This window comes from Rhododendron vialii, chromosome 13a (assembly GCF_030253575.1).
Source record: "Rhododendron vialii isolate Sample 1 chromosome 13a, ASM3025357v1".
Classification (NCBI taxonomy): domain Eukaryota; kingdom Viridiplantae; phylum Streptophyta; class Magnoliopsida; order Ericales; family Ericaceae; genus Rhododendron; species Rhododendron vialii.
In genome coordinates this window covers 15,637,618-15,699,789 of record NC_080569.1, presented here as the reverse complement: position 1 = coordinate 15,699,789, position 62,172 = coordinate 15,637,618, and the positions used below count along the sequence as shown (strand labels likewise).

Genomic DNA, 62,172 nt, shown 5'->3' with positions numbered 1-62,172 from the left:
TGGCTGTGGGTGATTGCCGAGCCTTGACCAAAGTATAGTAGACTGGAGTGGACTGTTTTGCCGATCGTGTTGTATTTGTTTGTAGTCCCCATTTTGTTCTTGGTTCGGCTGAATAGCAGGTATGCTATCCATTGAAGAAGTGGCTAGATGTAGCTTATTGCCGTGCTTGGACCACAGTAGAGATGTACAATAGAGAGGAGATTTTGCCGAGCGTGGTGCTGGGTTAGTGTATGATACTTAGGTTTAGTACCTTTACCTGTGGTTTAGGGCTCGGTCTATGTGCCAGCCCCGAGCCAAGGTTATGATGTGTTGTAATGTTTGTGGGTGGTTTGCTCACCAAAATGTGAGTGTAACTGAGCTGTGGCCGACCTTATTGTCTTGCCATGCCTAACCGGAGCCCAAATTCCAGCCGAATTGTGTGTCTTTGGGCTCGGTGGACCTGATGTCCGTTTTGCTTCTTTTGAGCAGTAAGAGTGGCCGAAGCAGAGGCATAGGAGCCGTTTGTGGGTGTGACCGAGGTCAACGTTTGTGGTTGGCTAAGTTAGCCGAGGTAGCATGTAAAGTAAAAAAGGAATTTTGAATTGCAAATGACAATTGTCAGATAAAATTTCTTTGATTCTTCAAACATGGAAGTACAGGTTGAAATGTAAAGATATGGGCCAAAGCCAATAAAGAAAAATAGGATAGGCAGTGGCCGAACATGAGGCACACTGTTGGGATTTCGGCTACATGTATGCCTTTTTGAGGTTCTGTGCATTCCACGGGTTGGTTAGAACTTTCCCATTCATGTCCTCCAGTACGTAGGCGCCTTCACCAGCAATCTTGATGACACGAAAGGGACCCTCCCAGTTAGGTTTGAATTTCTGCTTCTTGCTAGCTTGCACCATCTTTCGCCAAACCAAGTCGTCAAGTTTGAAGGTCTTGGTTCGAACACTTCGGTTGTAGCCTCTTGCGACTTGTTGTTGGTATTCGGCGAGCTTTAGCTGAGCGTCGTCACGTTTTTCTTCTACCATGATCAGTTCTTGTTCTACGGCCTCTTCATTAGTCTTTGGATCGAAATTCTCTGTCCTCAGAGTGGGGAACTTTGATTCTAGTGGGATAACCGCCTCCACGCCAAATGCCATTAAAAAGGGAGTTTGGCCGGTTGAGCGCCGGGGTGTAGAACGGTAAGCCCAGAGGACACGTGGTAATTCCTCAGCCCATTTTCCTCTCTTGGAGTTTAGTCGTCGCTTGATCCCGGCGCAGACGGTCTTGCCTGTAGCCTCGGCTTGTCCGTTCCCTTGGGGGTATGCTGGTGTAGAGTTGAAGAAGCGTATCCCAAATTCCTTACAGAGGCTGGTCAGCTCTTTACCGACGAATTGGCTTCCATTGTCTGAAATGATGGCATATGGAACGCCAAATCTAGTAATAATGTTTCGCCAGACAAATCTGCGAACGTCAGCTTCTGTGATTGTTATGAGAGGCTCGGCCTCTACCCATTTGGAGAAGTAGTTTGTGGCGGTGATCAAGAACTTGTATCCTCCTGGAGCTGTTGGTAATTTTCCGACAATGTCAAGCCCCCATTGTGCAAAGGGCCAAGGGCTGGTAATAGGGGAGAGGTTCTAGGCGGGTTGCTTTGGTATGGGAGAAAACAGCTGGCACGGTCGGCATTTACGGATAACTTCTTCGCAGTCTTTCTTCATGTTTTTCCAAAAGTAGCCTTGGCTTATGGCACGTTGACACAAGAAGCGGCCGCCAGAGTGGCAACCGCAGCTACCTGAATGAAGTTCAGCGAGGATCTCATGAACTTGGGTTGGGTGGACCACGAGGAGATATGGGCCGGAGATAGATTTCCTGTAGAGTTGGCCGCTTTCAGAGAGCCAGTAGTAAGCGGCTTTGTTCCTGATGCGATAGGTTTCCTTCTTGTCTGCCGGCAGAGTATCATGTTTGAGAAACGCAATGATCTCGTCCATCCAGCTTGGGCCGAGTTCAACGTTGAGAACCTCTGGAGTAGCATCAAAGCTTGGGTAGTTGATGTTGCCGAAGCTTATTGTCCGAAATTCGGAGGCTTTAGAAGCTGAAGCAAGGCCAGCGAGTGCGTCGGCATGCGCGTTGTGTTCGCGGTTGATCTGTTCGATTTTGAAATTTGGGAAGTTGGTGATTAGTTCTGCTACGGTTGCCTGGTATTTTGACATCCGCGGATCCCGAGCTTCATAGTCACCCAGTACTTGGTTAACTATGAGTTGAGAGTCACAGTAAACGACAAGGTTGGAAATTCCCATGGCAACTGCAGAGCGTAAGCCGGCTAGGAGCGCTTCATATTCAGCTTCGTTGTTGGTGGCGGGGAAGTCGATGCTGATAGCACTTTCGTGTAGTGTTCCACAGGGGGAGACTAGGACGACCCCGGCCCCTGCTCCGTTGCTGATTGATGCTCCGTCAACATGTAGACGCCATATGTCGCCTTGGAAAAGGAGCCAAGGTTTTGGAGACAATTGATGCTCGGCAACGGTTTGTGTTGGGATGGGTGTGTTGAGGAGTTCAGTGTCTTGTGGAGTGAGCTCAGCAATGAAGTCCGCAAGGACTTGTCCTTTGATCGCCGTTCGTGGTTCGAAACGGATATCAAAGTTTGCTAGCTCAACTGCCCACTTGGAGACCCTGTTAGACAGATCTGCCTTTCGAAAGAGAGCCTTGAGGGGGTGTTCTGTTAAGACGACGATAGAGTGTGATTGGAAGTAGGGCAGGAGTTTCCTAGCCGTTGAGACGAGCGCAAGGGCTAACTTTTCAAGTGGGAGGTAACGAGTTTGAGCTGGAAGGAGTGTTTTGCTTGTGAAGTAGATGGGCTTGTCATCGGCTCCTTCACGCCGTACAAGTGCAGAACTGGTTGCGTGGGCCGAAACGACGAGATAGAGATATAGAGTTTCGAATTCTTTAGGTTTTACCAGCAGCGGGGCCGAATTTAAGTAGTCCTTTAGTTCGGCCAAAGAGGAGTCACAATCCGGTGTCCATTCAAAGCTTCGTCGACTTTTTCCCTTCAAGGCATGGAAGAATGCATGGCACTTGTCTAAGGATTTGCTGATGAATCAGTTAAGAGCCGTTGCCATCCCGGTGAGCCTTTGTACTTCCTTGATTGTCCTTGGTGGGCGCAAATCTTTAACTGTAGAGACCCGTATTTTTTAGACTATATTTTTTCTTTTGCAATCGTACGGCTCATCGAGATTGACGGTGCGGATATTCGGTGTGATGTCTTCGTGGGAGGATATAAGGGTAATTGTGCGAGAGGTGCACATGTGTGTGTGTGGGGTGGGAGCATGGGATTACTCCCCATGCCAATAATTTCCCCACGAGAATCATTTCTCCCATTTTTTTTTCTCTCTTTTTCTCTCTCGGCTATCTCTCTCTCCTCCGAAAAACTCCCTCTTCTCTTCTCTCTTCGATTTCATCTACTTAGTGTGTGATTCCGGACAAGGCCGGAGAATTAAAGTTGTTATACGGAGCACGGGCTTTCCGAATATCCAAGAAAATTCATGATCGGACCTCGTTAGAGCTTGGTTGACTCGGTCAAAGGCTTGGATTTTGCTCAAAACCCATGAGGTAGGGATTTCTCACTTCTATTATGTGTGTATGCGTTGATTTGGTGTTTGAATCATGCCCTAGATCGTTGTTTTCGTTGTTAGAAATGTTCTGGTGGAGTCTGAAAATCGTGCAGTGAAAACCTAGGTCCTACCGGTAGGAGTTTTGGTCCTACCGGTAGAAAAGCTGTCCAGTAATGTCATTTTCGTGAAATCGTGGTCTCCTACCGGTAGGAAACTGTGTCCTACCGGTAGGAAATGAAAAATTCAGCATTTTGGCAAAACTTCGAACGGGCATAACTTTTTCATCCGAACTCTGTTTTGGGCAAATTTTATATCGAAATTCATGTACCGAAAATGTACTTTCCAATGGTGGTGGTCTCATCTCCCAATTCTTAACCGATAAGATTTGGCAGCCAAAATAAGATAGATATGTTCGTATACGTTGGGAAATCCTTTTTCCGTAGAATCGTTTGGGTGAAACATGGGTGTTCTTAGGTTCCCCTGAGTACTAGTTGAATGGTTTGACGAGGCTAGTGGTATACTTAACGCTTGGTAGTGGTTGTTGGGTTCCGTATGAGTTGTTTGACACCGAAACGAGGGTTTAGAGAATATAAGGAGTATAGGTGGCCGAAGGTTGCATGTGTTGACATGCGAAGTGAAAAACGAACACATAGAACACTTCTTTGAGTTAAACAATGCTAGGCATGGATACATGAGACATTTCCTTGTGTTTGATATGTGGTACACCTCTTGCGTAACTTATACGATTTTGCGAGTTGCAAGGTGGAAATCTATGAACTCGTTGTGAGAGTTTATCTTTTGATGTGTGAGTGCTTGTATGGTTATGAGAAACTACTAACGTAATGATTGCGAGTTGATTGAGATGAAATTATCTGTACTACTTCTATGTGAATAAGTTTTCGTTGTGAATTCATTATATGTGACTGAGATGAATGGCTAAATTGTAAAGTGTATCGAAGGAATTGTGGTATGGTGACCTTTGATGTGTGACTTGAATTAGCTCCATCAGTGAGGACGGAACTAGTGGGGAGTATCGGGATTTCTTAATTGGCCCGGCAGGAGCTTTTGCTCATGATACAGAATGATGAGGAAATTGTGACACGATGTGAATGGAAATGGGCTATCATTGTGAAAGTGTAAGTGATACGAAAGACATTGGTGTTGCGATTCTTTGATTACGATAGTTTCATAAGTCAAGATATCGGATTGGTGATTCGAAGTAATATGAGGGACAGTGGCAGTCATGAGAAAATCATATAGATAGTAAGTCCTCGTGGTTGAATTAGAGTTTTGGTGTGTAGTCACGGTACTTCATTTATGTCTTCGACCTTGGAAAAATTACTAGTTGTGTTTCGTTTTATCATTTGAGATACCGTACCTTGCTTCTGTTATTCACTTCACCTGTCATCCCATTCGTATATAATAGTTGTGTAGATATCTCTACTGGGCACATGTTTGCTCAACCTACCATTTCAGGTTCATTGCAGGTCATGGTCATGGAATACTTGGAGTGCATGCTGACATTATCGATTAAAGCTATTTTGGAGAGTACTTTATTATTCTTGTATAACAAACAACTTTGTTATGAAATTCCTACTTTGAAAGATTGTATTTGTAGACCAATTTATGGAATCGGAAACTGTATTGTATTTTGGGGTATTGTACGTACGATTGTGAGGACTTTGTATTTCAAATGGTATTGTTAATTTATGTTGAAAATCGAGGGCGTGACATTAACAGCCTTGATTTGGTTGGGGTCGGCCTCGATACCTCTTCGAGTGACAAGGTGTCCAAGAAATTTCCCAGCGCTTACCCCGAACGCGCATTTTTCAGGATTCAGCCGTAGCTTGTGTAGCTTGAGGATTTCAAAAACTTCGGCCAAGTCTCGCAGGTGGTTAGATTCCTTCTTGCTTTTGATGACCAGGTCATCAATGTAAGCCTCCACAGTGTGGCCGATTTGTTCTTCCAACATCTTGAATATTGCTCTGTTAAACGTTGCCCCTGAATTCTTGAGTCCAAAGGGCATGACGCGGTAGCAAAAAATGCCATATGGCGTGATGAAAGCAGTTTTCTCCATGTCATCGGGGTCCATGGCGATTTGGTGGTAGCCACGGTAGGCGTCCAGAAAGCTGAGCCGAGCATGTCCTGCTGTTGGGTCAACGAGTTGGTCAATCTTTGGGAGTGGAAACCAATCCTTTGGACAAGCGTCATTGAGGTTGGTATAATCCACGTAGACTCGCCATTTGCCGTTTTTCTTTTTAACGACGACAGTGTTGGATAGCCACGTTGGGTATTGTACTTCTTGGATTGCATTGGCCTCCAGCAAACGCTTGACCTCTTCGATGACGGCGTCGGCGTGATCGGCTGCGGAACGCCGTGCCTTCTGGATGACAGGTTTAGCGTCCTTCTTGATGTTGAGGGAGTGACTGATGAATTTGGGATCGACCCCCGGCATGTCGTTGGGGGTCCAAGCAAAGACTTCGATATTTTTCTTGAGATATTGAAATATTTCTTCGCGGTCAGCCTCGCTGATGGAAGAGCTGATGAGGAAGAATCGGGAGCCATCCTCGTTGATTGGCATTTGGACGAGGTCTTCTTCTGCTTTGTCTTCAGCCTTTTGGCCGATGTCGTCCATTACGGCCATGTCGGGGACTTCAACCCATTGTACTTGTTTGGCTTTGGCAGAGTTGTGGACGGCTGAGACGTAGCATTTTTTTGAGGCCACTTGGTCGCCTCGCAAATCTTCCTGTCTTCCTGTGGCGCCGATGAAGCGGACAACCTGGTGATAGGTAGAAGCAATGGCTTGCATTTCGTGAAGCCAGGTTCGGCCAAGGATGGCGTTGTATGGGCTCGGTACGTTGACGACGATGAATTCGACGGTTAGAGTTTTTGAGCCGACGACGACTGGGAGAAAGATTCGGCCGAGCAGCCAGACAGGTGCACCATTGAAGCCGATGAGGGGTACGTCGGTAGGTTGTAGGGCTGACTCTGGTATATCCAATTTCTTGAAAAGGTCGTAATACATGACCTCTGCTGAACTTCCTTGATCGATAAGAATGCGTTTGACATCATGTACTCCAATTTGGACAGTTACGACGAGGGCGTCGGAGTGTGGTGTTTGCACATGTTCAAGATCGCGCTCGGTAAAAGTAATCATCCATTTGGGTAACTCTTCTGTTCGTGGACGTTTGGATCCAGGTCCTACCGCAAGTACCTGCCTGGAAGTTGACGCGCGATTAAGGTCAGCCTGAAGAGTTGATTCAAAGTCCTTTGACACGAGGCTGTGGATAACGTGTATCAGTGGGCGCTGTTCGTTGGGGTTGGGATTTGTCTGCCGGGCGGGCGTTTTTGATCGGTCAATGTATTCATCGAGATGGCCTTGAGCCACCAAACGTTCCAACAACGCCTTGTAGGGAGCACATGCCGTTGTGTAGTGGCTGAGCTCATTGTGATATGAGCACTTCTTTCTTGGGTTCTGATCCGCTTGGCCGTTGTCCGTGCCGAGCTTGCCTTGCGGCCACTCGAACCATGGTTGCCTCATGATTTCTTTTAGGAAGGACCAAATGGGTTCTTTGAAATGGGTGGTTTCGGCCACGTAGTCGTGCTCTTTTGGCTGGCGTTTCTTCCCTTCTTTGATGTTGTGTACCTGCTTCTTGGGTTGCAGGTGCTGGGTGATTGCTGATGCCGGCAGTTGGGTTGCGGCCGAGGTGAAGGATGCTATCAAGCTCGGGATTCCCTGGGCTGCACGGTCCGCGTAAAACTCTTAAAGAGCACAGAATCTCTCCACGACGCGCATCAATTCTCCCATGCCATGTGGTGGGCGAATGGCGAGATCGTCTAGGATCTTGCTGCCGGTTTCCAGACCGTTTTTGAAAGTTTGCGCAGCCCAATATTCGTCTATTCTTGGAATTTCGTTCAACAGCTGCCAATAACGCTCGGCGTATTGTCTGAGTGTTTCGTTTGGGAGCTTCCTCTTCTGGGACAAGGACTCAGGCTCCTTGGCTGTCCTGTTACTGGTGATGAAGCGAGTGTTGAAGGCGCGTTCAAGGTCGGCGAGATTCCGTATGGATCCAGCGGGCAGTTTGTTGAACCACTGGAGTTCAAGGGAGCCGAGGCTGGATGGGAACGCTTTGCATTTGATTTCGTCTCTCGTAGTGCACTGTAGGGAGGTATTCCCGAGCAGATACATTTAGTTACCGAACACGTGATGTTTGGGAAACACGTGGTAAATACGACTGGACTTATCGCCGGGCAGTATAAAGAACAGCGATATGGAACAATGACATGTGAAGTCCTTGGTCCATGTAATCTGTTCGGCTGAATAAAGGCCAATGACATGACAAGTCAATGGTGTAAACTATCTGTTCGGCAGATAGGAGGCATTTTGATTACGTTTGGACAAAGTTACATGTGAAGTCCCTGGTCCAGGTAGTCTGTTCGGCTATGAGACAGTCGAACAAAGAAGGAGCTCCAATCAAGAGCAGGAGCAAAGGGAATACTCTAGAAGATTCCAGAGTAGTCATGTCCCATAAAGGGATAAAGATCTCAAGAATATAGGATCTGAGAAAGATACCCAACGAGTATGGGATGTTCGGCTCTTAAAGGAAAAGAATCCTAAAAAGACTCTTTTCCATAAACTGATAAAGGAAACGAGACTCCTTGATATCCTGGGTTTCCTATACGAGTTAGGAATCCTATGGCAACAAGGATGCTTGGACAGCAAGCATCCATAAATCTATAAATATGAGGAAAACCTAGAGGTGAAAGGTACGCAATACTTTGCATTCATGCTTTCCTACTAATAATTAGGGTTTAATTGCTAGTACGTGATACTAACAAAGGCATCGGAGGGCCTTTGCCACGAGAGGCAAAGGTGCACTCACCCCCTGTCTATTTTGCAGATTAGGGTTCAGACGTCGAGCTAGGGTTCCGGTGAAGAGGCACGAATAAGCCGTTGCAATCCAATTGATCCGAGGCATCAATTGTTTTCATCCCCCTACAATTGGCGCCGTCTGTGGGAAACGAAAGAATTCCCTTTTGAAATACGACCATGGTGGAAGTAACTCCAGCAACACCGCATAAACCAAAAGATGTGTTAGATGAGGGGTGGGCACAGGAGGAACACGAGTAAGGACCGCCCCCTTACCGTACATCATAACTCCAAAAATAGAGGAGATGGAGAGACGGCTTCAAGATCCACGAGAAGGAGTAAATCCCATCAAAGGGATGAATCGATTGCGCACTCCAGGAGTGTGCACCATAGCGACGACGTTCTTGATAGGAAGAGGCAAGAAGTCGAGGAGTATGCTCGTCTGATTAAAAAACAAGAGCATGAGATCAAAGAATTGGAAAGAATTAGGGAGCATCCGAAGGATTTTGGACTGTCTCGAAGAAATTCTAGAGGCAGTAGGTATGCTGTGGTACAATATAGAAAAGCTCCTTCACGAAGAAGAAGGAGCAGAAGCAGGAGCAGAAGTCCTGTTATAGGGCATCATGAGGCTTCTCCACGAAAAAGGGGAAGAAAAAGTAGAAGCCGAACACCAGAGAGAAGGACTTCTTCACGAAAAAGGAGGAGCAGAGACCGAAGTTCTACCCCCGAGGAAGAGGATACGAGAAAGCATCATCGAGACAGGTACGAGAGGCCTGATGCTGATTGGGTCAAGGCTTCGGCCCACAACTCAAAGGAGCAAGAGGATGGGACAGTGACTGCACGAGAAGCAGCACGCAAGGCCCTGAGTAATATTGCAGCCTCCCCCTTTACAAAGAGGCTACAAGAAGCAAGGTTGCCGAGCAGAGTGAAGCACGGAGCATTCGTACTTTACGAGACAAATACGGATCCCGTAGCTCACATACAACATTATCAACAGGCCATGTTTATGCATGAGGGGGATGATTCCATCTTGTGCAAGATGTTTCCCTCCAGTCTTGGCAAAGTAGCTTTTTCCTGGTTTCATAAGTTGGCCCCACGATCCATACGAGGATGGAGGCAGCTAGCAGAGGAATTTACTGCTCGGTTCTTAACGAGCAGAAAGGCCCCAAAGACTTTTGAGAGTCTTTCCACCATGAAGCAGGAGGAGAATGAGCAAATTAGAGATTATGCAAAGAAGTACTGGGAAACTTTCAACGAGATTGAAAGTTGCAGTGAGGAGTACGCAATTGCTACGTTCAAAACTGGTTTGCCTGTTCGGGGAGAGCTGCGCCGTTCGTTGAATAAACATCCAGTAGCCACCTTGGCTAAATTGATGGAACGGATAGAGCAACACGCCAGAATGGAGGATGACATACTCCGTGAGGATGGCAGGGCGGTTGCCGAACAGCCGAAGGCACCTGCCAAGAAAATGGATAAGCCAGAGCCCAAGACATATAAAGACAGAAGGGAGTACGGGCAGGCTAAGAAAGAGCCATACAAGGACAAGCAAGCTCCTGACCCCAAGTCCTTCTTTTCTATCACTACGGGTTGGAAGGAGCCAATTTACAGGATTCTTTATCGAATAAAGAATCAGCCATATTTTAAATGGCCCCCAAGTCTAGGCGGAGACAAAGATGCAAAACGTGCTACGAATCAGCACTGCAGTTATCACAAAGATTGGGGCCATATGACCGAGGATTGTGAGATATTCAAGAGGCACCTTGATGATTTGGTCTCTCGGGGCTATCTCAAGGAATTTATCCAAGAGGACCCTAAAGAGAGAGGGAAGGCTATGGAGGTGGGTTACGAACAAAACCCCAAAGGTGTCATCCATATGATACATGGATTGGCCACACCTTACACGAGAAGTGAGGTTAGGCTATTTCAAAGGCAAGTTAAGCATGATCAGCATGTGATGCGGTTGGGAAACAAGAGGGGGAGAGAAACTGATGTATGCAAAGAGAGCATGGCATTCAGTGATGATGATTTGGGGGAGGTCCAAATACCCCACAATGATGCATTGGTCGTAACCCTACGAGTTGGGGAATACGACATCGAAAGAATTCTAGTGGACTCGGGCAGTTGTACAGAGGTATTGTACTATGATGCATTCAAAAAGATGGGGCTAGCCCAATCAGACTTAGAACAGTCCACAACGCCTCTTATTGGATTCGGTGCAGGAGCAGTCTGGCCCCTTGGAAAGGTGACGTTACCTGTTCGGGCCGGATCAGTAGTGTTGAGAACGGACTTTTTGGTGGTCGATGTCCCATCTTCCTACAACGCGATTATAGGGAGGACGTGGTTGCACAAAATGAGAGCAGTCTCCTCGACTTATCACCAGATGGTAAAATTCCCAGGTTCAAATGGGATTGAAATCCTTAAAGGAAACCAGAAGGTGGCACAGCAATGCTTGATTTTCATCATTAAAACAGCCCCGAAGGTCCACCATGTTCACACATTAGAAGTACCAGACCAACCAACCATCGAGGATGTTGGAAGAAGCCCGGCTGAAAAAGTGGTTGAGGGCCTGGAGAAGATTCAGATCAACGAAATTGATCCTGAAAGGTATTTTTTGATTGGGGAATCATTACCAGCAAACGAAAAGGCTGAGTCGATAAGATTTCTGAAAGAATATATTGATGTCTTTGCATGGGTACCTGAGGAAATGCCTGGGGTGGATGCAGATGTGATCTGTCACCATTTAAACATTGATCCTCTGCATAAGCCGATCATTCAGAAGAAACGAAGGGCAGCCGTACAGCATGTAGATGCTGTGATCGAAGAGGTCGATCGTTTATTGGAGGCCAAGGCAATACGTGAGGTCTATTACCCAGAGTGGTTATCCAACACTGTTGTGGTAAAGAAGAAGAATGGGAAGTGGCGTGTCTGTGTGGACTCCACAGACCTGAACAAAGCATGTCCTAAGGACAGTTTTCCTTTGCCAAGGATCGACCAATTGGTTGATGCAACCTCTGGTTACGAGCGAATGAGTTTTCTCGATGCATATCGAGGATATCATCAGATTGCTATGTTTGAACCTGATCAAGAGAAGACTTCATTCATCACACCACGAGGGTTATACTGTTACAGTGTTATGCCCTTTGGACTGAGGAATGCTGGGGCTACATACCAAAGACTTGCAACCATTATGTTCAAGAAGCTCATCGGGAAGACTTTGGAAGTTTACATAGATGATATGGTTGTAAAGAGTCGAGAAAAGGGAGGGCATATCTCTGATCTGAAGGAAGTGTTTGAAATCCTGAAGAAATATAAATTAAAACTCAACGCCTCGAAGTGTGCGTTTGGAGTTGGTTCAGGAAAATTCCTGGGCCATTTGGTAACTTTGAGAGGGATAGAGGCAAATCCCGATCAGATTGATGCTTTGCAGAGATTACAGAGTCCCAAAACTACCAAGGAAGTCCAAAGGCTGACTGGGATGGCAGCAGCACTAAACAGATTCATCAGCAAGTCAAGTGATAAATGCAAACCCTTTTTTTAGCTACTGAAAGAGAGGGAGGGATTTGAATGGGGAGCAGAATGTGAGCAAGCTTTCCAGGACCTGAAGAAGTACCTGGCTGAGCCCCCACTGTTGTCAACTCCACGGCCAGGTGAGTCTTTAATTCTGTACTTAGCTGTTTCCGAGCACGCAGTGAGTGCAGTCATGTTGAGGGATTTGGGGATCGAGCAAATCCCCATTTATTATGTTAGCAAGACATTGTTGGATGCAGAGACGAGATATCTGCCTTTAGAAAAACTTGTCCTGGCACTTAGGACAGCAACCAGGAAATTGCCACACTACTTCCAAAGCCATAAGGTTGTGGTTTATACTGAGTATCCATTAAAATCACTGCTTCGAAAGGCAGATTTCTCGGGAAGGATCTCGACGTGGTCCGTAGAATTAAGTCAGTATGATCTCGAGTATCAGCCACGCACAGCAATTAAAGGCCAGGTGTGGGCTGATTTTGTGGCAGAGTTTTCCCCCACTGTTGCTCCCTTGCCTCCTACGAGAAAGGAACAGGCAGCTAAGACATCATCCTTGAAGGATCAATCCGTAGCCGAACAGGATCCCAAAGAATGGAAGTTATTCGTTGATGGATCAGCGTGTAATACTGGTTCTGGAATTGGAATTGTCCTCTTTCCTCCTCAAGGAGTTCTGATTGAACTCTCTGTTCGGCTTGGATTCAGTGCGTCGAATAATGTGGCTGAATATGAAGCACTCTTGGCTGGATTAAGAAGTGCAAAGACCCTTAGAGCTGAACGGGTCAGGGTGTATTGTGATTCCCAGCTTGTTGTGAATCAACTGTCCGGCGAGTACGAGACTCGGAATGAAAAGATGGTAGCCTACGTGCAAGCAGCAAAAGACTTGCTTGATACCTTCGAGAGGGTATATATTGAGCAAATAAGTTCCGGACAGAATGCTCATGCAGATTCTTTAGCATGGTTGGCTGCAGCAGTACCAACAGAGTTCAAAAGAAGGGTGGCAGTAGAATACCTAAATGAGCCGAGCATTGGGAGGAGTGTAGACCTGGTCTTGGACGTGAACCAAGGACCAAGTTGGATGGACCCAATTATGGAGTTCTTACGAGACGAGATACTCCCTTCTGATAAAAAGGAGGCCCACAAAATAAGAATCAAATCTGCTAGGTTTTGGCTCTCCCCAGGGGGTAAGTTGTATAGGAAATCCTTTACAGGTCCCTATTTGCTATGCGTACATCCTGAGATGGTACACAAGTTCCTTCATGAGATCCACGAGGGAACATGTGGGAGCCATGCTGGAGGGAGATCCATTGCCCACCGAGCAATTACTCAAGGCTACTGGTGGCCACATATGCAAGAAGATGCAAAAGTGTATGTAAAGATTTGTGAGAAGTGTCAAAAATTCTCACCAATGATTCGAACACCGGCCGAAGATCTGGTGCCTTTGACAAGTCCCTGGCCTTTTGCTCAATGGGGGATGGATATCGTGGGTCCATTGCACAAAGCAACTGGGAATCGAAAATTCCTGCTTGTTGCAACTGACTATTTTACAAAGTGGATTGAGGCAGAACCATTGGCCAAAATCACTGAGCCTATGATATAAAGGTTCGTATGGAAAAGCATCATCACTCGTTTTGGGGTCCCTTATTCATTGATCACAGACAATGGATCCCAATTCCAAAAGAAATTCAAGGCTTTTTGTGCCCAATATGGAATAAGAAATTTTTATTCCACCCCAGCCTACCCACAGAGTAATGGGCAAGCAGAGGCATCCAATAAAACTATCCTAGATGGGATAAAGAAGAGGTTGGACAAAGCAAAGGGAAAATGGCCTGATGAGTTACCGTTAGTTTTGTGGGCTCACCGAACAACGCCCAGGAGGTCTACGGGAGAAACCCCCTATTCGTTGGCATTTGGAACAGAGGCTGTCAGACCTCTGGAAGTGGGTCTGCCGACCAACAGGACAGCTTTGGTTGAAAGTGGAGGCAATGATAGGGCCCTTGAAATCGAGCTTGATCTTGCCGAGGAGAAGAGAGAAAAGGCCTTGGTACATCTTGCTTCTTACCAAGAACAGCTGATGAAAAGCTACAACAAGCATGTTCATCCTCGAGAATTTGGTGTTGGGGACCTCGTGCTACGAAAAGTGCTCGGCAACACCAAGGTGGCCAACGAAGGCAAGCTGGGGGCCAATTGGGAGGGCCCATATAGAGTAACTGAGATTGTAGGCATAGGAGCCTATCGATTGGCAGATTTGGATGGTGATCCAATTCCAAGGCCTTGGAATGTTCATAATCTACGCAAGTTCTTTGTTTAGAAGTATTAAAATCTGTTTTAGATTTGCATTACGTGATTGTGTGGGAATTACGAATATAATTCCCTTGTTCTAGTTTTGACTATTTTAGTAGCAAGGGGTACGAATAATACCCTCTTGAGTTTTGCAGATTATGAATACAATCGCTTCTTAGTATAACTGTTGTGGTATTTGTTTTTAATACGAACTGCGAGTTTAGTTTCCCTCATTCGTATTGGGGAGCAGGGTATACAGTTATACAGTTCAGTACGTGAAACTGAAGTACAAGTATGAAACACTTGTAAACTTGTAAGATTTTACAAGTATGAAACACTTGTAAGATTTTTAAACCTTTAAGTACGTGAAACTTAAACACAAACACTTGTGTGATGTTCTAAGTACGTGATACTTAGGCGTTTTTGTGTGAGTACGTGATACTTAACAAGTATGAAACACTTGTATGGATTTTTAAAGAACGAGGAAACTTAAACGAGTAGTTCTAAGTACGTGATACTTAGAGGGTTTTGTGTGAGTACGTGAAGCATAACGAATACAAGTATGAATACACTTGTATGTACTAAAAAACAGTAGTACGAGATACTGGGAAACAAATGTTTTTAAAGTACGTGAAACTTAAACTTCAGAACAGGACATCATGTGTAAGTACGAAATACTTATGCAAACAAATGATGGTTAACAGTACGAAATACTTAGACTACATTGCATCCGAACAGATGTAGAAAACAGGGAAGCCGAGCAAAACATTAAAGTTATGCCACGAAGGGCCGAATACCTGTGTTAACAAAGTATTTAACTGTACTGGTGCCTCACAGGGCCAAAATATGCTTATGGTCACGCAGGACCAGCAATCAAAACAGTTCATGTACTTACCAAATCAATCCACGTTCTGGACCTCTGAAGTATCAGTGTTGATCTCAGTGTCAGCACCACCCTCGACTACATTCTCTTCCAAGTTGATGGGCTCAAAAGGTACATCCCGAGCAGGAGCTTCAGTGGGGTCCACATCTGTGGGGATATCTTCCTCAGCATTGGCAAATTCTTCAATTTGCCGTTCAAAGTCTTCCTCTGGGTGTCCTTCTGGCTCTGGAATGTCTTCGATGTTCTGAATACGGGTGCTAGGCAGCTCGTTGTCAACCCAGAAGGGTGAATCCTCAGCAACTCCTAGTTTTGTCAGACAGGTTTCCCAGCAGGCAATCCAAACCTGGTCCTGTATAGCTGGCATCTGTTCCACGTAACTAGCAGTTGTGGCGTCATAGCCCTTCTGGTAGCCCTCTTCATATGATGCCTTCTTGGTGCTGTCAATCTCAGATAAAGCCTGGTTTAGGCTCTCTTCGGCAATTTGCAGCTTGCCCTTAGCACCATTAAAATCCGCCTTGGCTTTGTCTCTTTCTCTTTCAAGACGAGCAACTGTCCGAAGAAGTCGAGTGTTGTCATTTAGCAATCTGATTTGCTCGGCCTCAGCTTCTTGGTACTTTTGCCCCAGGGTTACCATTTTTTGGATGAACTAGCAATAACACCGAGTGGTAAGGGACAAGTGTAGCAGTATTTAATATGAGGTATACGAAATATACATTAAGACTTATATGAAAAGATTGAGTCACATTACCTTAATTCCACTGACGAGACCAGTGGATACTAGCCGGTCAGGTGTAGATCCAGATTCCTTCTGCATATCCACAGGGAGCAACAACCCTTGAGCTAGGGCAAGTGCTGTTTCTGATGAACCAGCACTGTCCCCAATGTGAACAGGACGGTCACCCCTTGGGAATGAAGGAGTCCATGTTTGGGGCAGCATTTGAGCAGTTGGTGACGCAGGGAGTTGAGTTTCGGTATCTGTTTGTGTGGCAGAACCATCTTGATTATCCCCTCTTGGGCGTTTGTCCCGATGAAGGTCAGTGGCCTCTGTAGCGGTATCAATGTCCCGAGGAGAAGATGATGACCGTGCAGATCCCCCCCTATTACGACGAGATCGTGGAGAAGGGGCGCCAGTTGATGCTACCCTATTGGTAGCACCACGTCCCCGAGAGGAGACAGTGAGTAACGAACTGAGGTTAATAGGTTGGTGCGTCATCGTACCTGAGGTTGGGGGTGATCGAGAGTAACCGGATGAGGACGACTGACTGGTAATTTGGTGAGGAACGGGTTGTTGTTCGGCAATGAGCTGCCTGCGACTTGTTCTCCTAAGTACCACACGCGTTTGAGGAATACCGTCAGGGATAACAATATCGTCGGACTGCCCGGCAAGAGTTACACCAGCTTGAAGCCTCGAACTGTGTGGTTGGGGAGCAGTGGATGTAGACGAGGCACTAGTGCTGGGGTGGGCAAGTCTTCTGTCGATGACCCTTCTGTATGAAGGGTCGTATCCAAGCAGTATATCAGCGTCTCGACCCCGACCAGCTGTTCGGGTACCAGGTTCGCCTTTATATTTAAGGATTTTGTTGATGTCCTCTGATCGGACGTAACTAGGCTCTCGTCTTGGACGTTTGTTGACGTTTTCAGCTGCACAATCAGAGTTATTAAATCAAACATTAGACACAATGGAAAGCTACGAGAAAGCAGCAAACAAACAAATAGCAAAGATGAAAAATAAGGAGCATACGTGGGTATCCCCATATATGAGGGCAGTGGAGACCCACCACCTGACCATCCTCTCCTAGTGGCTCAAAGGCTCCAGTGACGTAAAGGAAATCGATTTCATGATCCCGAGCAGAGTCTGGCAGGTTTAGCACGAGACGCTTGTCGGCCCTTCTAACTTTGAAGTAATAGGTGTTGTATTCAGGGTTTAGTACAATGCTGTACCACCACTGAATATCCCAAATTCCTAACTGGGTCCCCAGAATCCTATTCAAAGCTATTACACCCATTATCAACCTAAAGACGTTTGTTGATACTTGCATAGGGGTAAGACGATACCAGTTTAGGATTTGGCGAAGTAATGGGTGAAGGGGAAATCGAACTCCACCTTCGATGATAGCAACAATGGGGATACACATTCGATCCCAGGAACCTCCGTCTCTATCTGCGCCCAGGGGGGCGAGTTCGAGACCAACGTTCTCTGGAACGTTATATTCCCTCCTAAATGCCGCCATGGCAGTAGGGGATTCACATAATTTCCTAAATTTGCTGGGTCTCAAGGGATTCTTAGCATCGTCAGCCATGGGTATACTCAGGAAAGAAGAAAGACCGAAAAAAGGTGCAACTGAAACCCTAGAAAAACGACCCACGAATCTGAGAGTGAGATCTCAGAGGGAAGCCTAAGTAGACGAAATGGAGTGAGAACGAGAATCTTACAAGAATAATGTGACGATTCCCTGGAGTGCAATTGGATTTGCAGGTGGCGGTGATGGCGGATAGCGGGATGCTTTCGCCTGGTTTCTAGAGAGAGAAGGAGCGCGTTTAAGTTTTTGGTAAAAATCCAAAAAGAGCCCTTTTAGGGATTTAAGGTTAAGAGACGGAGACGAAACGTCTCGTCTCACGCCGTTATAGGTAAAAATAACGGAAAGAAGAAACCGTTCTGACGCCGTTTCTTAGAACGTCAGTTCGAAAATTAATGCTAGGCATACGAAACGTGCCACGTAGAGTCATTACCTCGAGATGGTATAATGACAAAGGCGCCAAAAGGCATCAAAGAGATATTGAAATTATGACTGCACGGGATCAAAAGGGTTTGGTCTAGATAAAATTCTGTTTCTAAGCATCATATATTGCCCCCGAACAGTGGTAAATACATGAAGCTGGGGAGCAATTGTAGGGAGGTATTCCCGAGCAGATACATTTAGTTATCGAACACGTGATGTTTGGGAAACACGTGGTAAATACGACTGGACTTATCGCCGGGCAGTATAAAGAACAGCGATATGGAACAATGACATGTGAAGTCCTTGGTCCATGTAATCTGTTCGGCTGAATAAAGGCCAATGACATGACAAGTCAATGGTGTAAACTATCTGTTCGGCAGATAGGAGGCATTTTGATTACGTTTGGACAAAGTTACATGTGAAGTCCCTGGTCCAGGTAGTCTATTCGGCTATGAGACAGTCGAACAAAGAAGGAGCTCCAATCAAGAGCAGGAGCAAAGGGAATACTCTAGAAGATTCCAGAGTAGTCATGTCCCATAAAGGGATAAAGATCCCAAGAATATAGGATCTGAGAAAGATACCCAACGAGTATGGGATGTTCGGCTCTTAAAGGAAAAGAATCCTAAAAAGACTCTTTTCCATAAACTGATAAAGGAAACGAGACTCCTTGATATCCTGGGTTTCCTATACGAGTTAGGAATCCTATGGCAACAAGGATGCTTGGACAGCAAGCATCCATAAATCTATAAATATGAGGAAAACCTAGAGGTGAAAGGTACGCAATACTTTGCATTCATGCTTTCCTACTGATAATTAGGGTTTAATTGCTAGTACGTGATACTAACAAAGGCATCGGAGGGCCTTTGCCACGAGAGGCAAAGGTGCACTCACCCCCTATCTATTTTGCAGATTAGGGTTCAGACGTCGAGCTAGGGTTCCGGTGAAGAGGCACGAATAAGCCGTTGCAATCCAATTGATCCGAGGCATCAATTGTTTTCATCCCCCTACATGCACAGCTCAATGGTTTGACGGAAGTGGATAAGGTGGGTGTAGGCTTCGCATGTGGTAGGATCAAACTTCGTAAACTTCGGCAAGTTGAAGTTGGGTTTGGCCGTCGTGTTGATTATGTGGGGTGTGAAGGGAGAAACGCCAAGATCCTTCAGCTGCCGCTCAAAACCAGGGCGTGGCGGCCTGCCATGCTCATCCGTCTTTGTTCTCTTGGACTCTCTATCTGGAGACTTTTCGCGGTTTCGATGCCTGAGTTTGTCTCGTAGATCTGCTGTCACCCGGCGATGTTCGTCAACCGTTTCTCCTCTGTCCTTGCGGGATTTGGTCTCGTTTGGCTCGTCAATCCGCACGCCCTTTCCGTTCCGTCGGCCCTGGTTGTTGTTGTCGAACTTTTCTGCAGGGATTTCCCCAAGTCGTTCAGATACATGGCGTCTGGTCTGCACGGAATCTCGGCTACGGTGGGAAACCGTTGTGCGAGAGAATTCTGCGCGGCCAGTGGAGTATGTGCTTGTAAACGACTCGGTATCCCTGGTTTTGGTTCGATCGTGTTGTTCTTTTGAGCAGTTCGTTCTAGATGCGGTGGGTTGCTTGTAAAGGATTATTTCTCTTGCGTCGCCTGGTGCCGGGGTGAAGCCTAGGCGGTCTTTCACGGATCCGCGTTGGCCTCCCTCGTCCTGACGTCTTTGAGGTGGGGGTGGAAGTGGTGTTCGCCTTCTCCTACCCCTTCCACCAGATCTTGATGCAGCGGGGGTGGTGTCTTGCTGCATATGCTGTTTCATTTAAGCCACCTCCGCCCTTAGCGCGGCCAACTCGTTGTCGCGTTCATCGTCGCGACACTGCAGCAAACGGATGTAGGCCGTCGTTACATCGTCAGCGACTGGTGAGAGACCGGATCGTGGTGCTAGGGACATGGATATGTGCCTCTCATGGGGTGTTGTGGGGATGACATTTCCGCTAGCGTCTTTGGTCCCTGAAATGGCCACATCCGTCTGATCTCCGCCCATTGTGAGCAGTTTGGTCGTCGTTTCACGGAAGAGTGAGGGGATTTGGAGGACGTGAGAGCCATTTGAATCAGAAGCGATTCACGTCGGGTTCACCAATTGTGTGGCCCGTGATCCTCAATCTTCTCCTTCGAAGGCTGCTTGATGGTTGAGTCTTCTCCTAGCCTGCATAGGGAGCGCACGACTAGGACCAGGCCGGGGGTTGTCCCGGCAAGGCCCTCCGGCGAGAGGATAAGTAATGTGCAGAGAGAGTAGGCAGAAGATTATAAGAGTGAGTATGTGGTCGCATATATCTCTTTAGGGTTACCATTGCTAGGTATTTATAGAGCTCCCTCACTTGCTCTCGAAGCACAAGCACGTGCCTTGCGCGGGCCAGGCAGTGTCATCGTGACGTCACCAAATAGATCTGGTAACCGTTTTCAGGGCTGATCTGGCACACCCATGTGCACCCATGATCATCTTCTGTTATAACCGCTTTTACACGTGGAAAGATATGCAAATCAGCGGCTAGCCATGGTCGGCAGCGGTTGTGCTCTGCGGGTGGCCGAACACGCCTTTGCTGACCTGGCACGTGACCGACGGGAGAGGACACGTCACAGGGGACCCGCCAAGGAAGGTGGCCGAGAACGAGCTGACCTGCTGATGAGCCCGTGGCAAATGAAATGGCCGACGAAGAACAGGGACGGGAGCCGTGCTCAAGGTTCGAGCTCGGCATGGAGCGGGCTCGGTCGTTCCACAGCGAACTTCTATGTTCGGCCTGCTATATATATATATATATATATATATAATGCATGGTATATACCGGTATTATCACCAAATGTTTGTGGATTAATACTTAATTTAGTGACCAAGAAGAAAAGATAAACAAAAAGTGCTAAAAAATATCAAATTAAGTTTCAGACTTGTATAAGTTAAAAAGAACGCAGCCTTAATTAATTAGTACCTAATACGTTAATTCAAAAAAAATTAAAGTTCACGCTTATAATTTATCATAAAATACATAGGGGGAAAAAAGAAAAAGAAAAAATGATCTATTTGACAAATGACGCTTTAAAGCTTTTTGCATGCCCTGGTTTATTTCAACAAGCTAGTGCATACATGTCAATGTCTAGCAACAACCCAACTACAGTCTCCCGGAGAAATTTCATAGGACTTACTTGTACGTACATCAATTGTCATAATATTAGTTCTCTGATTTAGTATCTTTCAATAACATTGTTGGCCGGATCCCATCTTGCAATCACGTCATGATTTGGCATGATATAGGATTTGGGTTAAAATTTGATCGCGTGATTATTTTACTGCTACTTTCCAGAAGCTTGAATATTACTCCTACTATGAAAAGGAAATCAATAATCTATCTTGGCTTTACGAAATTAATATTTTGAGTGGGAAAATCCATATATTCCATCAGATGTTCAATTTTCGTTCCGCATGCGCATATATATATATATATATATATATACACACACAAATTATCAAGTGAGGGATCCCTCACTTTTTTAAAATGCGGGACTTTCATTTCCCGATCAAATTTTGAAAATCCGAACCGTTCAATGTGTGCAGAACGTGATTTTAAGGGTCCCTGCGAGAAATCAGCAAAAAAAATGACCGGGAAGGGCTTCATCCGAGCAGTTTTTTTTAACCGTTCAATGAAAACTGCTCGGATGAAGCCCTTCCCGGTCATTTTTTTGGCTGATTTCTCACGGGGACCCTTAAAATCACGTTCTGATCACTTTGAGCGGCTCGGATCATCGAAATTCAATCGGGAAGGAAAGTCCCGCATTTTAAAAAAATAAGGGATCCCTCACCGGAGATCCCGCATATAGTCATTTTCAATTAAGGAGATCCTTATTTTAGTTAAAATAAGGACCTCTCCATTCCTTCCATTTCCCGTTCGAATTTCGATAATCTGAGCCGCTCAATGTGTTCAAAACGTGATTTTAAGAGTACCGGCGAGTAATCAGCAAAAAAAATGACCGGGAAGGGCTTCATTCGAGCAGTTTTTATTTGAACTATTTGATAAAAAACAAACAAAAACTGCTCGGATGATGCTTTTCTGGTCATTTTTTTTTGCTGATTTCTATAAGGTACCCTTAAAATCATGTTCTGAACACATTGAGCGGCTTGGATCATCGAAATTCTATCGGGAAAGGGAGGTCCTTATTTTATTAAGTTAAGATGGTCCTTAGGAGAAGTGAACTCTATATATATATATATATATATATATATATATAACCCCAATTATCCTTCAGCGAAGCCAATCAAAGAAAACAAAAATCTGCAATAAGCATCGATCACATCGAATGAGGCGCCTTTCAAGACGTTTCAAGACCTTCTTCATATTAGTCCTTTAATTTCTACTAGTCATGATAGGACCTTGGTATCTAAGATGATTCTTGTGTACCATAATTTATACGACAAGATGACTTTATTATGTTCCGTATCTACAATTACAACATAACTTGATAAAACACAATCAAGTAATGTTGTAATATGAAAATTTTGTAACCATAGGTTATGTTGGTAATGTTCATATACCACAATATTTGGTGAATAGTAGCAACATCCTAGAGATAACACGAACACGTGAAAAATCCAGAAAGAATGAAAGGAAGTGCACCTATATATATTATCTCTCACCGGACCATTTCAAGCACTCCTTCTTGGGCAAATCAAACCTTTTGTTCCTATTTAAGCAACACGACTTGAAAAAGTCTCACGTTCCATTAATTTTCCAGTTCCACATGCATTTGCTTTCTTCAAAGAACCAACAAACCTACAACAAGACTAAAAAACGCACATACATTTACACAATTACTCACATGAGTGTCTGTGAGTGTCTCATATGCACACTCGTGTGTGTATATACGTAATTCCATGCATTCTGAGTGTGGTTCTAGGCTTTTTGTTGGAGAAAAGCAGCAAAGCTCATGGTTTGAGAAAAGTCACGTTCATGTATAGATAATTAGATACCATGCACATGTTTTCCTGATCTGTATATTTCAAATTATTAGTGGTCAAAGCTTGAATAAGATGGGGAACATAATGAAGCATGCTTTTGTTGAATGATGAGAAATTTTCTGCTTTATGATCATGACCTTTGACTTCGTATTCATATGAATATTATAGTAATGCACATTCAAAAAAGCGATAGTGTACTCTTCTTTTATTTCTACAACTCCTCATTTTTTCCCTTCATCAAACGCGCAAATGGGAAAATAAATAAACTAATGTAATGATCAAGTCTAGAAAGAAGACAAATGTACTTGCATGTACAGATCACAACTTCTTTTTTTTTTGGTTCGCCGGTCAGAGGTTTTCTGGCTAGCTGAAAACGCATCTCGAGACTCTCGCCTATTCTCTTCTCTGATTTGGTGAAATGCAAGTCATTCACGACGAAATTAGAGAATTAACAATAGATTTCTCTCTTGCGACTTGGCATGCACCAAGAGGTTGTCAAATTTTGAATTTTGAATGTTCAAGATTACGACTCATTATTTTTTTTTGTTGCCACTTGAACTACCTTGGGGTTGTGCAGATCACATCTCGAGTTATATGTTACAGCATTATTACAATAGACGTACAATAGTTGAATGGTTCTTCCTTTCCGCGCGCCTATGAAGATTTATTCCTTTATACTCTGCTTTTGCAGAGGACTCCCTTCAATATTGAACGTAGAAAAGTCACAGTTTTTGTTACGCAAGCAACCTCAAGCAAACACTATAAATTAACACATTGCCCTTTATCCCATTTCCTACGTACCACGAGTACTACGTACAACAAAAATGAAGACTCCAATTTCTCTTTTCTTTTCACTAGTGTCTCTTCTCCCCTTCATTACATTCCCAGCTTCATCTCAAAATCTTGAGAATTTCCTTCAATGCCTTTCCCTCCAATTCCCAAACTCTAGCTCAATCACAAATGTAACCTACACTCAACAAAACTCTTCATATGAATCTGTTTTAGAAGCCGCAATCCGAAACCGACGATTCAACACACCTTCCACTCCCAAACCTATTGTCATTGTCACACCATTGCTAGAATCCCACATTCAAGCCACCATTCATTGCTCCAAGGAGCATGGCATGAACTTCAGGATCCGTAGCGGGGGCCATGACTACGAGGGTCTTTCCTATGTTTCCTCTGAAACCCCATTTGTCATACTCGATTTAGTAAATTTCCGTTCTGTCGAAATCGATGTTGGAAATGGTACTGCTTGGGTTCAATCAGGGGCAACTATCGGCGAACTTTATAATACGATATCCAAGGCAAGTAGCACTCTCGGCTTTACGGCCGGGGTTTGGTCAACCGTGGGCGTTGGTGGGCACTTTAGTGGGGGAGGCTACGGCTGGGTCACACGTAAATATGGCCTTGCTTCTGACAACGTCATTGATGCTCGATTAATCGACGTTAACGGGAGAATCCTCGATCGGAAATCGATGGGGGAAGACCTGTTTTGGGCCATTAGAGGCGGCGGAGGCGCTAGTTTCGGAGTCATCCTAGCATGGAAAATAAACCTAGTCTCTGTTCCAGAAACCGTGACTGTTTTTCGCATACCGAGAACCTTGGAACAAAACGCGACAAGTCTCGTCCATCGGTGGCAATACGTTGCCGATAAGATGGACAAGAATCTAACGGTCAGGATCTTCCTCAGACGAGTGAATTCTAGCCAAGGTGGAAATGGTACAACGGTGGAAGCAGCTTTCACTTCATTGTACCTTGGGGGAATCGATACACTTCTTCCCTTAATGCAACAAAGCTTCCCCGAATTGGGTTTGGTGAGGGAAAATTGTACCGAAATGAGTTGGATCCAATCAGTACTCAACTTCGGAGGTTTTAGTATCAATCAATCAGTCGATGTTTTATTGAACAGATCCTCTGTAGTGGATAACTTGTACTTTAAAGGGAAATCAGATTTCGTGACCGAACCCATTTCGCTAAGCGGTATTGAAATGATATTGACAAGATTCAACGAACAACCGCAGCTGGAATCGTCCGAGGTTAGTTTCAATCCTTATGGGGGAAGAATGAGTGAGATTTTAGTATCCGAAACGCCTTTCCCTTACCGGAAGGGGACTACATACAACCTCCATTATTCGGTGTCGTGGCAGGAAGAAGGCACATCGGCCCTCGATAGGCATATGAATTGGATCCGTGATTTTTACGGGTTTATGGCTCCCTATGTTACCCAGAACCCGAGATCAGCATATCTCAATTATAGAGATCTTGATATTGGAGTCAATAATGGAGGAGGGAACAGTACTAGCTATGAACAAGCAAGTGTTTGGGGTTTGAAGTACTTTGGAGTTAACTTAGAGAGATTGGCACGAGTGAAAACCGCGGTGGATCCGGGTAATTTCTTTAGGGATGAGCAGAGCATTCCGGTTCTGTGATTCTGGTGGGAGAACTGCGGTGGTTAGGAAATAATATTTTTTTTGGCCATATATAAAATAAATCAAGGATATGGGGATGTTACAAAGAAAAAAAAAAAAAACCTTCGAGTATTGATTTGGTAGAAGAAAAATAAAGAGGTAGTTACTTTTTTTGTTTCATCAATTTGCCTGTAGCTTTATTATGGGTTTTTGGACCCCTTGTTTTGCGTTTTGTATTACTAAAGTGTTCACACTAGTGATTAATTTATGCAACACAGTTTTTGATTTTGTCTTTATTCGATTTTTTTATTTTTTTTGCATTTATTAGTTTTACGCCAAATTTTTAGAAAATATGGGTGAATAAGGTCGAGAGGAATCGGAAAAGTAAAAAATTATGACTTTTACACAAGTATTTTGGGAAATATCCAAGAAAAAGTCCAAAAACTGATTTAGTATTTTATTATTCGAATCGTGGTTGTATGACATAAGGATTTATTTGCGATATTAATTTTTTCAATCACATGTTGTGTATAAATTCCTGGGTTTTATGCACGTTCATACTGACTTATTGGGTCATTTAAGTTAACCCAATTAAGAGCACCCAATAAATGGGTTAAATGGGTTGGACCTATTCTAACACAACTAATAAATGGGCTGAGCTTGATCTATTTTCTAGTATGTGTGTTTGAGTTCAATTTGTCACCCCTAATGCCTAGCATCCCCTTATAAATACCCAAACCAATCTATCAATTGACACATTACAAATTGGCTCACATCAGTTTCAGAAAAAGAGGCTGAAGATGAGAACTTCACGTTTTGCAATAGCTTCATTTCTTGCAATCTTTTTCATACCTTTCTCATGGGCAACTTCTTATGAAGACTTCGTAAATTGCCTTGAAGACAATTCTCACCCCTCCTACCCAACATCTTCAATTATCTACACCCGCGACAACCCTTCCTACTCTTCTGTTTTGCAAACCTACATACGAAACCTTCGATTCAACGAAACAAGTACGCCAAAACCAATGTTTATTATAACCGCATTGCATGCATCCCACATTCAAGCATCCATTGTATGTGCCAAACAACACAGTCTTCAGATGAAAATCCGAAGTGGGGGCCACGATTTCGAGGGCATCTCTTATTGGTCCGAAAATCCATTTTTTGTCCTTGACTTGTTCAACCTTGGGGCAATCAATGTAAGTATCGAAACTGAGAGTGCTTGGGTTCAAACTGGGGCAACCCTGGGAGAGGTTTACTATAGGATTGCTGAAAAAAGCAAGACTCATGGCTTTCCCGCCGGAGTTTGCCCGACAGTTGGAGTTGGTGGTCATTTTAGTGGAGGTGGGTATGGAAATATGATGAGAAAATACGGTCTTTCGGTTGACAATATTGTTGATGCAGAGGTTATCGATGTTAATGGACGGATTCTAGATCGAGAAGCTATGGGGGAGGATTTGTTTTGGGCCATTAACGGAGCTGGAGCGTCTAGCTTTGTGGTGCTTCTTTCCTACAAAATCAAGTTGGTGCAAGTACCAGCCAAGGTAATTTTTGAGATCTAAAATCCAAGCCATGACATGAATATTACATACTTTCTCGGGGAAAAAAAAAAAAAAGAAGAAGAAGAAGAAGACAACTTTTGAATATTAAGTTCTTTAGAGCTATTTAAGATAAATAAATGACTTACAACTCTCTCTCTCTCATTTTATACAAAAAGATTATTCACAAAGTCGTGACGTAAGTGATTTTAATTATGAGTCATAGTGGCGGATTCCTTTGCATAAAACGAAATAGTTACAGAAGTCCACATGCATCTTTTTCTCTATTGGAACCCCATGCCAAAAATTAATAATATACTTGCACAGCGATACCCGGCCAATAAACAGTGTGTTGGGAATCAAGAGAGAATTCACATACTAACAACTCTACTTTTATTCATATCATTTCTCAAACAAAACATACAAATACATTTCACTCACTCACAGCTCACACAAACTCACTCTCACTCTCACAGCTCACACACAAACACTTAATCTGGTGGGGGAGACCCCCTCTGGGGCTCCCTACGTCTCTCTCTCACTTCTCTGTTCTCTCTCTCTTTTTCCCACACTTTTACACAAGGTAAAAGTACGTAAACATTCCTTCAACTATCACTTTTTCTCATAAATACCCTATCACATTTAAAAGCGCCCATGGAGACCCCCTCAACTACTAGAAATTGAATTAATCGCTAACTCCGTTAACAGAATGGATGAAATGACAAATATACCCTTTTTACGTCTCATACTGACGTCTCTCTCCCTCTCCAGACCGAACACACCCCTTTCTCCGACACAGCCAAATCCAGACCCCATAAAAAATGCCCAAATCTTTTCAGAAACTATCCAATTTTCTCTAAATTCAATGTCAACGCCATCAACAACAGCAAAGAAAATTGCTTTCCACCACCGCCTCAACCCTCCCTCTGATGTACGACACCAATGCTATGAACAACAACACAGGTGAAGAGGGGGGAGTCGGAGGGGGGGAAGAAGGTGACAGGGCCGCACCAGACGGTGGAGTTAGAGAGGGAGGGAGCGGCGGCGGTGAAGTTTCTGAAGTAGAGGGAGGAAAGGACGAGGCCGAAGAGGAGGCGGTGGTTGAGAGGAGGAGGAGGAAGGCGAGAGTGGGGAGTTGCGGGGGGGAGGAGGAGGAGGAAGGCGAGAGTGGGGAGTTGCGGGGGGGGGGGGGGCGGGGTTTGGTATATATAGTTGTAAAAGGGCATTTTTGTACACAAAAAAATAGACAATGTGACCTTCCAACAAATGGTTTTGAGACGGAATGGTGTAACTTGGATAACGGGAGAAGTTGAGAGAGTCTTCATAGACGTTTTTAAATATGAGAGGGTGTTTATAAAAAAAAAAATTAAGAAGGTATTTATGTACTTTCACCTTTACACAATACATAGACACGTACATGTAGAGACCAAAGTACACTCTCATCCGCTCATTCTCTCGACTGGCATCTCAACTCACCAAAATATATTGATGGGCTAGGCCCCCCTCTCAACTTCTTCTCTGTCATCCCACTCTCTCTGTCTCCTCAACCAAACACAACAAGGCCCCACACACATGCACACATATAGTGACCAATTAAGTTTAACTTTCAACACACTGGACCACCCTAAATTTTTAATGATGGATCGGATTTTGGATTCTACTGTCACGACTTATTGTGCATCTTAATATTGTTCTTATTATAATTCAATGTTTTGAATATCTTAACGAAACGAATAGAAGGCTCTTGGTATGTACCATTTGTTGAGAAACGAGTAATAAGAGTATCCTTATCGGACTCACTGATTTTGGACCGAATTAATTCTCAAAAATAACTTTTCTACTTTAGCTAGACATTTTTTCACAATTACACATAATCAGGTTCTCCATTCTAATTGTACTGCATTAAACTATTCATTTTTTCTAAGGGATTGTTTGGTACCGGGCAAGAAATTGATGATTTCTATGATTTTTGCGGGGGCCTATTACGGGTCCTACAAAGATGATTCAAATCGCAAGTCATTCTTAAAATCTCTTTTATGGGTTTTTGAAAAAATTAGCTCAATCCGATATCAGTAAGGATTGTTCCAGAATTCGTAGGGCGCCTACGAATTCTGAAACCACCCTTACCGATATCGGATTAAGCTAATTTTTTCAACAACCCATAAAAAACATTTTAAGAATGAATTCGTAAGGACCATGTAAAAAATCAGCTTCAACGGATATGGATAGGTATGTTTATAGAATTCGTAAGGGCGGAACTGCTCAACTGCTTAGTTTCACTCCTACAAATTCAGAAACCATATTAACCGATATTCGTTGGAGCTGATTTTTTACAGGGACCCATAAAAATTATCTTAAAATTTATGAATATTTTTTCGTATTTTGTGAGGCCCAAACTGGGCCCACTAGGCGTGCAGTGGACTAATGCGGTGGAAGTGTGCAGTGACTACTGTTGTACATGATGCTCTCTAGTGTATCACTGAATGGAAATGAGTACCATTTTTTATCATTTTTATCATTTTTTAATAATATGAAAACCTTTTCTTTGCTAATAGAAAAAAGGTTTGCGGTGACTATAGCACAGTTGGATGGAAATGAGTAATAGAAAAAATAAGACACGTGATTGCAGAAAGTTACAAATCGGACAAGTACTCCTTCTGTTCCTAAATAAATGTCCGGTGCACAAATTTATGCTTTTAAAAATATGTATTTTTTTCATTAAATGGAAAAAAAATTCATTAACTTGAAAAAAACTTATTGATATCTATTGATTGTGAAAAAAAATTTTGATTCTTTTTATAAAAAAAAAATGCATCTTTTTAAAGGCCTAGATTTGCAAACTGGACAATTATTTAGGGACGGATGAGGGAGTACGATCTTCAACTACAGATGTGTTATGTGCACAGATCACGCAACCATTTTTGCGGGACCTGTCTATTGGGAAAGATAGGTTCAATACCAACCATGAATCGACAAATACGTAGGGCCAACTCTGGACTGCACGGATGATCCGAGTTGTTCAATAATTGTTGTGAAAGAATTCAGTGAGCCCACAAAAAATTAGCTCAATCCAATATATGTAGGTGTTCGATCCGATCTTTCATTTTTTATTCAGATTTCAGGATCCTGAATGATCCTGAAATCTGTATGCATGTAGTTTTCTGATATCACTAAAAGGACGCACAAAAAATAACAAAGCTGCTGCTATTTTTGTCTCGAATGTCATATTATATTAATGTTTTTAACTTCGGTCCAATTTTTTCTTACTTTTCTGATATCACTCGTCAAGACGAATGATTAATTTTAAGAAGTACGGATAAAATTGTAAACAAAACAAAAGTAAGAAAAAGTAAAAAATGCCAAAAACATACCAGACCGACAATTTACGGAGAATGGGGCCTAAAAAGCTTTATGTACTATTTTTTTTTAAATTAAATTTTACGATACTTTCCCACCTGATGATAAAAGAAGAAGTTGTTTTCTCCCCTTGTCATGACAAAAGACAACTATATTCACATACTTAATGCAAAAAATTATTCATTTTATAGGCATAAAAACTTGTATATAATTCAAAAAGATATCAGAATCACGCAGGTACGTACCAATACTTACCGTAGTAATAGATAACATGGAGCTATAATCATAACGTTGTTATATAGCCTATATTTTCTCTTTATTCTGTATAATTACTGATTATTTTAGTTCGCAATATTTTGTTGGATACATGAATTGATTTTATGATATAACTTTCATTTTTTGTTATTCAATTTACAATTAATGTTCATTTATGCAATCCCAATAGGTAACTGTTTTCAATGTTACGAGGACGTTGGCGCAAAACGCAACCAATTTAGTATACCGCTGGCAAAATGTTGCGGATAAGTTACACGACGACATCTTCATTAGACTCATCCTAGAAGTGATTAACGACAGCTCAAGCAGACAAAAGACCATTCAAGCAACATTTTTCACCTTGTTCCTCGGAGACTCGAATCAACTCCTCTCTCTAATGGACCATAGTTTCCCCGAATTAGGTTTGACAAAGTCAAACTGTATCGAGATGAGTTGGCTTGAATCAGTTGTCTATTACACTAGCTTCCCGATCGGAACACCTGTCAACGCTCTCCTAAGCCGGATTCCTCAGGTCCTCACCCATCTTAAAAGAAAATCCGACTACCTAAAGAAACCAATCCCGAAAAAAGGGCTGGAATCTATATTCAAGAAAATGCTCGAATTGGAAGCTCCAATGTTGACTTTCAATCCTTACGGTGGAAAGATGGCGAGGATTTCTCCTTTAGCGAAACCTTTCCCCCATCGTAAGGGGAATATATGTAAGATTCAGTATGCAGCAAATTGGAATGAAGATGGGGTTGAGGTGGCAAAACATTATGTGGAATTGACAAGAAAGTTGTATGATTATATGACTCCATATGTATCTAAATCGCCAAGGGAGTCATTTTGGAACTATAGGGATCTTGACTTGGGTATCAACAACCATAATATTGGGGAGGATCATAGTTATACCCAAGGAGCTGCTCATGGGATTAAGTACTTCAAGGCAGCAAATTTCAATAGGCTGGTGATGATAAAGACCCAGGTTGATCCTGCTAATTTCTTTAGGAATGAGCAAAGCATTCCACTTCTTCCATCCTTTAATTATGAATTGTAGCTAGTGATCAAGAAAATTCCCACCGTTTCACTACCGATAAATTAATGCTCAAGTTTTTTTCCTTTTTAAGTTTCTAATATTGTGTTTACTTTATATTGAGGAAAATAAGTTGTTATATATGTTTTTCTTATATAAGCTGCACAATAGATCGATGGAGAATTAGTGTGCAATCCAATCGGGTGTAATTTATCGCTATAAATAAAAAAAAATTTTTTTTTTTTGTGGCTGTATCTCCTTTCTTTTCTTTTCTTTTCTTTTTTATATTTCAACTAACCCCAAGCTCAAATGAAACAGATTAATAGGTGCAAACCCTGGAGAAAAGAATGAGTTAATCATAAATATATAAGCACTAAATTACAAAACAAGTCTTTTAATTTTTTTTTATTTGTTTTGAATTTTTGTTAGATCCACGCCATCTCATCACACCCTCTTGTCTTTCTCACGGCCCCTTGTTTTACTTTGTATGAAAGGGATGTTTTCTTCAAAATTGCCCCTTTGTATGACTCGGGGTGCTCACCTTCTATTTGATTTTCTTGATTGATTTTGTCTTTCACCCTCTTCTTGCACTTTTATCTGAATTTCGTAGCCAAATGGTACCTTTTGGTGAGAAATTAGATTTCTTTGTCAAATGGGACAGTTTTTCGACGCCAAATTAAATGGTATTTTTTGGCGAGGAAATAAATATTTCATCGCCAAAAGGTATTATTTGGCAACGAATTTATTTTTCCTCGCCAAAAAATAACAATTGCCAAGGAAGTACATATTTCGTCACCAATGCATACTGTTTTGGTGGCGAATTTTTTTGAAATTTCATTGTCAAATGGTACTCATTGACGACGAAATCACTATTTCGCTGCCAATTCTAAAATTAATTAATTTTTCAATCCAAAAAATTAATGTTATGTAAATAATTTATTCGATTTTGTGTGTATAATAATATGTGTGTGTATATATATATATATATATATATATATATATATATATATATATATATATATAATACAATAATTTAAAATTTTTGAACAAGTCAGTATATTTTTTATTTTGCAATATTTTCAACATTTTTGCTATAGTTGGGGGATGGCTGCCTGGCAGACTTCTTTTAGAGAAATTATTTAGAGGTTCAACGTGGCTAGCAATGGATAAGTGTTTACATAGAGAAATGATTGTCTTTCTTCATTTTGATTCACACAACGTAGGGGCACAAATCCTAACCAAGAGATTAGAGATTTGAGGCGTCTTGCGACACAGTGGGTGCATGGTGCATGGTATGGCTGATTTATTCATGCTCTAATTTTTACTTAGACCGCCCTTACGGGTTTTCAATCTAACAAGTTCATTTTTCCCTTTATCAATCTTCTCTTTCTTTTCTACTTCTCATCTTCAACAGCATGTTCTTCTTTGAAGTGATCCCATGAGGGTACAAAAATGTTTCCACTCTTTCTCGACTCAATAGAAATGACGTGGGTCATAGTTTGTTTGAAAACTTATTATGTGTTTTTGACAAATCAAAAGATATCATAAGATTACTTTGAAACCTTTAAGGATTGTTTTCAACACTTGATGTTATCATGAATAGTCTATGGTAGTAATTTAGCACAAGAGAAAATATTTCAAAATTGTAGTCGATCATAAGGTGTCTACGTATCTCAAAAGAGAATCAGGCCATTGTAACCTGAAATAAGCATTTCAATGGTTTGGTTAACATGCTGCATGTGTACATTTAATCAATGGAAATTCTCACTTTCCCTGTTGCAACAATTTCGTGAGTAGACTTACTGGTTGTTTAAAGGTTCACTTGTGCAAATGCATCCTTGCTTGCTTTTCTATTATCTCTTTTGTTATGAATGATAAATGTCATAAAATAGTGGTGTATCAAAAGCGATGCGGTCATTAATTTTTTGAAACAACCAATTAAGTAAATAAAAAAAAATTAGTGGACATATTAGTGGATAAGGAAAATGAAGAGTGTATTTTGCATTATTTTTTAGGTTGGGGAAGATAGATAGCATAGTGTTGTTTGATAACTCAGCTGTCTGGGCCAGCTTGTTCTCACATCGACTAATACTGGGAGACCAATTACACTGTTCACTTTCGGTGCGGTGGTCCCAATTATTTTTAGAGCAAAGCTATGTATAAATTGGCCGCAAAAGAATTGATAGCACCTACGAAGTTTCAAACGAGAAATCTTATGATGAAGCAAACCCCTTTAGTCGCAGGCCTTAACCACTAGTCCAACTTCTTGGGGTTTCCATATATAGATATGGCTTAGTGTTGGAAGTTTACTGCTAAGAAATAGGTGATCAAGATTCATGGGTAAATCTACTTACTTGTCTTGTAGTCAGAAAATTATTCAACTTGCATATTTAAAGTTCATGTACCTTGGACCCTCATGTGTTTTAATTTCTCCAAACCAAACATACAAACATGCATGTGCGCGCATTGTGCACAATGGAATTAAAAGCCCCTTGGATTCTTTCCATTTTATACCCAACAACCATTCGGCTGCATATTATGCTCACATCCAACGTCCTACGTACCATACATGTACATTTCGATCAAGACATGAGTGAATCATGATCAAGATATATAACTCGTAACATACAGGTTTATCTAATAAACAAGGTACCTTAGGATTAGACAAGATACGTGTAAGCTAGTCCGAACACTTAAGTTATCAAAATACAACTATTAAAGAGGGTCAAATGAAGTCAATCTGGTCTTAAATATAGAAGGGGTGTAAGGAAACTGCTCATATTCTACAGTTGTATCGTCCGGATTTTGTTGAGTAAAATTCAGGGGGAAAAAAAGGGGCGGGGGGAGGGGGGAGGAAGAATTAGGCTTCCTCTTTTCTCCATGCTTGTAACCAATCCGGGTCAAACTATTTCTTGAAAAAAACAGTAAACAAAAGCGGAGTGATTTTCACACTCAGGTTCCTTTTTTGAAATCCACACTCCTTTTTTTTTATTTTTAGTGTTGAAAGTGTGTAAATTTTTAGCTAAAAGAAGAAAGAGTGGATATATAAAAAAAGGGAGTATGAAAATCAATTCCCTAAACAAAATTAGTAAGGTCAAACAAAATGGTCAAGTTGTACAGTTGAATCGATCAGGCAAGAATTTGAAGTTTTTCCTAACAATTTGGAAGAACGGTTGGATTGTACAGCTGAATCTTGCAATTGTTTCCCAAAATAACTGCACAATCAAAATTAGCATCCTTCATTCCCCTCTACAAATAGGCCATGAAAACAAAAAAACCTCACACCCTTACGAATTCTGATAAGAAACAAGACCCAAAGCGATGCTGTGTTTGATTGTGTTTTGAAAAGTTTTTTGAAAAATGGTAGGGGTAATAAGTGGAGAGAGATAGAGAGAGAAAATAGTGAAAGTAAAGGGAATCTAGGAAGAATCTAGAAGGAATTTTTTGAAAAATTCTTTTTGAGAAGAGAAGAGAACAAGGCAAGAAGCCTTGTTGATTACATTGGCAAATTCGGAACCCTCCAAAGACGCCTTCATCCAATGCCTCAAAAACCAGGCCAATATGTCTCCGAAACCAATCTCAGAAGCAATATTCACCGCCGAAAGCCCACTATTCATGCCTACTTTATTTGCTTATTTCCGAAATTCAAGATTTAACAGAACCACAAACCGAATCCCAACTGCCATTATTACCGCCATCCATGAAACTCATGTCCAAGCAACCGTGATATGTGCCAAATATCACAGCCTACTCCTTAGAATCCGAAGCGGGGGCCACGACTATGAAGGCCTTTCTTATGTGTCAAACGAACCATTCGTTATCCTTGACATGTTTAGCCTCCGATCCATTGATATCAACATACAAGCCGAAACTGCATGGGTACAAGGGGGTGCAACACTTGGCGAACTCTAGTACAGCATTTCCCAAAAAAGCAAGGTGCACGCCTTTCCAGGCGGCGTCTGCTCTTCTGTAGCCACAAGTGGGCATTTCATTGGCGCTGGGTAAGGAAACGTGTTGAGAAAGTACGGATTAACCGTTGATAACATAATCGATGCCAAAATAGTCGATGTTAATGGAAAAATCCTCGATAGAAAATCCATGGGAGAGGATGTTTTCTGGGCCATTAGAGGCGGTGGAGGTAGTTTTGGTGTCATTCTCTCATGGAACCTCAAATTGGTTTCAATTCTTGAAGTCGTCACGTTCTTTAAGGTCGATAGAGCCCTTGAGGAAGGAGCAGTAGATCTAGTTCATATATGGCAAGAGGTTGCCAACAAACTACCCGAACACATTTTCATAAGACTTGAGTTACAGCATTGGCGTGAGCATGATAATAAATTTATGGTTAGATTCGTCGCTTTGTACCTAGGGAAAACCGACACACTTCTCCCAATGATGAATCAACGATTTCCTGAATTGGGTTTGAAACAAAAGGACTGCATTGAAACGAGTTGGGTTGAAACTACCCTTCTCTGGCAAGACATGGACCCAAAACAACCTAACCGCTTACTTGACAGAAAGACCACTTCAACTTTTGGTCCTTCTCCCTTTAAGGTGAAATCAGACTGTGAAAACATCAATTGCAAAACCAGCATTGGAAGAATTATGGAAGAAGGCGGACAACACACCGGGATTGGTAATGGAATGGAATCCATATGGAGGGAAAATGAGTCAGATTCCGGAGTCGGAGACACCATTCCCTCATAGGGCTGGGTACAAGTTCAAAATCCAGTACTGGTATTTTTCTAACGACACATTAGAGCCACTACAAAAGGTCTATGACTTTATGACACCATATGCATCACAGTCGCCACGAGAGGCATTTCTCAACTACAGAGACCTTGATGTTGGAAAGAATGAAAACGGTGAGGATCCAAATATTTTTGGGGCTAAGTATTTCAAGGGGAATTTCGAGAGGTTGCGAAAGGTGAAGACGAAGTTTGATCCGGGTAATTTCTTTAGGAATGAACAAAGCATTCCACCTCTTTCTGCTTAGAGGAATCATTGAACTTGTAATAAATTTGTCTTAAACCTTTTGTTTATTATGTTGTGGTGTTGGTTAATGGAATCTTATTCCCTAACTGACAAAGTGATTCTATTTTAGTACTACTTATTTCTGTTGGGTACATTACTCCAATGAGGTTGCCTTGCTCGGAAGCCAACGCGTTCAAAGGCAACAATTTGGGTTATAAGAGCTGAAGGCATGGGTGAGCCAGGGTTATACCACTGCTAAAAATCACAAAACTAAAACCAAAAGAACAAAAACTGAATCGAAGTTCACAGCCAAAGATTACACATATACAACAAAGATTCAACATTTCTCTGGGTTATGAGGTCAACTAATTCTTAGGAGACAAATTCTATTGTTCACTAATTAAGGATAGCAAGCCCATTTGAAGGGACAGCAAAGCCCCATTGAAAAACATATATACATGTCACATGCATTATATACATACACACAAACCTCTTATGTTAAGTTTCATTTTATTTTTATTTTTTTTACGGAAAAACATTTTCCTACAAAATAGATCATGTCAAACGGAATGACTTTTAGAATTCTTACAAGACAACACTTAAAGAAAATACATATAGAAAAATAAATTTCCTTTTCCTTTTCTTTTACTTCACACGCATTACTTCACTTTTCTTGGAAATTCATTTCTAACATAATATTCCCGACAATCGAACCAAGTCTATAAGGGGCAAATGCATGCACATGCCTAACTAGAACTCTAGAAGAAAGAGACAGAAAGTTCCTTCATGCATGCGTAATTAACATGTTGACTAGATCGAAGTTTCTTATATACAGTATTCTTGAAGTCAAAACCGGACAATATATACCCGGACCTAATCAAACCTTATCCTAGAATTGAATTGATCTCCACCGGATCAGTTGTATATATCCACATTCGCTTCACATTGTTCGTATTTCATTTCCTAAATTAATGCACTTGTTTGGCTGATCAAGTTATCACGTTTTAAACACATTGAGCAGCTCAGATCATCGAAATTTTTCTGGAAAGGGAAGGTCCTAACCGCATATATATATATATATATATCGTCATTCTCTCCCAAGGACCACCTCGTTTTAGTTAAAATGCAAACTTCCACATTTCTGCCATTTCCCGGTTGAATTTCGATGATCCGAATTGTTCAATGTGATCTAAACATGATTTTAAGGGTACCCGAGAAATCAGCAGAAAAATGACTAAGAACGGGAAAGGCTTCATTCGAACAATTTTTTATTGAACGGTTCAAAAAAAAATCAAATCAAGCCTTCCCCGGTTATTTTTTTTGCTGATTTCTTATAGATACCCTTAAAATCACGTTCTAAACACATTGAGCAGCTTGCATCGAAATTCGATCGGGAAAGGAGAGCCCACATTTTAAGAGATCCTCATTTGAAACATTCCATATATCTATATACAAGAGCACATATAAAATGCTGACTCCCCTTTCTCGATCGAATTTTGATGATCCGAACCGCTCAATGTGTTCAGAACGTGATTTTTAGGGTACATACGAGAAATCGGCAAAAATAATGACCGGGAATGACTTGATTATAGCAGTTTTTCATTGAACGGTTCAATAAAAAACTGCTATAATCAAGCCCTTTCCGGTCATTTTTTTTGCTGATTTCTAGCAGGTACCCTTAAGATCACGTTCTGATCACATTGAACAGCTCGAATCATCAAAATTCAATCCAGAAATAGGGAGGTCCGCATTTTAACTAAAATGAGGACCAGCCCATGTGAAACAGATTTTATATATATATATATATATATATATATCACTATTAGGATCCAATTACGTACGTCATGTCCCAATAGAAATATATACATGAGAGATTTTAGAGGTCAGTGGGGGGAGCTCCATGGGACCAGATCATTGGACAATGAGTCATCTAGCATGCAAAATTTCAATGCCTAGATTTTATTTCTTCAAATTGGACAACTGAACCCTCCCCAATTACCTTTATTACTCACTGGGCACTTTAAATATTTATATACAGTGTCGTTATTACAAACATTTTGCTTAAAATCTTTTTGTTCGAATTGAAGTAGTGATATTATTATCATTATATATACGAGTTATGGCTAGGAGTGATATGGTAACTTTTAATTATCCAATTTTGATTAGTCCACTACGGATGCTCTTATAGTCCGCATGATTCTCCCCAACACAGAAAAAGAACTCGCCCTCAAGTTCGAGTTAAAGCCTAAATATTGCACTCCTTCATGCCAGCGAATTAAGTACTTTGACTATGGCAGCTTCTTGATTTCCTTTTGGTTCCAAGTAATCTTGGTGGGAGGCGCCCTTCCTCCTCCCCTGGGCTCTCTCTCTCTCCTCCCGTCTTTCCCTCCCCTTTCCATTGACGTCGGCTGCTGTTTTCCCTCCGTTTCTTTACCGGTGCGAGCCCTCCTTTCCGATCTCTCTCCACTTCTTGTCGTCACCCGCCAGTAATCTCTTGGCAAAGTGGTGTGCGGCGGCAAGTGGAGGGGTGTTTTGAGCGTTTGACACCCGCCGGTCGATATCTCTTGGGTCGATCCAATCTATGCCTAACGGCCTTGGGTGTTTCTCCCGCGGCTGATTTACGAGCCTCCTCTCCTTCGTTTTTGTAGGTCCGATGTTGCAGTGAACCATCCTCAACCTTGGTTCGTTTGGTGCACGCATGCGTAACCGTCTGGTTTCTACCCCAAACAACGGCGGTGGCGACAAATGGCAGTTGTTTGTGGTGGGAGGTGTTGTGGGTGGTTTGTTTAAGGTGATACTGCGGCTTTGGAGATGTTTTGGCTGGGGCAATTCGACAAGTGGCTCCGCAATGGCAACGGCGGTTACGAGAATAGTAGTCAAGTTTCTAGGGTTGGGTTTGGGCTTTAACCGATTTTCGTGTTTTGGGCTGACGGCCTTGGCCTTGGGTGTTTCTTCCGTGGCTGATTTACGAGCCTCCTCTCCTTCGTTTTTGTAGGTCCGATGTTGCAGTGAACCATCCTCAACCTTGGTTCGTTTGGTGCACGCATGCGTAACCGTCTGGTTTCTACCCCAAACGTCGGTGGCGACAAATGGCAGTTGTTTGTGGTGGGAGGTGTTGTGGGTGGTTTGTTTGAGGTGATACTGCGGCTTTGGACATGTTTTGGCTGGGCCAATTCGGCAAGTGGCTCCGCAATGGCAGCGTCGGTTACGAGAATAGTAGTCTGGTTTCTAGGGTTGGGTTTGGGCTTTAACCGATTTTCGTGTTTTGGGCTGATTTAGGGGTGTGTTGGTTCCTTACCAACCTTTTTTGATGTTATTTTTCAATTTTTTAAAATTGTGAGGTGAAATGTAGTGATAGGTTGAGTTTGTCCTTGTTGACGTCCCTTGATGTATTATTGCATGGTTTCTTTTTTGTATCATTAATTTTTATGATAGGGAAACTTTTTTCATTGATTAAATATATATATATATATATATATATATATATATATATATATATATATATATATCGTTGGCGATATCCTGCTTGATAACGGAAACAAAATCTTCAATGCCAATAACATTAATCATTTCTGAGCTAAGGAAATATGTTCATGGGTAGTCAAAGGGATCCAATAATTTGGGTGCAGTTTCATCGTCAAGTAACACGTGCACGTTGCCAGAACCCTAATGTCTGCAAAACAAGACAACATGAGCACACCTTTGCCTCGCGTCAACAAAGGCCTCCGACGCCTAAGTTAGTCCACGTACTAACAAGAAAACCCTAATTATAGTGTACCTTTCTCCTTAGATTTTATCTCTTATTTATAGCTTCATGTCTGACTTGCTCCTCATGGGTTAGAAAACCTTTCATGTTAGGGATCTTTCCTTATGTGGAATTCCATATAGCAACCAGATCTTTGTCTATCATGGGCAGCATAATCTTTTCCCTTATTCACAAGATTCATGCCCATCTCCTGGGATACTTATTCTAGAATACTCCAGAATAACCTAGCCGCCCTACTTCATAGAGTGGTCGTCCTAGTGTTTACTTCCTAATTCCTATACACTTACATCCCTTGCTCGGCTATTATGCCTAGCACCTTTATACAATATCACCGATCAGGTATTGTCGTTCGTCTTTGTGCACCTTCTCATGGTTCCGCCGACCTGGGCACATTCACGTACGTGCTCGGCGTTGCTCTCTACGGTGCACCCTCACGTGGTGTCTCTATCACCCTCACATTTATCGCACATGCTCGGGTATTATTCTTCCTGTACAGGAAGATCCCTCTTCACGCCCCATTGAAAAAGTTTGCTTTAAGCCAGTAAATTTCAGAGCCAGCACAAATATTGAAGCATCATATAAGAAGTTCTAGGTACATGCACAACACAATGACTATTACTTGACAAACCAGAATGAAGTAAGTCATCCATTTAATGAAGCAACGAATGAAAGATGTAAATCTGTAACAGCCGAGTAGAAGCAAGTTAGGTACTAACATACGAAAGCCCAAGAAAGGAAAAAACAATTGTGCAACATTTTAGTTCCAACAGAAGAAGAGACCAAAACCCTATTGCAAGATATCTAAATTTATGGAAAAATGTGATACCGAAACAATACATGTAGTGTTATATTTCCAGGTCAGCCCAAATCGATTTTACTTTGTATGGAGTCCTATTGCTTCATGACAACCCTTTGCTTCGTCATTAGGCATGGATATCCTAGAATTAACTAAGACAAGGAAAGGGGGAGAAAGACACTTTCAAAAAACCTTGTGAAGTATCCCAAGACTCTTCCCACAAGCACCTATTAAAGACAAGGCTAGTGTATCAACAAAGAAAAAAAGTAGAATTCAGAAAAAACCACTAACACAACTAAACTAATATTGCCAATTCCCAACTATAAAGATAAATCTCAGGAGATAAGAAATGAAGAAAACATATATGTAGTTCACCCAACAAACGCTTAATCGCAGTGGCATCCATGAAAACAAAATTTAAAAACAAAAACTACCTTTTACTCCAGGCTTATGTATACAGCTGAAGAAGCGCCATAATAAGCACAATCAACCTAAAAATATGAAAGGAAACAATTATAAACCTCAAGTTAGAAGAACAAATGCAACATTGGTTAGTTGAAGTTCTTCGGAAGTATAGGCGTTAAATTCCCGTTATGAGGCAATTGAAGTATGCATTGGTTATACATTTCATAGGATAGTCAATGAGTAATTGGTACAAGAATTAAATGACTTGGAAACCCTTTTGCAAAGAGAATGTAGCCAACAATCTCAAAGGATAATGCAAGCAATACATCCAATCACAGCACACAGCAAGAAAACAACTAAAAGAATCTCGAAACAAGATCCAAAAAATCATTCCACAAGCACATACTAAAGACAAGGCTAGTTAATCAACAAAGATAGAGAAAGAAAAAGAGTAGAATTCGGAATAAAATTACCACAACTAAACTAATATTGCCAATTCTCAACTATAAAGATAAATCTCCAAAGACAAGAAATGAAAAAACATCAAGGTAGTTCATAATAGAGTAGGGTGGCGGCATAGCTGCGCAAAAACCTAGGAAGTTTACCTATGATGCACGGACAAGGACACGAGAAAACGGGAATTTTTTAAAAAAATGGGGACATGGACACCGCGAGGGACACGCCACGTGGATATATATATATATATATATATATATATATATATATATATATATATATATATATACATAAATAAATAGATAATTACAGTTGGACCACCAAAATTTTTTTAAAATCAGTTTGTTTGACCCCCAATTTTTTTTTTAAAATTACAATTTGACCCCCACCGTGTCCCCATCGGTGTCCCCCATGTTCCCAGCCGTGTCCCCCTCAAAAATTTAAATTAAATTATTGGACACACCACGTGGCATGTCGGACATGTGTCCCTGCGTCCCTGTGTTCGGACACTGCGATACGTCAACCTCTAGAGGTGTTGGCGCTTCATAGAAGTTTACCCAACAAACACATAATCACAGTGGCATCCATAAAGAAAAAATTAAAAAAACTACCTTTTACTCCAGGCTAAAGATCACCATGGTGCCGAAGAAGAGACATAATAGGCACAATTAACCTGAAGATATGAAAGGAAACAATTATAAAACTCAAGTTAGAAGAACATATTCAACATTGGTTAGTTGAAGTTCCACCAAAAGTGTACCTTTCCAAACGATTTAAGGTTTTTTGTAGGCAAGCAGAGAAATTAACATATTTCCCTTCATTTGTAAGAGTGTTTAATCGCTCCAATTTTAACAACCACAATAGCACATGTGAAGAAATTTGCAAAAGGTTCTAGTAGTTGCATAATAGAAAAAGAAACAAATCAGGGATAAAAGGTGAATAATTTCTTCATGCAATTCAAGGAAATCCATAAAACGACAAATAGTTCCCATCTACCTCTACGATTAGCAAAGTGATACAAGTGAAAAATATATATTATTGCACAACGTAAAAATTTATTACACTATGCTTACAAGATTCTTAAATGAAGCTCTGCAGCTCTGGGTGCCCCATCCAAGATCTCATAATACAATTTCACTGGACTTCCAACTTCTACTAAATTGACTTACTTTTCGATAAACGTCCACAACTCTGACATTATCTCATGTTTGCTATGTTTTTAAAATTGTTGCGGTACTTTCACAAGTGGCACTAACATTTTCATCAAGAACCAACGTAAAGCTCTCCAAACGTTGACAGGGCGTTAGTTCATTTGACTTGATGTCCCCCCCTAGATGACATATAGTGCTTCCGTTACATAAATAATACAATCACAAGACCGCACATTTTTGTAATCTAAATAAAAAATGCAATCATTACCATACTTACTCCTACTTTCTCTCACCTTATCATGCAGTCGAATGTGTCTAAATTTGGTTCCAAAGACAAAGAAACTCATAGAGGCCATGTAAATTAAAACAAATTTGAAGCCAAATATAAACAACTTCCCCAATCCAAACTTTGGCCATATCTATACAAGATTTGTTCACAAAATATACTATAGCATGATCAAATACAAAATGGCTATTACAAGAAAAGAAAAATAACTAGAAAGAGAAAGATAACATTTAAAGAAAAATAGCAAGAAAAGAACCAATGCTAGAATATTAACATCACTTTTTTGATATTCAAAATTCAGCAACATATAAGAGAATGGGTAGTGTCCATAGCTACCCTAATACCATCATCAACCTCTGACACCTTCAATCATCATCTCAAACTATGGTACTACTTGTACATTTAAAGTGAACTAAGCAGTTTGTTTGGTTAAATGATTATTACCAACAAAAGAAACAGTAAGAGTTATACTATGGAGTAGTTAAGATATATTAATAAATATTATTAAAAGCTGAGTGCCAAAATTGTAAGTAACTTGACAATTTGTCTATTCTTTCATCAACATTGCCTGCACCAACACTCAAAAAACTGCCCATAATATGCGTTACATCACTCTTCTCTGCATATAAAGTGCATGTGCACTACTCGACACGCCAACAATGGCATTTGTCTACCATGTTTAGTTGGACATTCAGAGTACAAGCATATTTTGCAATCTTTATTTACCCTTAACGAGTATAGAATTCCTACATGCATGAAATTCCCTAAGGCACATTTTAAAAATCCTTTGCTCTAAAAACAAATGAAGTATGATAAGATATATGAATACTTTGCAATGTCCCCGTGTCCTTCAGATGTGAAATACATAAATCCAACACTAAGACACGTACCCGAGTCCAAGTAGCATAGACCGTAAGTATACCAACATGATTTTTTTGTCTAGAGGTGCTACTATTCACAAGTTATTAACAAAGAAACTTTTAATCACATACTCCAAAGAAGAGTCAACTCATTCTGAAAACTATACATGAGTTACTTCCCATTGTCATACCTCATCGGAATTTTTGCGGCTCTTGTTGTAACATGCAAGTATAAATAGATACTCCAAGTTGGCCAAACTTCAAATTTGATGGTTGATATGTCAACTTCTTTCTCTTTGATAAGAAACACTTGCTCAACCAAATATTTGAGAATTTGAGAATTAGAGGTCAATCGAGCATGTCATAAATTTCCTTTGTTGTCACCATCTTTCCCGGTTCTTCATCAACACAGCTTTATCGAAAGCTTTTATCTGGAGATTGAAAATAAAGAGAACAAAATCTGTAAACAAAATCAATTAAACTTTGATGATTCAAATATTGCTTATGTTGGAATGAATATGATCGTAGCAAGTAACGAACCTGCAGCATCTGAAGGTAGTGGGAAATCAATTAACATTCTGGAGATTCTTCAAGATGCAACAAAAGAGACCGTAACACATATAGGCGTCCTCTCCTGACTAAACAAAGACTATGATAGCCTAAAATGACAGCCCTGTTTTGCTACCACTGGTAAACCCAAAAAATAAATAAATTAACAAATTACTTAGACAAGCCAATGCAACACACAGACACTAGATCTTTGAAAAGATTGTGTTCAACTATGCTAGTAGTATAACATAAGTTGTTCCAGGTACAACAAAAGAGGTTGCAGAACCCATCTAGTCCCCAATCATTGGGGATATGGGGGGGAGAGTATTGGAGACTAACGTAACCTGCGGCAATATATAACAAAGTGGCTACTCTTAGAATACCACTGAAATAGTAGCCCCTATATACGTCCAAGAACTGAGGAGCCAAATGGACATTTAGCTGCAAAACCATTCCCCCAAATCAAAGTCAAAAGGCATCAGAGAATGCAGACCTAGAGACCTAAATCATAAGATGTTCTAAAGATGTAGACATCCTCTTGAAGAACGTACACATGTTACTTTAGAAAAAAAGCAAGCATAGTAGGAACGTAGAAATACATGAAGAGAAACATTAATAAACATAAAGAGAACAACTAAATTTGCTTTTGCTTTTATAATAGCCCTTGTTAGGAAATTTGGTATTGATCTCAACCAATGAAGAGAAACATTAATAAACATAAATGAGGTATCCCACAATTCTAGTATGAGTACCCAAAGAATCTGACATCACGTAAACGACGTCTGTGCTCATGATCTCTCATGGAGTATATGCATTTATATTCCCTTTTCCAAGCATCCCAAATATGAACTACTTAGAGAAGAACTTCAAATTTGGATACATAACTTGCATTTCTTATGATACTAATAATAGTCACAAAGTTATTACTACAGACTTAGATGCCTTGGACTCCATACTCAATAAGATGTCACCATACATAAAACATCTTAGTGAGGTTACGCGTGAACAACTATATTTCAATCCGGTTACTCGTGAACAACTAAATTTCAATCATTTTTGAGTGTCTTGTTGCATCCTCACCAAGATGTCAGCACAAACAGCTAAGACACTAAGGTAAGCAGTTCAACCAATTTCATAACTTGAAGAAAAAAAAAAAAAACACTCCACAAGCAGCTGCTAAAAACCAAGGCTAATGCACCAGTAAAAGACAAAGAACATTACCCAAAACAGAAAAATGTAGCACACCAGAAACACCCAAACAGAATATTGCCATACACCAATATAGGAAAGGAAGGTATATCTCTGAACTATGTTACCAGGGAACGCTACTATCCTGGCGAATTAAGTGTCGGTATGAAAGTTCCAAAACATGGTACACTACTGTTCCAAAACAGTAAATTTAGCAATCCAAAGCAATCCCCTTAGTTTTTCCCAAAATGTCAACTCATTATGGTCAAAATAGAGAGAAAATGGAATTTCGGTGGGAGAAATGGTAAAAAGTTCAGTTCTTATGCTCCTAGAAATGTGTTTTGTCTAAATAATTTGACAAACAATATTTAGTTTCACTAGGTATTTATCGCTTGTAAAAGTAAGTTTCTAGTTTTGTTATCTATAGAAGCCTACCTATAACGTACCACATTTTAAGCATGTGCCGTACTTCATTCCCGTTCTTGTTCCTCATACCAAAATGATCCGCGTTTCAGGTAACATAGTCTGTGAAACCATGAATGAAGAAACTATCAATGCAATTCGTAATACAGAAGCAAGAAGAAGACACAAAATTAAAGAAAAAAAAATGCACAGCATCCATTCAAGGAAAACAAAAACCTCCCATATATAGAGATATAAGTGTATATATGTATGCATGTGTAGTAGATGTATATAAGTACATTGATATGTATGCGGGTTTTTTTTTGTTTTACTGTTCCTGGATAGCGAACCTCTTTAAGAAATAGATGCATGGCAGATCTCAATGAAAATATACCACAAGAAAACACAATCAGACAATAAGTCCATGGAAAAGGAAGGCTAAGCATTTAAGAAGAAACGATAAGTTTATGGATTCCCATATATAGATATATAATTGTATATATGTATGTATGTGTGTAGTAGATGTATATACATACATTGATATGTATGCGGGCTTTTTTTTTTGTTTTACTCTTCCTGGATTGCGAACCTCTTCAAGAAATAGATGCATGGCAGATCTCAATGAAAATATAGCACAAGAAGAAAACACAATCAGACCATAAGTCCATGGAAAAGGAAGGCAATAAGCATTTAAGAAGAAACGATAAGTTCATGGATCCCAACCAATCCTTTATGCTAACCAACCAAGCCTTTACTAATAATAAGGCACTCAACGTAAAAAGCATTACAGACTAAACCATGAACTAGCCTTTGCTAATAAGGCACTCAAGAGTTTTGTTAACATTAACCAACCAACAATGTCTATAACCAACCCTGCATAGTAATGAATCAACAATTCATACAACATACTATTATCACTGACAAAAAACCAAATGAGGATTTTGGTTAAACCATGGCCTAAAATTCAAAGTAATCCCCAACATTTCCGGTTCTTTTATTGATTTCATGGCCAAGTAGAAGATTAAAATAAAATTAACACAAGAAGAAGAAGGAGTTGACTTATAAAATGTTGCCTTAAGAATGGGCAAGAAAAAGAAAACAAAGAGAGCAATTCCAAAAAGTAAACATTACCTTTTGTCACGTTGAGTTTTGTCAATTGGATTATAATAACTCCAAGTGTTTTCTATCCAGTGTAACTTGTAAATCCGTAACTCCAAATTTGAAGCTCAATATAGTGTTATATTTACAGGTCAGTCCAAATCGAATTTACTTTGTATAAACTCCAACTGCTTCATGGCAGCCCTTTGTTTGGTCATTAGGCATGGATAAAACCTTGTGAAGAATTCTAGGATTCTAGTATGTACCCCGAGAGATTGACATTTATCTAACAAACATCTTCCCACATGGGATCTCTTCAGAAGTATACACACTAAATTCCCTCTCCCAGGCAATTCAAGTACGCAGCGCTTATACATTTCATAAGATGGTCAATGAGTTATTGGTTCAAGGAATTAAATGACGGAAAACTCCCTTTGGCTGGTTAGTAGCCAGGGAGATTCAGCCGCGTACATGTTTCCGAGAAATACATATATTCTGGAACATATGGGAAGTTCTAAGAGAGACCTCGCCATCAAAAGGGCTTTGAGAGGATTGCCTAATTGTAACTCTATGTACGCCTGGTCAGCAAGAATGGCTTGCTTGATCATATGATTCTCTCTCTAACAAATCTCTTTTCCATCCGATACGAACCATCGAAAGGTGAGTTAGGTACGACAAGTCAACGAGAGTGTTTAGTGGCTGTGTATTTGGAACTTTGCATATATAAATGGACAATTAACATTTTCAAGAAACATATTGAGCTCAAATCTTTTGCTTGAAAACAGTAATAGAGAAATTGTTGGATATACCTCAGCTTTTGCGTTAACGATCTACGCAAGATTTTAAGGGAATAATGAGTTGGACACTTGGACCTCTACCGGATGGAGTTGACAAGATGATGCGCCGCATACTGAACCACAGGATCATGCGCTTGCCATCTGGTTTACAACCAAAATCAGTATAAAAGAGAGATAGAAAGATAGAACTCAAACTTTGAGATACTAAGCCTCTAATAATGCCGGAGCAGCGGAGCTGGAATTGATAGCAGTTAAAAACTTAAAAGAAAGCTATGTTGCCACTTTGTGCTAAAGGTTTAGTTGAATGGGCCGAGTTGATTATAAATAGACAATCCAGTAAAAAGAACGGGACGAGAAACTTAAAATAAAAGCACACAACTAAAGTTTTGTAACTTTGGACACTCTGCTACCCTAAATGGTACACAATCTTTAAAAAAAAAAAAAAGTCACTCTAGATGGTGCCATGATGGCATCACAGGAAACCCTCCTATCAGTTACGAATATGGGCACTGTAAAATTAACAGACAAGAAGAATATAAAAGAGATTTCTAAGGTATCTAGACGAAAAAACCACCATCATTCACAAGGAGTCCAAGCTGAGCTAATGAGCTAGCCAACCTTAGAGCATCTATAAGTAATCCGCTTCTAATACAATCACTTCCGAAAGAGTAAACAGAACACCAAAGAATGTTTCATGCCCATATACTGGCGAGTTTGTAAAAGTACCGAATGAGAGCCCCATTGCGGTACTGTGTTTCCCTCTGCATTTTCCCTCAACGTACAGCTATGTGGATATCTATATTGGTGGCCATGGTTTGTTTGGCCCGTCACATAAATATTGACATTTGATTTGTCTCAGTTTCTAAGGTCAACAAATTTACCTTTGATTATTTTGGCAAATGGCCTCTGCCACTATGCATTTTGAAGGATTACATCAGCATGTGCGTTAAATACCTTTGTCCATGAAATCAAATTTCATATATATCCATCAAGCCATAGTGGAGGACCCAATATAACTAACATAGATATATGGCATTGATATCATCGGAGTTTTGCCCTGACATTCACAGCCTGTTTTATGGTATGTGCCCTCGTCTTGCATATCCATTTCATCCAATGGATGTGATGCCCATTTTCCAATCCATCCTCTCTATTGACGTATACCAACAAAATTTGATTTTGACTGTTGGGTCAAAAGGAACAAACCAAATACAGGAACATTTGCTTTTCAAAGTATTCAAGAACTGCAAATAGAAATGCTTTAATCAAGAACAGTAATCTAAATTCGTAGTTGCAAAATGAATAGAACAACTATAAATAATGGGTGTAACGGTAACTGATGGGTGGTTACCGGTTGTTTTACTGTTTTGCCAAATAGTCATCTACAGCATAGACAATATAAGGGCAAAATATATATATATCAAAATATATATATATATATATATATATATATATACACACGTTGATTTGATAGATTAGGAAAGCGAAAATATTGTAACATGACACAATTTTTGGCACAAGTTCCCAACATTGCGATTTACCGGTGTTCTCCTAAACTTATTTCTAAGAACATTAAGGAAAAATCATGAGTCAAATTTCTCTTAAAGAAGCAAAGGGGATTCTAAAAGTTAGTGCATGGTCTCCCTTCCAGCACGGTTCGAACACATAATCACATTGATTTTTGAATTAAAATTTCATTCGTGCAGCCTATCAAACACTTACCAAGCATTGTCCATTACACCAAAATTTTACTCCATATTGATAAGATATAATCCATGCCTGATCCACTAAGGAAATTAATTGATAAGATATAATCCATACACACTTCTCTCGCACATTTTGTCCAACATGTAAAATGCAAGTAGAAATGGGAGAATATGGATGTTCACAATAACTGTTTCAATATGAAATTTGATGGAAATTTTGTACACGTAATATAGTTACCCATTTTGGCAAGGGAAACCGGTGCCAAGTTAGGAAGGTATTGCATCTGATTTTTGAATGTTTCAGAAAATTTGAAGATTGGAATGACGTGGGTGCTGCGTAATATCGTTTATAGATGATTAAACCAAAATTAAATATAGAAACATATCCAACAGGAAAGCGGAAAGGAAAAATAGGAAGAAGTTGAACAGATGAAATCCAACAAACCGAATTCACGGGAAAACACTCTGTAACTTCGTTAGACGGCTGAGAAAAAGATTTATTGAAAGGAAAAGAAAACTAAAATGATCAGAAGAAGAATACCCTGAGTGAGTGTGTGTGTGTGTGTGTGTGTGTGAGAGAGAGAGGGAGGGAGGGAGTCCAAGGTACCGATACGCAGGTGAATTTGACGATGGTTAAAGAGATTGAATCATCAATTTTAAGTGGACAATGGATGGAGTTGGGGAGGCGGCTGGGTGTGTCCATTCGATTGGTTGCCTGTGTAATGTTTGGACTTTGGAGTCCACAGAAGGGATGCGACGGTCAGGGCATGAGGAAAGGGTAATGGGGGTGTGTTTCTTGCCTGGGTAAAAAGGGGATGGTAGTTAGGGTTAAAAAGTCGACAAACATCTCTCCCTTTTATAAGGAGTATGAATAGATTAATGTTTTCACTTTTCATGAGGATAGAAAAATGAGCACAAAAATCTTTACCGAAACTTGCAGCAGGACAATTCAAAGACAAAAAGAAGAAAAAAGAACAAAGCAGAGCAATAAAGCAACAAAATACAAGAAGAGGTTATGGAGAAAGAAAGAGAGAAATAGGGACTCTACAACATAAAGGAAAAGAAAATAATACCCAGCAATATAGAGCATTCATATGCAGATTACCTCATTTGATTTTGCAATCTTCTGCAACTGCAAGAGCATACTTTCATATGTTATTACTGCCTCCATAATTTCTAGAGTTTTCATGTTTAGAAACTCCGTTTGTTTCCTTTTTCTTTTCATTTGGGGTCTTGGTTTTCTGTTGGCCACAGGCACACTGAGGGTAGAATAGCAAACTTCCAAACATCCAATATCAATTTGATAGAACTTCCTCATTGTCTTCCTATAAATGATCTGAGTACCAATTGTCGAGGAATTTAGCAATCTTTCCTTGTGATGTGCTATACATTCACGTTTAGGGCTGTAAACGAGCCGAGCCGAGCTTTGTCAAGCTCGGCTCGTTTACTAAACAAGCCAAAAACTTGAGCTCGAGCTCAACTTGAGCCTTAATGAGCCGAGCCCTTAACGTGCCGAGCATAGTTATTTATTAAACGAGTCTCTTTAATCGAGCCGAGCCTTCTTAAACGAGCCGAGCTTTTAACGAACGAGCCAAGCTCCATTCAGCTCGTTTACTAAAAGAGCTGAAAACTCAAGCTTGAGTTTGGCTCGTTCACTAAACAAGCCGAGCCGAACTCGCGAGCTACTCGGTTGGTTTACAACCCTATTCACGTTACAAAAAGTTCACAGTAACAGAGCAAGAAAGCCGAAGCATCCTTTCCTATATCTAGACGGGGATGAAGTGTAACTAATTTATCACCCAAAGAGCCCCTTGATATCAGTGTACCTGGATGCCTTCCGTGACAAAACATCCTAGCATGTGCCTTTCTGGGATCAGTAGTCTGCGCTTGATCCTTTCTTTTGTTGAAAACGTTTACATTGCAAGAGCCCTAGCCTTGAAACAATGACCCATCTTGCACAAAGATTTCAGTTGTATTGGCTGATTCAGCAGGTCCAATACTTCATATTGTCTTCTCAAGAACAATGCACCAGTTTGATTTGTCATAAACAACTGCGTTACTCGTGTCAGATACCAGCCTGCAAGAGTGACAAACACAAAAAAGGTTGAGCTATACCATGAGCTGAAACAAGTGGGTCAAAATCTGCCTCCACGCCAAGAAAATGGTAGAATAAAAATAGCACAAAATGATACTCCAAACGCAAAAAAGGTTGAGCTATACCATGAGCAGAAACACATGGGTCTAAAAATCTGCCCCCATGCCAAGAAAATGGTAGAATAAAAATAGCACAAAATGATACTCGTGTACACCGGCAAATTATAAGATAAAAAAGCAAATGGAGCATTACACTGGATGACAATTTTCCCTTTTCCCTTACTAGTAATATAGTGTCAAAAGAAACATTACACTTAAAGTGATGAGGTCACCTGACAAACTTTGCCCTGATGACTCTTTTCTCATCTAGAAGTCTCTAGTAATCATATTTAGCTCATGAAGCAGAGCAATCATTGTGAGGAGTGTTTACCACAATGAAAAACTTAGCCCATCTATAAGTTGAGCCATTCAGACCTTTCCTTTAAAAAAAATACACTAAGTTGAGGAGATTCAAATTGAGTCTCTTTATCGGTCAGTTGAGTCTAAGCCATTAGGATGTCCCTACGGAGGTTTCAACTCTAGCCTCAACTCTACTCACAGAAAAAACATGATCATTTACATCCCATTAACTGGATAAGTTGACAGCATTGATCCACATAGAAAAGTGCTCCATCAAGTTTTTGCTCCAAAATTCCAACAAATTTTTGCGCATGACAATATATTTGACACTTCTTTTTGGGTAGATACAAACTGATAAAATTACCATGCCCCCTCGCCAAAGAAAGAAGAAGCAAGCAGGAGATTGTATTGTAAGTTACTGGCCCTATAAGTAATGAAATGTAACACGAAGTTTCTACGCATTGCACAGTAAAAGCATGAGGGAGACATCAGTTTCAACTATTTGGAAGCAACAAAATAGCAAACCAAAGTAGAAAAAAATGGTTGTTCTACAAGGACAACAATTACGTAGCAAACGATGCACTTACCTTTCAAGCTCACCTTCACTGAAGGTATGGTAATATCTGTTGTACACTACTGCACTCTTTTTATCATCTTTTTTAACCAACCCATTTGCAAGAGCACAAGTCGAAGCTCCACCAACTTCAGCACGGTGAATAAGGCAAATGCCAAGGGACGAAAAACTCTGGCTGGTTTTCAACATTTTTTCCATTTTTAGCTGCCAATAGGTTTACCTTTGCTTCAAGAAGTTGCATGCATAGTTTTGGCAACTTCGTAATCAAAGAAGTATCCATGATATTTTTTCCCATACTATTTTCCTCAACTTCTGGATGCTTTCCAAGGTCAAGGATGGAGGGTTGCACATACAAGGGTCACTTGGTCCTATCCACTCCTCTACATACTTATCCATCAGTGGGGTCCATTTGTTAACCAACGACCTATCCTCTTGTTCCACAGCCCAAACAGTAATCAGAACAAGACCACCCTTCTTAACAACTCGAATTAATTCATCTATTGCTTTCTTCCTTCTGCTCTCCGTACTTAGGTGATGTAACACAGCAATAGAAATTGCAGCATCACCAAGGCAACGACATTCTAACCCATTCCTAGTCCTTCAACCCAACTACCGATACTTCCTATCCAATTCAGAACTAACTTCAAACAAAATTAAGTAAATTTGTATGAGAAGCTATAGAATTCCATTTTTTAAGGTGAATCCGATAGTACTGGAAAGGAGTCAGGTTGCATAACACACCAAAAACCAAAGTAAGAGTGCCTTGGCTGCTTGGCAAACAAAATAAGCGGAACAACCAAAAGTATTTTCCCATCGTAGCATTGGGAAGAAAGCCAAAATGACGAACTATGAGTATCTGTATTCTGTACTGTAAAGTCATTAGTTCTAACTCCTCAAATGGAAATAAAAATGCAAGAAATAAAATCATACATCCATCGAGTTACCAAAGCATACCTGTACAGGACAAAAAAAACTAAAATTACTTTATCACAAAGCTAGATTTCTGATCTAAAGGAGAACTATCAGAGCGAAATTTTTTTTACAACTTCCAATTTGTGAAAACAGCAAAATAAGCGGTGGTGGTGGTGGTGGTGGTATTGGCCAAACCAATTGAATCCTCTTCCTATCATAACATGTGAGGGAAAATAAGAAACCTATATCCAAAGAAACGACACACACCATATTTTCAAATAATTACGCAACTTCAATACCGTGGTTGTAACTATCTGACCGCCTTTGTCGTTTTTTTTAAAAAATACATCAGTACACCCCTAAAACCGAAGGACATGATTTCTTTCCGTCTTTTAGGCTTGTTTAATGACATCTTAACAAGTATTAAGCCATACAAAAGGGAAAAAGTAATCATAGCAAGTGTGAATTAGACCAAAACCCATAATAAAAAGAGAAAAATAACATAAGTCATTCACAATTTGCACTTTCTTATTTTGTTTTACCCTTCTTCTTCACCAACCCATCCAAAATATACAAAACCCAACTGAATCACAACTTGAATACAGTCGAAATCATGAAAAAAGATCTCAGAAAATTACCTTTGGGGGGCTTTAATCCTCAATCTGCATCACCCAAATAACAATAGAGCTTTCGTGATAGAGAGCAGTGCCAACCTGCTGAAAATACCCAAAACCTACCCCAATCACAACTTATTCCAAACAAAATCATGAGAAAAGAACTAAATCTCAGAGGTCAAACTAGAAATCCTCATGGAGATTCTCACTACAAGAAAAAATAGCTTTCCCGGTCAAATAAACGCTGGTAAAAGCTTTGCCTGCGTTTTTTCCAGCATTTAAGCAAATGTCGCCGATACCGGTTTCAGGAAAAGTTCCCCGCGTTTAGTAAAATGCCGGTAATACTTCCAGGAATTTTTAATATTCATGTCGGCGTTTTTGAAAATGCCGAGAATATCTACTATGCCAGCAAACTTCTCCGGTCCGGCGAACATTACCAGTGTTTGGAAAAAGTTGTCCATGTTTTTTTTTTTGGCCCCTGGTTCAAATTAGAGTTTTCAGTGCAACAAAAGTCATTGTACACGAAAGTAAAGAAACTTTAAATGGCCCAAACTTCAAAATTGATAAATAATCCATAACATCAATTATGAGATACATAATACTAGTACATTGTCTCATTCACATAACAAGAATATACAACCAAGATACAAAGAAATTTCTTTGAGCCTCCCGCCATAAGGATCATGACCAACAGATCGCCTGACTGTCAATAGAGAGGGCATCACTTTCCATGAAGGCCCTAAGGACCCCAAATTGCATTCTCCATTGCCAATTCAACTGCATCAACAGAAAAATAGGACATAAGCACTTGAATTATAAGAGACCTAGCTACTACAAGCTTTTTTTTCCTTGAATTATTAGCTACCATAAGCTTAAACGAGTGAACTTAGAACAACAGTCAACAGATTCAACCGTTGAAACAAATCATGATAACTTCTTTGATCAAACAAAAAGATGCAGCCATAATGATGACATGCTTCGCCGCATACTTGATCAAAAGATGATAGTAATGGATCTTACTGCAAATGAGTCTCTTTCGACAACTCAAAGACTAATTCCATATATGAAAGACTTACAGTGAAGCGCGAATTGCTTATTAATTTCCCAAATTTAAGACTACCCTACTTACCCCTACGTCCCTACCTATAACGGTAGGCCTACAACATCGGGGGGGCCACTAGATGAATCATATTAAAGGAACCAATATTTAGAACATACTACAGATCATAGTTGTCAAATCGTGAATCGAATCGAGAATCAAAATGGTCATTTTTCGAATCGTGAATCGCTCCGATTCGGTCATGACTTCTATAATGCATAGAAACCTATGTTTATTGATTATGGTAACAACAATATATACTACAAATGAAAGATTTAGGCCTAAATCAATAAAAACCTTCTAAATGATGATTTGATAATAACGTGGAGTATTAGGTAAGTTGCTTCTATTGCAACTTTCAAGAGATGATTCAAAAATCCTACTTATGGTTCTTTTTGTACAAAAGAGTATAAAGGTTATTATATTCCCTTTATCTTCCTCATTTTCAATTCTCTCGTAATAAATCTCTTTTTCTTATTATCTATCCATATAACATAGACAAAAGATGACATATAACAATATTAAAGACCTTAAAAAATAGTTTGTACCTTTTTAAACAACAAAATAAGCAAAATAAGAGTAAAACATGAATTTCGAAAAAAAAAAAAGTGAATCGACCGATTCACTTACAATTCGCAACTATTTTCAATTCAGGTAGCCTATTCGTATCGATTACCCACCGAATCGTACGATATGAATCGTGAATCGTACAATTCTGACAAGTATGCTACAGATTCAATAGGAAAACATGAGTAGTGCTATAGGGACCGACGGTCCCCATACCGAAATTGCACTATACATATATACACGAAAAATAGGGTGCTTGATCACATCGGATGCCGTTGATTCCCGCGTGGGCCCCTCGTTTTTTTTTTTTTAGAATTTTTGGACAGTTCGAATCAGCCGTCCTGTGGCCGGAGATGGCCCGGAGGGGCCGTTGGTGCAATTTCGGTATGGGGACCGTCGGTCCCTATAGCTTTATTGGGAAAACACTTTCACCTCCAATCCTCATGAACAAAACCTCAAGGATAGAAATTAGCAAATCCATAAGAACTATTGCTGAATTTCGACATCCCAAAGCATCTAATAAACATACTTAATGATAAGCCACAAAAGATTTCACTCCAAAATCAAAGGAACAAACTTCAGGTGCAAAAGAACAAGAATCTCAAAGCATTCCTAATCTCCTAACAAAACACAATGTCCCAAATTATTGATTGCATATCCTGCATACATTCCAAAATCACAACAAACCACTACTATGGGTATGTTGAGCTCCAACAAACCTGAATTCCAATGATCATGTAAACTTCAAGATGCAATTCGAAGTAAGTATATTATCATGAACAAATATTTTCACCGAATATGAATTCTAGAGAGGCTTAAAGCTTAAGTACCTTGTGTACGACCGAGTCATTAGTTTAATCCTAAGACCGACAATGGCATAAGAGAGAGCTTGTGAATGCAGATGGAGAACTCAGCACAGTTACAGTTTGGACTTGCCAACTATTGATCTATTGGCATGCTGGGCACAGTTACAGTTCTGCATTTTCCCCTCTTCATTTTCTGAAATAGATAACTGATTGTTATATGAATGAATGAAGTTTGAAGTTTTTTCCTAGCATATTCAGTCCATGACAGTCACAAAACTGGTTTCCTAGCTTTATGAATGCAGTCCAATGACTGTTGTTGAACCAACACCCAACCAGCTTCAACCTTTAAGCATTCCAATCCTAATATACCCAAAAAAAAAGCAGCAGAAAGAACCAGTATTCTGAAAGGAAAAACAGCATCGAAACTGAAATTCTGCAGGGAAAAACAAAACAGACCACAAGCATAATGCTTCATGATTCCATAAACATAAATGCAGTCCATAGAGAAGGCCTAATCTGTTTTGCTTCAAATGTATGAATGGATTGCAAGGCCGAATGAATGAATGGATTACAGATAAGAGAAGACTAATATAGCACCATATACTCCATTCCAAAAAAAAAATAGCCATAATATAGCACCATATCCTAATATAGCACCAGCTTCAAGCTTCAAACAGTCCAATCCATATACTCCATTCCAAAAAATACAGCAGCAGCATATGAATACCATGATAAACAAATTAAGAAGACTGAAAATAGCCATAATGGTTCCATAGACCACAGCAGTACCACAAACATAATAGTAGCAACATAACAGTACCTAAATGAGGCATGAATAGCCATCAACACATAAGCCAAAGAAGGCTTTTTCAGCCATAACAGTAGCAAAAGAAGGCTTTTTCAGCCATAACAGTAGCAAAAGAAGGCTTTTTCAACCATAATAGTAGCAAAAGAAGGCTTTTTCAGCCATTAACTGTACCAAAACACCAAAATACTAGCTAAATAAAGACACTATAAAACTGAACTTTAAGGGGCACCTCCCTTTCTAGCTGCACTTCCTCTGGTAGCTATACCTCCCCTTCTACAGGGGGCCTTGGGTGTGGGCCATGATCGCTGTGATGGCAGAGTGAACATTGGTCGTGAGATTGGCTGACTGCATTGCTTTTCTTTGGACCTTGGTGCTGTGAAACCAGATGGGCAAAACCACATTCAGGGTGCCAAAACCATTTTGGAGTTAGAGGTGTTGAGTTTTCCAGCCAAGAATTAGATCGGAGTTAGGTATTGGATGGAGGGAATAACGTTTTGGAAGTTGGAGGGGGAAGTAGCTTCAATTGGTAGTTGGAGGAGGAAGTAACTAAAATCGAAATAGTTGGAGGGGGAAGTAGATTTCTAAACCCAAAAAAATAACTGCATCCCAAAACGAGGGGGTAATGGTTAAGTAATCCAAGAAAACCCTAAAATCATAACTATAATTGAAAACAGACATAATGAAAAGAACTTTGGGGCTAATTACTCCTAATTTACTGGCTTGTGTTAAATTCTTAATTTCAATGAACCGATCATGGGCTTACAACTAATAACCACAATCCATTTGCCTAACATGATAAAGTAATCCTCCACAATCTTGGCTCTCATTACAAGCACTTGCATTACAAGAAAATCTATATACTTGATGCATGATACCAAAAGTCAAAAATATAAGTAAATCGTCTACAATCCCTAAATAACAACAGGACCTTTGCAGGGCAAAAAGGGTTTAGAAAAATTTGTTCTAGACATAAGAAAAAACAAAACTACAAAGTGGAACCAAAGCCCCAATGATTGAGAGGAGACGCCTCTTTTAGAAACACCCTCAACGACTTGAACAACAAAAACACGGCAGAATCACTATGTTGGGTGGGGAGTAGCAGAATCACTATGTTTCATTGCACGAAAGTGAAACTCCGACTAACAGATCACAAAGCATTCAAACATAAGAAGAACTTGGAAGAAGGTAAATAAATAATATTATTTAAATCAAATATAGGTAGTTATAGGGAATTGCATATATGTTTGAGCGAACAAGATATTGAAAATTTTGCATCAGAACAATAGATTCAACCCATTGTGTGAAGAAAATCAGTCCAAACCGTCATACAAATCCAACCACAACGAGAGAGAGAGAGAGACATACCAGTAGAGAGAAAGAGAGATAAGACAAAGGGATATATGTCGATTCTGGAGTTTCTGCCCATACGAGATACAAATCAGTCGAACCGTGAAACAAATCCAGTAGAAGGAGCGGGAGAGAGAGAGAGAGAGGGAAGGCGGCCTCAGGGGTGTAAGAAGAGAAAATCTAGGGCTTTTTCGCTGCTTTGGGCGCCGAAAGGAATTATCGCTTCTACGGCAAAATTGGGAAATTACCCCGCCCGTTCTTTTCTCCTCAACGGGACAAAAATTTGATTATGATTGGGGGGCTTTTGGAAACCCGGCGAAGGAAATGCCGAGATACCCCTTTTTGTTGTACGCTCAGGGTCGTTCCGCTTTTTTTTAAAAAAAAAAATTTTTAAAAAAAAGATAATTTTAAATTTAAATATAATTAAAAAAATTAATTTTTTTTTCACCATTTAAAAAATCTCAATGAGATCTATCAAAGAAAAAATCTATATTAGTAGAAAAATTATTTGCGTAAACACATGATTTTTGAGCTTGAAATTATCTTCTTTTTCTAAAAATTCTTTTTTAGGAAACTCGAACGACACTTCAGAAAAAATATTTCACATTGTAAAACATTTTACATCGAAACAAACGGAGCCGTAGTGTCTACAAATCAGAGCAACTTAAACTTTCTTTTACTTTTATTTTGTGTTGGGATTGTTTGGTTGGCAATAAATGAAAATATGGAAAACAAACCCCTAATTTCGTCGGACAGCAAACAAACATCATGTATCATTTTACACCCAAAAGAAGATGAACATACCCCTAATTTCATTGAATCATTCAATGAAAACGGTTCGGATGAAGTATTTTTTGGTATTTTTTTTTGTTGATTTCTCATGAGAATCCTTAAAATCAAAATCTCAACAAATTAAATGGTTCAGATCATCAAAATTTGATCGAAAAGGAAAGGTCTGCATTTTATTAAAATTAGAGATCCTTTATACGATGTGTGGTATATATTTATCTAATAAAACACAATGGTATAAGGACCACATAAACACAAGTTAAAAGAAAGGTTAAGATTCATTTAATTCAAGGGTTGACAGGAAACTTTGCAAATGTAATGTAAGTACCCACATTCTTTGTAGTAATTGCGCAAAGAAACTTTGCAAATGTAATGTAAGTACCCACATTTTTTGTAGTAATTGCACAAATGCCATCGATCTTCCAATTCCAAAACCCTATACGCAAATTGATAATTCTTTGTAGCTAGTTTAAAATTTTAGTTGGAGAGTGCCGTAAGCACGAGTAATTCTTTTTCGTGCCACTAGGAAGAGGTGTTAGGGGTGCAGATAACCTTTAGCAGCGATTTAGCCCAGGGGTGTGGGGGCGGACCGCAGTTCGGGGTGCGACTTTAGGAGCACACCGAACTGCAGCAAAAACGATATTTCAAGGACTTGTGGTGTAATTTTCACATAGGCCCCAACCTATTTTACACTGCAGTTTGTATGTCATTAGGTTAACATGTTTTTAGAAAAAAACAGAGAGGCGAGAGAAAACGCAGGTCTCAGAGAGATTGCGAGAAGACTTGTACTCTTGATTCGATTTCATAGTGGACTGGTGTGGCTCCTGTGATTTTTCCTCGCGTTGAGGTTTCCCATGTTATATCTTGTGTTCTTTCTTTTCTTGTTCATTACGCATTATTTTTTGTTTGCTTGCGATTTCTGTGATCTTAGTTTCCAAGATCCGTAGGACGTTGTGAGTTGAACAAGGAGTTCAATTCCTAACAACTAGTATCAAAACCGCAGGTTGCGGTAGGGTTTTGTTCGATAGGTTAGGGTTTAATCTTGTTCGGGCAGCCTAGAGTTTCAGTGGGAGCTATGGGTTCTGAAGAAGGCAGTCAGAAGATAGCAAAGTTTGACGGGTCAGACTTCGTGTATTGGAAGAAACAGATAGAGGAGTATCTGTATCAAAAGGATCTTTACTGTGGGGTAAAGCGAAGGGAAAGAGGGCTGAAAAAAAAGATGTGAATTGGAATGTTCTAGACAGAAAGGCATTAGGAGTTATTCGCCTTTCCCTTTCTAAGGCAGTCACCCATAACATATTGAAGGAAAAAACGACAGAGGATCTTATGGAAGTGCTATCTAAGATGTACGAGCAACCGTCTGCTGCGAATAAGGTACATCTTATGAAAAAACTTTTCAACCTGTCTATGGCAGAAGGGGTTTCCTTTATGTCACACCTCAGTGAGTTCAATATGATTGTTGATCAACTTACGTCTATCGATATCGAGTTTGATGATGAGGTTCAAGCGTTGTTGATTCTGTCTCAGTTGCCAGAGACTTAGCAGGGTACGGTTACTGCAGTAAGTAATTCGGCTGGGAAAGAAAAGTTGAAACTAAGTGAGGTTATTAGTTTGATTTTGACCGAGGAGGTCAGAAGAAATTCGATTGATTGTTCAGGTTCAAGCACTCGGGTTCAGCCTTAAGTTTGCAGCAATAGAGGGGTAAAAGCCAAAGTAAGGGTGGTCAGAATCAGAACAGAAACAGGTCGAAGTCGAAGGGCAGCAAGGGAAATTAGGGTAAATCTCAGGCTTTCCAAGTTCTGCCCATTAAAGGTGAATGTTGGAATTGTGGTCAAACAGGCCATATGTCATCAACTTACAAAGCACCGAAGAAGAATAAGGATGAGCAGGAGGCTCATGTTATGCACGATGCACTTATCCTTGCTTGAACATCAACACCGATTCATGGGTTATTGATTCGGGGGCCTCATTCCATGCCACTGCTAACAGGGAAGTTCTGCAGAACTATGTAGCAGGAGATTTTGGGAAAGTATACTTGGGTGACGATCAGCCGTGTACTATTGTGGGAAGAAGTGATGTTCAGATTACTATGCGGGGGTTCAAATGTTGTCTGAAAGATGTCAGGCACGTTCCGAATTTGAAGAGGAATCTTGTTTCGGTTGGGCAGCTTGCAGCAGCGGGTTATACATCAACATTCATAGGGGACATGTGGAAAATCTCCAGCGGTACCATGGTGGTGGCTAAAGGGAAGAAAGTTGCTTCACTTTACTTGACTTCACATGGTAGTGACACACTTGCAGTTGCAGACAGCAAGAAAG

The 62,172-nt window shown here is 40.6% G+C and overlaps 3 protein-coding genes, 1 long non-coding RNA gene and 1 pseudogene across 5 annotated transcripts; 3 read left to right on the top strand and 2 right to left on the bottom strand.

Annotated features, from left to right (window-relative positions):
- Positions 1–6,206: 6,206 nt before the first annotated feature.
- On the bottom strand, positions 6,207–7,113 carry LOC131313910 (uncharacterized). The gene is made up of 2 exons (XM_058342404.1): positions 6,430–7,113; positions 6,207–6,326 (listed from the first exon to the last, which is right to left on the bottom strand). The coding sequence occupies exons 1-2, from the start codon at positions 7,111–7,113 to the stop codon at positions 6,207–6,209; spliced, it is 804 nt and encodes a 267-aa protein (XP_058198387.1).
- A 16,498-nt stretch (positions 7,114–23,611) lies between these two features.
- On the top strand, positions 23,612–25,519 carry LOC131312978 (berberine bridge enzyme-like 8). Its single transcript, XM_058341014.1, has one exon. It carries the CDS (start codon positions 23,645–23,647, stop codon positions 25,250–25,252), a length of 1,608 nt encoding a protein of 535 aa, XP_058196997.1. The 5' UTR covers positions 23,612–23,644; the 3' UTR covers positions 25,253–25,519.
- A 472-nt stretch (positions 25,520–25,991) lies between these two features.
- Positions 25,992–31,660, top strand: LOC131312977 (berberine bridge enzyme-like 8). The gene is made up of 2 exons (XM_058341013.1): positions 25,992–26,775; positions 30,572–31,660. Exons 1-2 carry the CDS (start codon positions 26,032–26,034, stop codon positions 31,436–31,438), a joined length of 1,611 nt encoding a protein of 536 aa, XP_058196996.1. The 5' UTR covers positions 25,992–26,031; the 3' UTR covers positions 31,439–31,660.
- A 3,281-nt stretch (positions 31,661–34,941) lies between these two features.
- Positions 34,942–37,118, top strand: LOC131312976 (berberine bridge enzyme-like 4; annotated as a pseudogene).
- Positions 37,119–40,784: 3,666 nt separating this feature from the next.
- Positions 40,785–59,077, bottom strand: LOC131312975 (uncharacterized). Of its 2 annotated transcripts, XR_009196033.1 has the most exons (12): positions 56,935–59,077; positions 55,047–55,215; positions 54,463–54,540; positions 52,926–53,866; positions 51,672–51,922; positions 48,152–48,280; positions 46,289–46,367; positions 44,646–44,792; positions 44,297–44,536; positions 42,420–42,481; positions 41,382–41,438; positions 40,785–41,174 (listed from the first exon to the last, which is right to left on the bottom strand). It is a non-coding gene; the product is annotated as an uncharacterized LOC131312975 (long non-coding RNA). The 2 variants fall into 2 exon arrangements; XR_009196032.1 differs by lacking the exons at positions 40,785–41,174; positions 41,382–41,438; positions 42,420–42,481; ... (5 more) ...; positions 52,926–53,866; positions 54,463–54,540 and having other exon boundaries at positions 54,982–55,215.
- Between the last annotated feature and the right edge of the window lie 3,095 nt (positions 59,078–62,172).

Excerpts from the sequence above, each read along its gene's own strand:
- LOC131313910 (XM_058342404.1), bottom strand. The coding sequence starts at position 7,113 with ATGAGGCAACCATGGTTCGAGTGGCCGCAAGGCAAGCTCGGCACGGAC. Across the intron at positions 6,327-6,429 it reads TCGAATTCATCGTCGTCAAC|GAAGACAGGAAGATTTGCGA; the intron begins GTACCGAGCCCA and ends TCGGCGCCACAG.
- LOC131312978 (XM_058341014.1), top strand. The coding sequence starts at position 23,645 with ATGAAGACTCCAATTTCTCTTTTCTTTTCACTAGTGTCTCTTCTCCCC.
- LOC131312977 (XM_058341013.1), top strand. The coding sequence starts at position 26,032 with ATGAGAACTTCACGTTTTGCAATAGCTTCATTTCTTGCAATCTTTTTC. Across the intron at positions 26,776-30,571 it reads TGGTGCAAGTACCAGCCAAG|GTAACTGTTTTCAATGTTAC; the intron begins GTAATTTTTGAG and ends CAATCCCAATAG.